Genomic DNA, 72,089 nt, shown 5'->3' with positions numbered 1-72,089 from the left:
CCTTTTACTTATCCTGTTATACCCATAACAAGGTATATTAAGCTTGCACGAAGTTTGCTTACAACCAAAAGGAGACGTCGGAGACCCTTTTAAATATATACATACACTATATAACGGGTGATCCAAGTAGATGTACCTTTTACAATATCCTCATTTTAACAATTCACGTTTGAGCCGTGTCAAGCAAATCGTTCAACTGAGTTACGAAAACTCGCTATCTGTAAATAACTTACGGTCTACATAATCGGCCTACTTAGCATACATATTGAGACCCAGCATTCATTATTGGATAATATTCGACCGAATAGACTACGTCCCCAACACAGTGAAAAAAAAGTAGCAGCCGTAGCAGAGAGTTGACACAAAGGCCGTGGAGAGTCGATTCGGCGCCATTCTCAGCAACTTGGGTTGACATATGAAACAACTGGATGCATTTACGTCGAGATCTTACATTCAAAGCGTACAAAATACAGTTAAAATCGCTCGGCCTTCCCAAGCTACATAGCTTCGCTCTATGGGCTCTAGAAAAGTTCCAAGAAGATCGGACATTTTAGAACCAAATTTTGTTTAGCGACGAGGCCCATTTCGGGCTCAATGGGTATGTTTACAAGTAAAATTGCTGCATTTGGAACGAAGAGCGAATTGCCATTTCATCCAGAAAAACAATGGTCTGGTGAGGTTTATAGGCCGGTGGAATCATCGGTCCATATTTCTTTAAAAATGATGCCGGTGAGAGCATAACCGTCAATGGCTACCGTTATCGCAACGTTTCGTTTCAACAGAATGGCGCCACTTCCCACACAACGCAAAAATCAATGGATTTATTGAGGGAACTCATCGGTGAGCAGATAATTTTAAACTTTTTGCTGTGGGGATAAGTAAAATCAAGACATAGCCGCGGCCAACATTTAAAAGAGATAATCTTCATAGAATAAATGATAATAAACATTATCTATAAAATTTTAAGTTTTTGTGTTTTTTCTTTAAATAAAGTAGGAAATTTCGAAATGGATAACCCCTTACATATATATGAACAGCATGACGAGTTGAGTTGATTTTTCCATGTACGTCGTTGAGTTTTTGAGATATTAATCTGGAATTTGGCACACTTTCTTTATTCCCCAAGAAGCTGCCTATTAATGGAATCCGCCGATATCGGCCCCCTATAGCAACCTTTTTAATTGACGAGATATCTTCACCAAATTAGTTGTGGATTATTGTTCAAGACAACGGTATAATATCCGAAAAAATGGTTTAGATCAGACCACTATAGTTATACATACTGGCCCTAATAAAAATCAATTTTTTTTTATGTAATTGTTTATAGTTGTGAAGCGTATTATAACTGTGGTGCAACTGAAGTTGACATTTTCCTTGTTTATTTCTTTCTTTTGCATTCCTTTTCTTAGAAAAATGTACACCTATATACATTTTGACAAAAAAGTACCCATCAATATTCATCAATACTTATTTTTTCGCCTTAAAAGTAATCCCCACCAGATGTAATACACCTATGCCAACGATTTGTTCAGTCCTCGAAACACTTTTCATAAGCACTATTTGGGATGGCTTTCAGTTCCTTCAGCGAATTTTGTTTCACTCCTTCGATCGACTGAACACGAGTTCCATGAAACGGCAATTTTAGTTTGAGGAACACGAAATAAGCACGCGAAGCAAATTTTGGTGGATACGGTGGTTAGTTGATAGTGTTCGTTGAGCTTTTGACTTTAAATTCGGTCAGAATCGTACTCTTTTTGAAAAGATGCAGCTTTATCGGAACGAGTGGAGCAAAAAAACGCTTTTCATACCCATCTATCCTCCAAAATCACTCGAACGAACGCACGAGAGATGTCGAGCTCTCCTGCAATTTCCCTAACACTTGCTTGACGATTTTCAGCCACCATAAACCTTCAGTTTTTTTCTATATATTTTCATCAGTTGAAGAGGTTGAAGGTCATCAAGAACGAGAAATGTCTTCAACGATCTTTCGACCATCTTTGAAAGCTTTGTACCACTTGTAGCCTTGTGTTTTTGATAAAACTGAATCACCGTAAACCTTTTCCAACATTCGCAATGATTCCGCACACGAAATGTGGTTAGAAATACAAAATTTGAAACCAATTCTTTGTTCGATATTTTTATCTATTGTAAAAATAGCTACTGAAGTGTAGTGACTTAGGCATCTGCTGTTAACAAACTGGTTGACAGATCGTGCTCATACTATATTTCTCATTGCAATTAAGGACAGTCCTACCAACTTAGCAAAATATATTTTTTTAAATATCATCAACCCAGGGAATTTTATTTCAACTTCCGGATGCTTTTTTGTCTTAATGTATGTATCAAGATTATCCTAGATGTTGAGTTATGTAACTGTATGAACAATTGAAGCTTCCGCTTACTAAATTAATTGATAGTATTAACCTTCTTGCCACTAGTTTACTTTTTGGCTTAGCTTTTTAATTTCCAATAACGATACCAATTATTTTGTGGCTGATTTTTAGATATCGTAGGACGCAAGCTATTAATGCAACTGGTCGTTATATCGGTGCTACCAAAATACATATGCACATATAAATCAAAATATATACTTTTACGTATACCATATACCTTAAAACATTGCCGATCTTGTCTGTCTATTCGCGATTAATCTCGGTGAGTGCTCAGCAAAGTGCATGACCATCACATAAAAAGTGGTCACTTGCCACTCTCAACTATCGATATCGTTGCCTTAAAAATTTACGACAGCTACTCAGTTACCATAAGAGATAAACACACATGTTTGATTGCACTTGTTATTGGCTCTGAGTATGGGCGAGTGAAAAGGCAATCTTAGGCGAGAGGCCGTGTGAAGTGAGGCCAAACTTTATGGCAAAAATTCGCTTTTTTCACCTCACTCTAGCTGTTAACAATTAGCGGCATGCCAGCACGTGCAACATGACTGCTTGTAAGTGCATAATTGTAATTTTATATGCGCCAAAGTAGGAGTTGCACACTTCATGTTGTTGGGTGTATGTGTGTGTATATGCCACAGAACAACATGCCACGCGAAGTACATAAATTGTCGATTACCTTTTGGAGCAGACTTTTTATTAGCAGCACTGTACTTGCTGCATGTGCCACCAACGCTACAAAAGTCTTCACGCACTCTGCCGCTAACTGCTATTATAGGGGAGCCGAAGACGACGCCACTAGTTTCGTGCTATGAAATAAAAACTCAATTAAACGACTATATCGGTGGCGCAATCCCGGTAATATGATTGCTACATAACGCTGTTGCCACTGCGGCAAGGCAACTGCGTCGTCATAAAATCAGATTTAACACTGCGCAATCGCTTCGGCTGCCATGTTGCAACGCGTGGAGCAAGTGGAGCGAGCGACTTTAGGCGCAGCAGCAGCTGGCGAATGAAATCTGCGCGATAAAGGCGAACTCGCACACACACACATGCACACAAAGACAAATCGCGAATTAAGACAGCTTTTTGGATGGTGTGTATGTATGTGGCATGCACCTGCGGACTCCCTGTGTCAGCCAGTTATTTGTTTGGCCGCACAGATGCGCCCCGAGGCAGGCCAATCAGCCAGCTGTCAAATAAACAGGCCCAAGGTATTTTGCCGCCATTGAGTTTAAAGCGCAGAAAGCGCTGTACTGTGCTTGCCACACGCACACATACATAGATATGTATGTATGTACATACATATACATGCAACATGTAGGTGCTTCCACTCTAGTAATGTTTTGGGTAATCGAAGTTTTCACACATTGCTACATACTTGCCACCTCCTCCGTATACTAGCATGGTGTTGCACACTCATATGTGGCACGCAGTTTTGCAGCAGTTTGCATGCGGTAAGCAACATGTCGAGCATATTATTACCCAACTTAGCTGTTAATGTTGCACGGTAACGAATATTAGTTAATTTTTTCCTCCTGGCTTGCAACGCTGTGGCAACCAATTGCATTCAGTTCACTTTAGCTTTTTCAACCAACGAAATGATGCCGCTTAATGTAGCTGCCACAAGCTGTTGCAACAATATTAAAAGTGCTAAATATTGCAAGTGTGGCGTGCAATAATATGCAACATGCCACATGTAGTTGCTTAGCAATGTAGAGCTGCAGCGCAATTCTAATGTCTACATAAAAAACCATGGATACTGTTAGATAAAAAAAACTATTGGCCTTCAGTCAGTTCACCCTTGTTGGAAGCATCTTACGAGGCTGTTTTGGAACAGGTTTGCGCAATTTGCCACAAGCAATAGCTGCAGCTAACATCGCCACTGATTAACTAATTCAACACCACATATTATAATACATATTTACACATACGTATTTTCACATTTTTGTTGCAGCTTTCAATCTAAGCTGTCGCTCGCGCTGTAATTTTCTGCTATTTCCACATCGACAATGAATCTTTATCATTAGGCTACCGCACTCACCGACAGTGTTGCCTCAAATGGCGGCCTTAACCCACCGCTTTGTTATTGTCGATATTAAATAAGCGCTGATGGCCTCTACAAGACCTTGAAAACTATTTACTTGCTCCCAGCAATTATCCACATATCTTTCGCCTATTACATCAATCAAGCAGCAATTGCCACACGTTGGTGCTTCTACATCTGCCAGAGTTTTAATATGCTTATATTGGAAGGTGTATCCCATAGTTAAGTGTTTTTATTAGATTTTTATTTTCTCGCAACATGTTGCACGAAATACAGTAATTTGTTTGCTTGAATGTGGAACCTAACGAAAAGATGGTTAGCACAGATGGTCTCATTACTTTCATTCCTTACTTTTCATATCAGATTTCTAACTTCTAGCCTGTTAAGTTCTCGTAAAAATATTCGCTTAATGAAGAAGATGACAAACTTTATTATTCATAAGTGGTATAGTACGCCTGAATGAAAGACGAAGTCCATCGCTAGTCTCAATAAATATAACGTATGTATGTATAATGGTTTTTCGTTGGAAGCAAATCTGGAGAACTGGGAATGTATTCAATGTTGCATACTTTTGATCTTTAAGTTGCTCTGAGACATTTTGTTATAGAAAGTACATAATTAGTAGCGCAATCTGACACCATTCAATAAGTCCAATTCAATGATTACCGACCTCTTATCGATCTTCATCGATTATTTAACCGAAATAATAGTATAGACGGATTCTTTTTAATTATATTAGGATATTGGTTATTTCTCATTCTGGGCAAAATAAACAGTCAATAATTTCTTTCGATATTGGGATGATTCCAAAAGAACTTTTTGTAGACGATATATGTTAACCAAATATAGTATTATTAAAATATAACTCACGACAGCCGATGTAAAATCAATCGAGAGAGAGTTTCTATAGTAACATGTCGCCCGATCTAACTTATGTATGTTTTGAAAAGGGTCGTCACTTTTAGGGAATTGTACTTAGTTGAAATTATTTGTAAAATATCTTCAACAGTCCTTGACTTATCTTGACAAAAGTGATGAAATTATTTGTGTACCATAAAATTGGGTAATAGGTGAAATATAATTGAAATAAGCATTTAGTTGAAACAGGAAGATTATTATAGAAAATATATACAGTTAATATTGTGGTGGAAAAACTTCAAATCGACCTTCTGATATCATATCATACCATACTAAATTGAAAAAACACATTATAAATCATAGACGTGCGGGTGACATACTTTATTGCAATGTATAATACTGTAGTCAGTTCGTTATTGTGTTTTTGTTATTGAATAGAAAAATTTTCCAAAACAAACCCGCCAAGTTTTGAGAAGCTTCCGAGGACTTCTGCAGTGATTTCAATGCATGATGCGTGTACCGCAACTCCAGGCCAAGCATGTTCGTCCTCAGCCACATTTCCATGCGGCGAGCTGTCGAAAAAGAGCGTTCGGAGCACGCATTCGACACAGGAAGTGTGCAGAATATGCTAATAAACAATGAATTATGGGGTATAGGTCTACATCGAAGTTCTTCAATGTTTTTTTATGCAGTAGTCGAGAACTTGTTGTCTGTTGACTTTTGCTTCTGTCCCCAATGACAGTGACCAAGTTCACCTTGGAGCTTTAAATTTCGAACGACGTTGTCATTATCCAAAAGGCCTTTGAATCTATCTATCAAACAGTTAATAAGGTCTTCCATTTCTTTAGTTTTCAAAACACATACTTTTTCTAGAAGTAGCAAACTTAGTTGAAATCTATCCTATGTATACTTCTCTAGAAAAGCGCATCTTGAAATCTTCGCCGATTAAATTTTACCAACAAGTAGGTATGAGAGGGCTTTAAAGGATCCGGTGATAAACTTGAACGATGTGCGTTAAACCATCCACTTTTAGGTGAAATCATCTCTCCAGTTCTACCAATTTCAACCGAATTTAGTGCACAACACTTTTATGTCACAGTGCGAAAATGGACAAAATAGGATTGCAACTACACCTATTTCCCATATAACATAATTTTAAATTTCATTTGATTCTTTCACTTTTCGATTACAAATCAAGAATAAATTTATATGAGGGGATAAAAATTTGCACGAATAATCCCTTTAGAGTATTCCACCTAAGATTATAAACTCTTCAGTATCTATACTTGACTTTTTACCGCAAATATCGGTCAAAATGTGAGATATATAATTGAAATTCAGAGACAATCTTTTTCTGACAGTCTGTGTGTCAAAAATGATCTGCATTGGGTCAATACTACCCTTAGCTTCCATGTACCTAATGAAATGCAACGATTTTCGAACTTCCGAGTGATTTTATACCGCATATATCGGCCAACATATGAGTTATCCCAATGAAAATATGAGAGCGTATTTTTCTGAAACAACTTGTTGGTGCGTGAAATTATTATTACTTCGATTAATGTCTCTTATAAAAAGAATTATACTATATATTATTAGGATATTGTTCACTCAAACTACCTTTCAGGTACTAATTGGTACAGAAAAAATCTTCCAGGCACGCGAATCGCTTTCAATCTCATAACAACGAGATCATTTCTTCGCCTACCCTATATTATGATAACAAAAGTTTTGTCTACTTGACCAACTTAGCATTAGTCATCATATGTTTTGATAAAAGATACATTCTTTAAGTCTCTGAAAAGTTATATTATAAGAGTTAAAAAACTTAAATAATAGGTACAATCCGCTAAAAATAATAATCTTTTTCGTTGGTTCCGAAGAAAATTTCATGAATTCTAAGCGCAAAAGTTTCAGAGTAATTTATTATTCACAATTACGGAGAGAGGCGAGAGTGCATACATAATACTCGCTTCCATCCGAATTTATCTCTCAGTCACTTCGAAATGAATTAAAAACAACTTTATAATAAAGTCAGCGCCTATCCACACTTCTATGACGAATTTAATAAATAAGATGTCTTTGTCACTAAGATTGGCGACATTACAGCAAAAGGCATACAGTTGTCAATGTGTATAATTTTGTCGCAATTAATCATAATTTTACAAAAATTTAAATAACCATTAGAGGTAATTTGAAGCCAGAATCAAACAGCACTTTTATGCCGGAAGAAGCGAAAACCGTAGGCTCATAAATCGTCGCACCCACACACCACCACACTCATATCCGTCAGGAGACACTTTTGGAATTTTCCTTGTCCCATTACAGGTGCCTGCGGTGGTGATAATTTTCCAAGTCAACAACCGAAACACATTCACACAATTAAAATGAAATCATCTAAGCAATTGGCCACTCGAACGGAATTGGGTACTATGAAAATAAATTATTATATAAATGTACAAATAACTCTCGAAAAATTACCAACTTAATTAGGCAGATGAATGAGAGCGAAATAATTTCAGAATATTAGTTGGAAAATTTATCAGAAGGAAATCTTGAATTCCTCACTTTACAAAATACGTATTCAAATGTTCTTAAGCAACAGCGTGTAATCAGACATTAATGATCTACGACAAAGGAATTTTAAAAGCAACACCTTTGATTAACTAAAAGCTCATCGGAGTGGACAGCACTTAATCAAAACAAAAGCAAAAACACGGTGAATGTTGTTGCCCATTCGGTTGCTTGCCACAACCGAACAATTGACGCAACACATAATCATAATTTAGTTTAAGTGAGCTGAGTGCCTCGGCAAATGAGTCATAATTGGTATTCGGAAAACGATTTGTACTATGAAGACACCTTGACACGGCGTACGCGGTGAGGTGTACATAATTTGTGGCTTAATGTGCTGACAGTGGTAGTCATTGTGGCAACATTCGAATGGGTAATGTGCAGCTGAATAGCAATATACGCATATAATTAACAATGGACAATAGTAGTAAATGAAGCTTTAGAGATAAACCACTCGAAGCTAGTTGAAGAACTGAGCTCACTAAGTTTTAGAAATAACAAATAACTTAGTTCGCATACCATCGATTAGTTCAATGATGAAGTCGCCTAGAACGAGTGATAGACTTTTTGATTATATGTTTAGGATTTGAACTCTAGGTCCACTAATTAATTGCTCAATAAATGAGGATATGGATTCTAAGTATATGAAATCTGCTGTAGCTAATTGCCAGAGTTGACCTTTTTTGAATTATATGAGAATATCTTATTTGATGCGAGGTTAGATATTGCATGCACCTCGATCGCTTAATGGCTATAAAGTTTTTAAATATCAATATAGAAAGATGTCGGCTGTGTTTTTTTTTATCATGATTCTCCATATATATCATTAAAATTTCACTAAGTTTACACGTAAACTAAATCTCAACAAGTGTTCGTTAACGATAAAAATATGAAAATGTGGACTTCTCTTCGATGATCTTCACTTCTTTAAATATATGAATTTGCTTTCGAAAGGAGTACAACTCTTTGTGTGCCCATCGACCAGCCCAAAAGGTCCAATTATTTGCTCACTGTGGGACGTGGCGCCCTCTTGTGGAAACCAAATGTCGCCGAAATCACGAGCTTCAGTCTCAGGCATCAAATAGACGGTTATCATGGCGCGATAACTGCCCTCATTGGCGATTACATTCTCACTGGCATAATTTTTGAAGAATTATGGACCAATGATTCCACCGGCCCACAAAGCAGACCAAAGCGTTGTTTTACTGAAATAAATGGCAGCTCTTGAATATGTTTAGGTCACTCTTCGTTCTAAATGCGCCAGTTACCTTTATTTACATACCCATTGAGGCAGACATGGGAATCATTAAAACAGTCTATTGAAAAAAGTACCTCTACTTGAATCAGCCGTTACATGACTAATCAGGATGACGAGGGGGATTTGCATTCTAATACAACTTGATGAATGTTCATACACCTGTTTCTTGGCACCCGAAGAGAATGGAGATGGAAATTCAACAAACTCCAGAAAGTACCGTTATGCGAAAATATAAAGTGCAATAGTTAAGCGCTAAATTTAGATACATAATTGAAATTTCGCACAGCGATCACAGTTGTTTAGGAACTACTTTTTTAACTGTGGGTTAAATAATGGGTGTAGCACCGTCCACTTATAGAACATATTGCTGGTTTTTATCGAATATATCGGTCCATCTCTGAGATCTAGTATTTATATTTAAGGATACTTCTTAATAAAATTCATAAATAATCGCTTTCTTGCCTTAAATGGAAGAAATAAGGCAAAACATACCCTTGTATCCCTAATATTCGGACATAAAGGCCTTAGCACATAAAGACAAGAACCGTCTGTATTTGATTCAAGTATCGTTAGTCAAAAGGCCGGCCAAAAAACTTCTCTCGACGTTACTCGATAGAAGAGACTGTAGGAATATGATGGGGATATTAACTGGCCAGGTTGAGGCAGACAGATCGAGAAGACTGCAGAAAATGTCTAGACCAGGGCACCAGAGAAACAATGGAGCATCTTAAAAATGTTTGTTGAAAAATACAAAACGCTTCTTTCTTCCTTCCCTTTTTTAAAAGAATAAGTTTACAGCTCCTTGTGGTCATCTAGCTATGGTTATACTATGTGGATCCTGCCCTGAGACTTAGTTCAACCTATGCACCTTTTTGAAAGCAAGCAAGTTTCGGAAAATTGAATATAGTGGCAACTCTACTAACTACAGATACATATACACACATACAAAAACCTTGTTTCTTTGCTTAGTAAACAGAATTATTCAGCAAATAAGCCAATCCGAAGAAAACACACACTAACACACACACGCTTCAGAGCCACATTTGTGGCAGTGATTTGCGTCTTTGCGCCACAACAACACAACAACGGGTGAATAGCGAAATTAACTTGTCGCATTGCCACAGCAGCTACCGCTAAGACGCAAAAAAAGTTGAAGAACAAGCAAAAGTAGCGAGTTTATAATGTGAAACTTGCGCATGCGCAACCAACGAGCTAGTCAAGCAAATGCCTAGGTGCATAAGCATGTGCTTAAGTGAAACTTAAGTGCGGTTGCAGAAAATGAGCTGGTGCTGCGAACTGACTTAGAAATTGTATGCAAAGCAGGTGAAGCTGGGCTGGGTTGAGATCAAACTTAATGAAGTGGAGCTGAAAGGAAATTAGGCTGCGTGTGTGTTGGAAAATATATAGCATCAGCTACACACATGCAATCAACAAAAAATGTATTTTTTCCGCCTCTTGCATTGTTGCTAGCGCTGAGCAGCCTTCGGCAGCGTTGGCGCTGTGATTAATGTAATCAGCTTGTGGCAGGTGTAAGTGCGCACAACCCTTGCCACAACCCACAGCAGCTACTGTGTGGCTTAAAACAAGGAAATAAGAATTTCCACACATACACAAGCAAGCATGCTTGAGCTAGCGCTTGGCAGTGAAGTGAGCATGACTTGAGCGCCGTTGAGTGGAGTTCAACTGATTTGCGTTATTTGCTATTTGCTTGCAACATTCAAATTACGCGACTGCTTTTGCTCACTTTTTTCAGCAGCAAACTTGCCAGGTTGCACTTTCCCAACCTGAAAGAACCTGTTGGCAGCACACGTAAGACCTCATTTATCATCAACACTTCTACGCGGTGGAATGATGTCGCACTGTAGACGTCAAAGCGCAATGCAAGAATTTGCATTCACCAGCAACAAACTACAACAACAATAGCGGTAATTCAATTAATTGCTGAAGAGCAGCACAGTGGCACCATGTGGTTAATTTCATCCAACAACAAAAAAAGAGTTTTTTAAACAAAAAAAGTAATTTTACACCGAAATATGTCTTTGCGGCATGCCACAAGCCGCGTGCAAGCTTAATTTATGTAAATTGCTGCAGCAAATCATAAAAGTGAGATCGCGTTTCTCAGCGCCAACCACCGCCGGCACGTCGCCGCAAACATGTTTGTCTGATTAACGCGCGTTGCAGATACACAAAAATGCATGCGTGTTACGTGTGGCATGTGGCATGCCACAACTAACATAACATTACATATGTAGATATCTGTTTACATTGATGCAGGTGTGAATTGTGTCGCGTTCGACTGACACACATATTACACAATTTCTCAAGCCACCGCTGCGGCTGCATTTATAAATTACGGTTGCAACCAAAACAAAAAGCCACCCACAATTTCCCTCTGCCACTTGCCACATACCAGGTCAGCTGTTGTTTGCAAGAAAAGTAAAATTTTCTTCAACAATACAATTGTTTTAAAGCTGCCGTGTGTGTGACTAGTATTTTCCGTTTGTTGCATGTGCAACACGCATATATTCACACCCACTAATGGGCATCTTGAAGGCGATTCAATCATATTTGTGCGCTAATAACTTCAGTTTTATTGCTCTGCGTGTGTGCTTTCAGTGCATTTATTGCATTAGTTGCAAGTGTTGCATGCCACTATTATTTATGGCCTCGAAAAGGCTGACCACTAATGCTTGTGCAATTTATTTGCAACAAATTGTGCTAGCTAGTTATTTTATTTGTTGGTGTGCATCATCGTAGTGCAGAGTTGATTAATGGAACCCAACGGTGTTCGTTGCCTCATTTATGGAAATAACTCAGCCGAAAATGCAGCCACGCCTATATATTATATATATTTACATGTACATATATCGCATGAACTTTTAATGCGAAGGCTTTGCTGTGCATTCCACGCTTTTCGCTTTTGCTCTTCACGAAGAGTTCTCTCGCCTTTATTCTCTCAGAAAAATAATCAGTTAGAGAAGAGTTGGATTAGATTGAAATTTGAGGAATGCATGACCCCTAGCCTACTGTTCCCAGTTTGGGTTACGTTCTGACAATCTCAGAAAATATATAAAACTTCACAAAAATCTTGGATGGGTGAAGCTGTCAAACCGACACCAAAAATTTGGATTGCAACACTTCCAAGAAAGTACGAAGTAGTAAAAATTATATTACGATAAAGATTGGAGGCATCAAAAACCGTTGCAGCTCCGAGAAAGTGTTTCGTTATTGAAGAAAATTAGAGCTAAAAAGATTGTAACTGGAATATATTTTGGGTGATATTAGGTTATTGGATGTTATCCTAAAACAAGAAGAAAATTATATATTTTGGCGCGATGGTTGACGCCTCATGGAATAAGTTACGCTCCAAAAGAATCTTGCCAGCAAAATAGTGCGGCCTAAGACTGAGCGGTATCTATGCCAGTAAAGAAGAAGAGGAAGACTAAACTGAAATCGAGATAAAGATACGATATCATGATGTAAATTATTTTAATATTTAATAGGTTTCAATTGCAAAATATCTAAAGAAATCGAAAACCCCTACTTAAGCAACGTTAATACAATATATTATTCGAGCTTTTGTCAGTCAGATTAATAAGAAATCCTTTTGTGCAGAAAGTAAACTAAGAAAAATGTAGGAACCATAAGCACCATTGATTTTAGCCTCTATTGGAATCGGCTTTGAATACTTAGATGTACAGCCTGAAGATTAAATTTTCCAGGTAGCCCACTCAAGATGAATGCATTAAAGCTTACAAATTGTTAACGAATATCGGAATAAAACAAACGCTTTCGTTAGTGTCTGTTAAAGAACTCAATTCTTTATTTTCGTATCATTTACACTTATCCTATCTTATTTTAAAGCTTAATCCTAATTACTCTTCTAATATCTTCTTGTTCTCTTACTCTAATTTCTCTTAAAACTAAGGTAGTAGTAAATATGTAAATGGATATGTATGTATGTTTGTATGGGTTCTTACATTACTATATACATATGTATGTATTATATAGGCGATATGGATGCTTACATTACTATATACGTATATACAATGCATTTATAAGGAGAATGCAGTAAGCACAATGCTCCGTTCAATTATTAATTGAGTTGCTTGTTAGCACAATGATACTGTTGGTAACAATTTGCTCATATTGTTATACAATGTTTGTCGAAATATTGGAATTTGATTGTACAATCCCTTCATCCTCTCACAGCGTGCTGTGTGGAAGGCTTAGTTTTGTTCATCTAACTATTATTATGCATTGTAAATTACTTCAAATAGTTCTGATAGAATTGATGTTATACATTTATATTAAATTACTCACATCGAAGATTGATTCCTCGACATCATGTTTGAAAATTGCGGTGACACTGTTTACGCTTTGGTTAAATATTATTTATACTACGTCAATGGAAATCTCCTTTTTATCAATTATTTCACTTGCAACATGTTGCAACAGAATATAATAGTCTTGTTCACCTAACGGTTGTACATGTCAACTAAAACTAATAGGGATGGATAAAGGGTTATATACTTACATATTTAGTTAAATACTTATTTACACTGATGGCCAAGAATATATGAACGTTTTTGTTTCAAGTTACGACCATTTACTTATGAACTATAATCGAAACTATTTCATACATCGTCCATACATAGTCGTTCACTCACCAATTTCTGTAAAGCTGTAAAATTTCAATTTTATTCGAACGACGCATACTTATATTTTTAAACGAGACGATCGCGACACATGTTATCTGTATAACAACGAAATAATTTTGCAAATGCAATAATATTACTTTTTCTCACTTCACTTTATACCTTTCATCACCTTGATATGACACAGAGCACATGCAAAAGCATGTTTGCTAAATAGCCACTTTTCTCACTACGGCACTCAATGCACATTTACACACTTTTACTTTCATTAATTAACACTGAATTCATATTTATTTAGCACAACACACACTTATCACTTCACATTTATATAATTAGCATAAAATAACTTCAATAAATATTATATTACTTACTTTCTAAAAACTTCTATCACGATCACGAACCGTCGCGTACCGACACCCACGCAAATATAATATATGACTACACAGCAACACAAAGCTTTGTTGTTTTGTGAATCGCAACGGCAAAGCGACGCACAAAAACGACGACCACGAGCACAGGAGAATATGAATGAAAATGCAGTACTCCCTTTTTTTAAGCTAAGAAGACAACAACTGCACTGTTTGTTGTATGTGCAAATATTTTCAATAAACAGGTGCATGTCAGTGCATGCTTAATGACTTTACAATGGAATATTCGTGTATACAATAAAAGAAAACGATAAATCTAATATTGCTTTGGTGGGCTTTTACATCGTGTGTTTGCAGAATTGTGCTATTATCACTGCTAATTAGAAGGAATTAAGCTGTAGGATTGATTTTATTATTAATAATAAAAATTAGAATTTAAAATTAATAATAAGAAAAGTGGACTTTTGGACAATGTTAAAATCAGCAAAATTCGAACGATGTATGCGTTACATTAGAAATAGTCCTGTTACAACCTGGCTTAATTACATTTTTGGATATTTGCAAATGCAAATTATATTTACTTATAATATTTCAACAGATGTAATTTATATTATTTTTAAACTATTAGATATCTTTTTAATTTACTGGATTAAGTGGACTTTTGATAGAGTATACATAAGTACATAAGTATCTGTCAACTTATGAGATATACAATTGAAATTCAGAGAAAATCCTGTCCTGGCAATAGTAGCTCTGTTCATTAAAATTGCTTTGAATCGGGTCAATACTTCCCCGAGTATACATACTTATGTACATACTTACATATATCTAATATGAAGATTTTCGGGGGACTTCATACGGCATATGTATATCGCCCAATGTTTGAGTCAAGTTTCGAAGCACAAGCACATTGCGGCAGTAAAAAGAAAGTAATTTTACGAATACAAAATCGTATTATGATTCTATAAAGTAAACGTTTGCACCTCTTTTCGAAACGTCTATCCAAAGTACTTTAACGACCTCTTCAGATACTAAAATTGGTTCAGTTCGCGAAAATTACAGACATGTGGAATATGCAACCTAAATTTGATGCTTATGCATAATCACTAGATATTCGATATTTTACTTGTATTATGCATTATCGTAAACTGCACTCATAGGAATAACAATAATTATTTTTAGGGTAGCCATTTCATATCCTATTCCCATCGAGTTTTATATAAAGAATCCGAAACTATCTCCGCCCGTAGCTCTTCTCGATTTATGTATATATTTTTCTAAAGTTACTATAGTTGGTAAGAATTCTTTGTTTAAGATCGCAAACTTATTAGCCAAATAATTTTATTTTCAAATATTTTCTATGTGAACATTGTTGAATACATAAATTGGAACAAAAAATGCACTGCTTGTTATTTGAATTGGTCATTCTAAGTAATTACCAAAAAATTCAAATTCCTTTGCGTCTAATGGACATAAATCATGGTTGCAACATGCGATAATGAAGCGAACAACGAATCGAATGGACGTTACAACGATTCAATGAATTACCGACTCGAGATTGCACGAATCAAATTGACATAATTTACAAGGTGTCACCAAGCGCAACATTTGCCACAAAAAGTAAGGCCACCGGTTGCACAAAGAGTACGATTGCGAAGTAAAATCTCGTTCAAGCGCACACATGGCGCTTGCCACAAACACCAAAGGAAGTATTACTAATTAAATGTGAGCTGCGAAATCAGTTTGAATTATGTGACACAAATTGGAATCTGAAAGACAATTCTGGTTGTGAAGGAGCGGTTGAAGCCGGTGTTCGCGATCAAAGTGAAAGGATTGGGGTAAATTAAGGCTGCCTTATAAGCCAGCTCTAACTGATTTGATGCAACAAATTTTATTTTTTTTCCTTTTTTAAATTCTATTTTGTGAAAAGACGTTTTTTGATGGGGCCGTGGAGCACCTGATTTTCTAACTAAAGCTTTAAATTCGAGCGCATATTGAAAAACAGTTATTCTCCTATCTTGGCTTTAATTTTTGATGAATATTTGAACTTTTTAAAAAATCAGTCGAGGTTCTACTTATTACCAATTCAAACTAATTCCCTTCTCTGGTACTTTGCCGAAATCCATTAAATAATACCAAAAAGCGTCCCATCATCCTTCGTCGAGACGTTCAGTAGAACTAATCAATTTACCAACTAACATTTCAAGAGACAGCTGGGTTCAAATCCATGCCATGACATGATATGACATGATTACCTCTTAATTTTTGTAGTTGTCAGCGACTCCGCTATGATCACGTAGGGTACGAGTCTGATGAACAAGTAGCTTGGTGCTAGTAGTGGGGACAGATGTTCCTCGATCAATATCAGCGATAGTATAGCCAGTTTTCTGTTGGAGTGGATTCTCATTTGCCTGAAAGAAACTACATTACAAACATTGCCGAAACTGTCATTAGCCGTCTCAACAAATTTGTGATATGCTTAAAGTGTTTTGTCGATTTTTAAGAGATTTCTGATCTCTGTATAAGAGTTTTACGTACGACGGTTCGGCGTTCTACAAGGTTTGTCCGGAAAGTAAGAGGACTGGATTCGGTAGAGGCCGTTCCTAGCTATAGAACGAGCGTTGGTCAGTCGTCTACGAACAACTGGAGAGTCGGGACAACCATTTTCATGCGAGGTATTTCTGTGAGTGGTGCAAGCCGAAAATGCAGCATTCGTTAGAGCAGAGGTATGCGATTAAATTCTGTGTAAAACTCGGTAAATCTGCGATAGAGACCTTTGATATGATCAAGCAGGCTTACGCAGATGTTGCGTTAGCAAGAAGTGGTGTGTTTAGGTGTCACCAGGTCTTTTCGGGGGGTAAAAAAAAGTCGCTGATGAGAACCGTGCTGGGAGACCTGCGATTTCGAGAAGCACCGACAATGGCACAGTCCACTATGAATTTGTTCCTCCTGGACAAACCGTCAGCATTTTACGTGGAAGTCTTGAAGAGACTCAAAGGAAGGGTCAACACCCCGCTCACACCGCCTTTCTTGTGAACAGCTATCTAACCAAGACCGGTATCCCAACGCTTCAGCAGCCACCCTACAGCCCAGATGTGCTTCTGACGGACCTTTTTGTTTCCCTTGCCTGAAAAAGCCGATGAAAGGCAAGCATTTTGAGGTGACAGCGGGGATCCAAGCAGAATGCACCTCAACTCTTAAGGCTATTCCGGAGAATGCCTTCCGTGACGCCTTCAATGCTTGGTAAATGCGCTGGCAGCGCTGCTTCGACGCAGAAGTCGCCTATTTTGAAAGTTTTTAAAGAATTGTATAGATTGATACAATAAATATTTTTAAATCGGCTCAGTTCTTTTACTTTCCAGACAAACCCTGTATGCTGTCCAAGTGAGATTCCTGTAAGAATCGACTTCTTGGAATCCAAGGAGATACTAAAATCTTATAAGGAAATTTTCGGCTCCGGAAAAAGAAATGCAGTATTCGCTGTAAAACTCGACGAATCAAATACAGTTAAGATGAGCGACTTTTCTTTGCAAACCACAGAAATATTCAAGCGTCAAAAGAACTAAAATAATGGTTGGGTCCACTTCGCTATGTCATATAAGAATTACAATTTGTAACCAAAAATGGTTAACCCCAAACGTACAATTCTTCCAACAAAAAAAAAAAAATAAAAATCTGTTATGATTCTCTAATCTCGGATTTTCTATCATCTCTGCTAGTTGAGTTATCGCTGCTCACCTTGTTCGAAACGTATTAAAAAAGATTACTTTGATTTATTTCTCATTTATTAATTCGCGTGTCTTTTTTCTTGTTTATTCATTTCAATATTCGTACGAATCATGCGCACTAATAATGCCAAGCTTCCGGATGCTCTAATTATATACCCGCTGATCTTTCTGATAAATCACTAAAAAGCAGCCGCCGAATTGGATTAACGACGAAGCCGACAAGCTTGTTATGAGAGCGGCTGCGTGTAGTCACAGAGGGGATGCGCCTACAGGCGCCGTTGAGTATGGCATTTAATTAAAGATTAGAGCCAAATGTATGTATGTGTATGTGGACTTCTGAGAAATTATGCCAAAGCAATGTAGTGGTCATTGTTTGGCACCCAAACAGTAGTAAATGTGCAATGATCGTGTTCTTTGTGGCTTTCTCATTTCAATCGCATAGAGCCACTGGAATTCACGCAATCACAAATTTCGTGCTACCGACGAAACTACTTGTTGTTGACTTCTTTGTTATATTAATAATACAACAAAACTGGTTACGAAGCAAACAAGATCGCGTAAAAAATTCTCACTCACGCTTCCAATACAAAACGCAAGACAAAAGAGTCGAAACAAAGGTATAAAAAACTGAAAAAAAAGAAAGAACAATTAAAGAAAAATTATGCCAATTATAAAGCCAGCATTTACAATTATTATATGTATACAAACATAATAAAGCAGCTTTGACTTAACCCACCGCAAGCTCTACTTTGCCACGGCTTAGCCGTTGAAAAACGTTTCTCAGCACTTTTACAACTCCCAGGCAATTAAATGGTCACCAAAGCGTTTATTAAAAATGCATTTATCTTTTTTGCTTTATTGTCGGGCAAGTACACTTGTCGCATATGGCACACTCACAGCCGTCCTGCGGTGAGCGACAACAGACGCCTAACTCAGGGCGCTGTTACCTTAAATTACTTAATTTTATTCATGAGCCAAGAATGTGCATATTAAATCATATGAAAGTTAGCCACAACACAGCTTAATTAACATAACCCTTGATTGTTGAATTATAGCATACATTCACCTACCTCGAATAAACCCATAGGAGCTCCATACCGGCGGCCAATGCGCCAGCCCTAAACAAGTTATACGCCATAAATAAAGCTTAAGCAGCAATGTGCGCTGTCTTCAAATAAATGCGATTAATTTCTCCATCGGGCAATAGGTAACGAAAGTAGGTAGTAATGGAAGGTGGTCCGCGCGCATGCGCTGTAGCCGCGCAATCAAGCGAGTGCTACCACGTAAATCATGCGCCATAAGTTATGCGTTGGAGAAGAACAAGTGTATTAGTGACGCACTTTCATACAGATATATTAATATATGTATGTAGGAGTGTTTGATGAAAGGCAGAGAAGTTCGCCGCCAAACCTTCTTTGCCGCAGGTGTGTAAACTCATCATTTGGTATGCTGCCCAACCTATTTGGGCTAATGAAAAATTAGTTCTGCTTAATCAAATACACACACAATTTAAGCATTATTGCCGCGGGTAATTCCTTAGAAAACGAAACTGGAAGGGAATTACTTTTCAAAAATTTCATTCAAAGGTGGTTCAAAAATGAGTTGTTCGAACTATTGAACAGATTTTTTCGACGAAAATATATTTTTGGTAAGATCACGTAGGTTTTTTTTTTTGAAACAACTATACTACTCATTTCCCAAAAAAAAAATTTTGTATAATCCCTTAAGCGAAAAAGGTGGGTTTATTCGAAATGTTCTAGTTCATTTGGTTGTCTTCTTAGACCATTATTCACGATGATAACCCAATTTTTCCTCTAGCATTAATTTTCCAACAACTCTGCTTTCACGAAGACAACTTCGAAAGATACAACATATTTTGAAACTTCAGTTCTTGTCAAAAGTTCTTGAACGCGAACTGGTTATAAGGAAAGATATCAGCACTGTACTGTGGAGAGTCCATCTTTAATACTAGATAGATGCAATACCCATAGGTAGTAAGGTTAATGAGTCCGTTATGATAGACCACAAACAAGGGCCTGTAGAAAGTGCCGACATAGCGTGATTGACTAAGTGTACATTTGTAATATGTAGAAACCATAACTTTCGAAAAGAAAATGTTTTTGCTACCCTTTCGAAGGCAGGTTTTTGGGCTCTTAAAGTTCATTTTATTGATTCTAATTCCGGAAAAGATATACCAATGTTCTCTGTCTGATGAGACTGCTAACCGGGGGTTCATTTGTTTTAAAATTTAAGCTGTTTATTACAGATACACAAAGCACTAAGTATAAGGTAATACAGCGAAAAAACTAACCAATTTGTTTTTAGCTTCTTCTTATTATCAAAAAAAAAATATTTCGATTTTGGTCTAGTAATTTTCTAATATTAAGTCAACCAATATTAATTACTTCTATTTTGAAAATTTTATTTCAGCACGCATTTTTACTTGGAATACACCATTAGCAATCTAAAAGTACTGATACGCGCTTTGCAGCATCCATAAACCGTGGTACAAGACTTACCATCTAGCCAGCTAACCTCAGTGCCTGTGTTCTTGCGCACATACCATAAATGAATACCATGTTAGGGTGGGTCGATAAATTCGTGTACCATATGGGGGAATTGTTCTACGGATCATTCTGGACATCTTTGCCAAAGAGACTATACATCTAAAACCGGTATTCGTGAAAAAAAGAAACTCTTCATAAATATATGGTATTTATATGGGAGTTGGGGATAGTACCGACGCGCTTTTTATATATTGTTGTCAGTACGACATGTCAATAAAATATTCCTGAGATTGATTATGGTACTTCACATACCATCACCAATCATATGAAGCAAAGTCAACCGGATGTCATTTACAATATTTGTTATATGGTTTCGAGGGCAAAAGTTTTCACCACTTTTCTCCATTTTAGGCATAAAAAGTTTCAATGATTTCATTAAAACACGCTATCTCATTTTCATTGAGATAACTCGCATGTTGGTCGATATATGCGATATAAAGTAATCTGGAAGCTCGAAAATCGTTGTATTGCGTATATGGGAGCTAGGTACTGGGGTCCAAATATTCGGTACCCAGAGGTTTAAGGGAGTTTTTGTTGGATTTGAAGATATTTTGGTGATAAAATATTTGGTTTGCGTGGTGGACGAGAAGAATGCCACACACCAAATTTGGTTGAAATAGGTGGGGCGGGTCCCGAGATATATGATTTAACCTATGTAAGTCTGGGCATTACCTCATTTCTCTCTCGTATTTAATCATTGATTTGTCGCACTTTAAATAATTTTTAACAGAACAGGTTATGGGGTGTGAGCGGAGTTATGATGTAATTTCATTTATTATCACATTGCCGGGAGGGCTCTTATAAGATTCATCTTTAGCGAATTCGGAATTTGTTTGGGCAGTGGCCCAAAGACGCCCATCTGTAAACCCGTTCTCACTTTTTTATCAAGGAAAATATATACCCAGTTTCATTATCTCCATGTTTACTCAAATTACAGCTTGCACGGACGGACGGACAGACATGTCAGACAGTAGCTTTGATTTCAACTCGTTTCATCAATCTGACCAAGAGTATAAAAATTGACCCGCTCTAATGTGCATATGTTTACCCATACTTAACTGCGTTACGACTACATTTAATGAAGACATCATCATTTGTTAACCGAAACGAAAACGACTTACCAATTCATACACAATAATACAAACGCACACACATACATACATACATATATAGCTAAGAATGAAAGCGAGTGATCGGCAACTTCTGCAAGAAGTGAACCCCCGGAGCTCAGTTTCGTTCCTCTAATTGATTTATTCATGGCTTAGACACAGCTGCAGTCGAGCGACAGTCGCCAACTGCACATAAAAACTCACTCGTTTACTACACGATTAGGCGTGTGCATAAGAAAACCTCGCAATCGTAAGCCTATGGCTTTTAGAAGAATTAATGGTATGCCATTGGCGCTAACTACTGTCTCCCTGTTCAGGTCAATTGATCGTGTGCTCTGGTGTACTGTGTTAAATATCGTTCGTGGTTTGTCGCATTTCTCGCAGTTGTTTTACAATTCTGATTATTGTACTCTTCTCTTGTTTACACATTACTTTATACAAGTTGTGGTCAGTGATAACGGTGACAATTGCACAGTGGTGAGTGTAGGCAATTAATGACTGTCGGACGTTCGGTGGTGTAGAGTTTTATAGATATTTTTTATGTCGAAGATACTAAAAACGCTTAGAGCAAAATATGTAAACTAAGAAGTTCCACACTTTTGAATTAATAAACAAAGAAAGGCTTTTAGGAATTATATGTTTGCATCTCAAAGGCAAAGTCGCTTCTATAATAGTTTATATTAAAATAGTTTTACTATATTTGACCACCTTGGAAACCATAAAAATTTGTACTACGGGTCTCAACAATATTTTTTTCTTTCTCAAAAATAGTCTAACATTAACTTCAAAGAGGCGAAGTCTATATGTCCGGTTTGTCAGTCTTAAACTAGTGCTAGACTCCACAATTTTCAACATCTATTGCTCTCTTTACCATCTCCGAAGAATAAGGGACAAATATTAGTGCTGATAATTGGCTCTTCAGAAGTTACCGTGGCATTTAATAGGTCTTGCAAAGATTTTGAATTCCTCAATTAATACCATTTCGCATTTCCAAGCATAGAGATAACGTAAAATGGTCCCAGTCAGCAATTTATTAAGGAAGCCTAATTTAGGGTCAGATTTTCGAACGATTGATTTTGATTGCCAGAAACAGGGAAGATCCAGGTTGCTTGCTATTGGTAACTCTTGGTGTCGACATCCTGTGCACTGTGCTTATTTGTCTTTGTCTGGCATATATGTATGTATATTAATACCTAGCGCCTGGATCCATATTGGAGCTGCATATAATACAACCAATCTCATTACCTTTCCGAGTAAAATTCGCTGGCTAGAACAGACGCAGTCCTTATTTGCCATCATTCTTGATAAGGCGTTTAGGATTTCATTCGCTTTACTTGCAGTGTATTTCTGGTGCTCCTTAAATTTGATCCTTGATTCTTTTATTACTTCCAGATACTTTAGTTGTGACTGTGAATGAATCTCACATTTTAGACATTATTTCCTCCACTTTTCTAGTACTTAAGAGTAAGACTCCTGTCTTTTGCTCTGCCAATTTTAAACTCATTGAGAAGTACCATTGACGCATCTAGGTGTTAGAACCACATTAAGGTCGTACGATATTAACTTATTGGCTTTTGGTTAGTGCCTCCTTAGCACCCCATCATACATTAAGTTCCATAGAAAACTGAGACTTGCTTTCCTTCCCGAAATGGAATAGTTCTTGATGCCTTTATCAGTATCGAATGTTTTTAAAATAACTCACAATAATCAATTCAAAAATTGTATCGAAAATATTATAAATATTATCGATTTAATTAAGGGACTAATAAATCTCCGAGTTTGGGTTTCAACTCTCGGGGATAGATAATAATAGCGTTTGCATACATTCAAATAGGAAATTTCTCTGATCTCTTATATTTCACAAATACCTGCCATCAAATTTTTTGCTTTCTCATTATTCTTTCTCACAAATTTTGAATATTTAAATAATTCCCAAACTAATCAAAGGGCATTGACCGGCTACTGATTGTCAAATTAATATGTAAATAGCTTGTTTACAAAATCAAAACGGCGAAAGATGTAAGAAGCAATCCATTACTAATCAACTAACGGTTTTATAATTTATGTTTAATATTTGGCTCAAATACCTAATGGATTCTTGAAAAAGATTTTGTCGCAAATATAAAAGCGCGGACATCTTTCGCCGCGTTCGCAGTGTGCGATAAAATGTAACGGTTTGAGCAGGACACCTGCGCAGCATAAGTGAACCGATATTTTATATACATACATACTCATATATACGGAGATAAGTGCTGCAATGCATATTTTTAACTGGAGATATTTACTTATTGTGTTCCTGGCTGTGCTTTGCCTAAAAGACGCAAGTGGCCGTCACATATTCCGCAGGCATCATCATCTATTCAGATACAGGGAACGACAGACAACAAGGGACCCCACGATGACCACCTCCACTGGATTTACGCATGAGATGCTTTAGTTTAGTGGCAGATATGGTCTTCTAACTGCTAACTTTAGAGTTTCATGTTATTTAACTTTTCAGAATGATGTTTCTTAGTGGTTAGTATGTAATCCACTTGTTGATGAAGGCAAAAACACGTAAAAGTATTTAATGTTTTAAAATTATTTAGAGAAATTAGTCTTAAATTTTAATCATAGTGTTAGCAAATAAAATATTTTATGTAAATGAATATGCATGTGTTCAAAATGTTCTTTGAATTGAGGACTTCAAATTTGTTTCGAATGGAATGTGCTTGGAAGCAGTTACTATCCCTCAACGGTTCGTTGCAAGTAAAGGGTTGATTTTTTAAGAGCTTGATAACTTTTGAAACAAAAAAAAACGCATAAATTTGCAAAATCTCATCGGTTCTTTGATTGAAACGTTAGATTGGTTCATGACATTTACTTTTTGAAGATAATTTCATTTAAATGTTGACCGCGGCTGCGTCTTAGGTGGTCCCATTCGGAAAGTCCCAATTTTGGGCAACTTTTTCGAGCATTTCGGCCGGAATAGCCCGAATTTCTTCGGAAATGTTGTCTTCAAAGCTGGAATAGTTGCTGGCTTATTTCTGTAGACTTTAGACTTGACGTAGCCCCACAAAAAATAGTCTAAAGGCGTTAAATCGCATGATCTTGGTGTGGCCAACTTACGGGTCCATTTCTTGAGATTGAATTGTTGTCCGAAGTTTTCCCTCAAAATGGCCATAGAATCGCGAGCTGTGTGGCATGTAGCGCCATCTTGTTGAAACCACATGTCAACCAAGTTCAGTTCTTCCATTTTGGCAACAAAAAGTTTGTTAGCATCGAACGATAGCGATTGCCATTCACCGTAACGTTGCGTCCAACAGCATCTTTGAAAAAATACGGTCCAATGATTCCACCAGCGTACAACCACACCAACAGTGCATTTTTCGGGATGCATGGGCAGTTCTTGAACGGCTTCTGGTTGCTCTTCACCCAAATGCGGCAATTTTGCTTATTTACGTAGCCATTCAACCAGAAATGAGCCTCATCGCTGAACAAAATTTTGTCGATAAAACACATTTCGAACCGGACAACACTGATTTTGGTAATAAAATTCAATGATTTGCAAGCGTTGGCTCGTTAGTAAGTCTATTCATGATGAAATGTCAAAGCATAACTGAGCATCTTTCTCTTTAACACCATGTCTGAAATCCCACGTGATCTGTCAAATACTAATGCATGAAAATCCTAACCTCAAAAAATCACCCGTTATATTTGTTCCGGCAAAGAAAAATATCAAAATCTAGAGTAAATTATTAAAAAAAAATCGAGGTCAGCTTCTCTTTGACACATAGACAACCCTATTAAAAGACTCTTGAGGTGGATCTTACAAGTTCTTTAATGATCCCGGTGTCATAACAGGTCAGAACAAGTTATTATAACATAATTAAAATTTCCGGAAAAGGTAGTTTAAGGTTTATTGAAAACAGTTCATACAACGTTGTTAGGAAAATATATTATTAACAAAGTTATAGCGGATTTTATTTATGGCATTTAGATGAAAGATCCTAACAAAAAAAGTCATAAACAAAGGACTAATTTAAATTGACTACAGTTTCGATAAAGTTAACTCTTGTTCAATAGAGACATTTGGTAAGGTATATTTTTTCAGCTGTATCAATATTCACGATATCTAACCTTCAGTCCAGCTCGAAAAAAACAGCATTTTTACCTCTTTTCATTCTTTTTTTATTCATTTCTTTTGTGGTGCTTCAAAACATTTTGATTTATTTACTTAACCTTCAATTCTGTAAAGAAGCGCTCGAAATGTTTAATGTCGCTCGTCATTAGTCAAATATAATGGGTTTCATGGTCAAAAGTTGGTTGTAGATTGTGACAAAAAAGTATCTGAAAATTGTAAATAAAACGCAAAATATTATATATGTATCAATATCGCCTTCAAAGTAATCCCCACCAGATATAATACACCTATGAAAACGATTTTTCCAGTCCCCGAAACAATTTTCAAAAGGACTTTATAGGATGGACTTCAACTGCTTCGGCGAAATTTGTTTTATCTCTTTGATCGACGGCTTCCTTTCCAATTATTTTTGACTAATTTGCATGTCAACTCTTAAACGGATGATCAAGGATGTCCAAAGAGACCTGTTTATGGTAGTTAAACTCAGCTTTATCGGAACGAGTCGAGCAAGAATGCGTTTCATAACCAAAATTTCCACCAGAATCATTCAAATGGATTCACAAGAGATGTCGAACTCTCTTGCCATCTGTCTAACATTTTTCTGATGATTTTCCAGCACCATATTCTCCACTTTTTTTAATTTTTCCATCAGTTGGAGAGGTCGAAGGTCGTCCAGCACGAGGTATATCTTCAACGATCTCTCTACCGTCTTTGAAGGCTTTGTATCACTCATAGGTTTGTTTTTTTGATAAAACTGAATGACCGTAAGCCTTTTCCAATATTCGGAACGATTCCAAATACAAAATTTGTTAGAAATATGAAATTTGAGAGCAATTGTCTGTGCGATATTTTTCCTACCAACTTAGCAAAGTACATTTTTTTAATATCATTTACCCTTTGCCCTTAGAAGTCGTCTTTTCTATTAACGGTATAAAGAATATAAGTCATCTTCGATTCTGTGCTATCTATGAATAAGCTCTGTTCGCTCGCTAAAAGGTTGCTCTACAATAGCAACAAGAAAGTTATCCAGCATATGGTATATCAATACAAGGTATGCAAGAAAATGGTTTTCCTACGAGTTATTCCTATTGTTGTTCGTTTCGTCCATCCTTAGATATTGGAAGACAGTAGAGATGGTAAACTATGGGCAGACTAAACGTATAATTGGTGTATACATTTGTGTTTATGTTAATTTAATGCCTACGTAAATAATTTCTACTGTCTACTGGGAGAAGACTACTTCGTGCCTCACGTACATTTATCTCTGCAAACAATTCAATAACACTTCATTAATTTTACAGCAAATCAATTAAGACAATATTGATGAGTTTTAATGCTGTTTGAACACGAGCTGAGACAAGCATTTACGGGCATTATATTGTATATACGCACACTTATTTATGTATATATGACTGTATGTATATTTATGCCATCAACAATATTGTCAAAGAAAACACAGCAAAAGTGAATGTATGTGTATAAAGTATATATGTACATCGTTATATTAATACATACATATGCACACGTTACAGTTAAGCCACCATTTGTGCCCGAAGGCAATTTAACAAAATCAACAAATTTCATAGCTGGAAGTCGTACAATGAAGGTCAAAACGAGCAGCCTGAAGCGAATCAATACAGCTATAATTTAAATGGGCAAAAATAACAATAAAACTTAAAAAAAAACTTTGAGACAAATATAAATTCATTAAAGTTTAGAGAAATAAATAAAAAATGTTGAAGGAAAACACAAGAAGACTCTTAAATAAAAAATACGAAATCTACTGCCATTGGCAAATCGTACAGTGGAATAAAAAACGTAACGTGCATACGTATAACACTTGTTTTACACGTTTCACTTCAGATAATTGGCGCCAAGTCGACAGCAAGTCGCCGAGCTTACATACCGACATAAAATAATGACCAACAATATCGCCAATATCAGTGTCATTATCAGCTGTTCGATGGTGAGCAAATGCTGTATTTTGCATAAACAATTGAATACCCAATGTAAGTGTGCGGATATGTTAATTTGTGTGTAAGTAAGTATAAAAGTGTTGGTAAACTTATTATTTATAAAAAATTCATGGCACTTGCTTTAACCACTGTGGATAAAATTATACGAAAATGGGTCTCTCAATAGAGTGGATGATTTTTATGAATTATGTGAATATACATGCATAGTTTAAGCATGTAAAAACTTAACTTCGGTTGCAGCGAAGCTATAATATCCTTCAAAAATAGAAAAGAAACGTTTCAAGGACTTGATTCCAATCGTTTGAATCACAGCTATATGCTACAATCATCCAATCTCATCAATTTCTTCGAATATTGCATCGTCAGATCAAAATAAGCAACTTCTTAGTAAGAAAAGGACGGATCCAAAATGTCAGATCAATATCTCTAAAACTGAGCAATTAGTTCGCATACGAGGTATGACAATTAAGTAATGAGACTTATTCCAAAAAAGCCGTATATTTGAAAATTATTCTACAACTCTGCCATCCCCTTCAAAGTAGTCCCCTTGGGCAGCTATACAGCGATTTCAGCGCGTTTTCCATGCTTCGTAACATTTCTGGAACGCTTCGACTGGGATGTCCGCGAGTACCCTCGTCACGGCCGCCTGGATGTCCGTAATCGACTCAAAATGGGTTCCTTTGACCACCGATTTTGTTTTAGGGAACAAAAAAAGTCACAATGTGACATGTCGGGCGAATAAGGCGGCTGTTGCAACACGGCGATCCGTTTAGAGGCCAAATACTGGGATACGCTGAGGGCGGTGTGGCACGGCTCGTTGTCGTGATGAAGGATCCAATTACGAGCGATGTATGGGCGCACACTGTTGACACGGCTATCAAAAAAAAAAAGGCAATAATCATCGTTTTCACCTTCGACTTATTCATGCGAGCTTTTTTCGGGCGGGGGGCGCGCGGAGACAACCATTGTGAGCTTTGGCACGACTAAGAGCACTATCACCATACACTCTTACAGTTTTAGTGTACGTTTCCGAAGCTGTTTCGCCCAATCTGGCGCAAAATTTTATCGCGACGCGTTGCTCTTGATTTCGTTTTTCCATTTTCGTGACGAGCACTACAAACACAAGTTTACTCAACTTGATGCAGCAGGCGAACTAAACAAGCTAGAGCGATGGTACATATATCAATAGAGAGGGGAGGGATGCCAGAAAAAGAAGAGAGCCTCAAGCGCGGCAATAAAATTAGTCTCATTACTTAATTGTCAAACCTCGTAAATACGGACACATGCATCAACATGGCTAAATCAACTTAGCACCTAGCGAATGTCGCTCCAAAAACGAGTGGAAAAAAAGGAAAAAAAAAATGTACAAAAACAGGGTTTTATTGTCCTAACGATATTAAAGATTTTTATTAAAATACGTAAAAATGTAATGTTTTTTTGAGTCCGGGTCAAGTTTGATCAGATGATATTACGGGTTAACAGTTGTCAAATTTTCAAAACTATTCAGGAAATTGTTTTTGACTCTAAAAGAGTAACAACTTCTGCATTAGTTTTGTATTATAAGAGCTTCTTATTATCTATCTTATTTAGTATTTCAGCTCAAAATACTATATGTTATTACTCATTCAGAATTCTAGCTCTCCTCTTCTGAATCAATGGAAGCACGACCTAAATGTCAGTTTTTTAAGGCGTGTAACACTTTAAGAGAGTTTCGTTTCACCTCAGATAATGTTTGGGCAATGCTCGTTCACTCTCTGTTTCCCGATGTCCGTTTGCGTTCTAGCGCTGGACCAATGGATCTCCAGGCAAGCGCTGGTCAGCAACTAGAAGTTGTGCAGCTGCGAGATTCTTCTGTTTCAAAGTTACCCGTAAGAGGTGCTCCGAACTACTCGCACTTAGCAAAGTCAATCTCGCCTCAAAGGAAAGTGTTCTGATTGGACGCTGTCCAATTGGTTTACACGCGGTGTCAAACCCTGTATGGAGGAAAGCGAAGTAGAATAAAATTATAATTTTCTCCTCTATTCCCAAATTGAGATTGAAATATATCGGTAGTGACCTGGCTGGGATTGACATTGATCGCTTTAATAAATTTGTGATGAGCCCGAAACGTTTCGTCGCTCATTGAGGTGAAGCACTTGAAAGAGTTTTTGGATAGCATAAAGGAAAAATATCCGTGAAGTGAGATCCATCGATTTTTAAATCAACACTACACCCTAACCAAACCCAACCGTATATGAATTATTCCCACTATACATTCTTTAAAATATTCCATTTATTTGTTGTATCACAATAAAATCGCAGCAGTATACCTGTCTCTGGTGAAATAGTAACTAGATACAATGCATAGTGAGTCCTATTAGAAAACCCTGTATATTTGTCAGGTAATAAACTTATCTCTTACACAAATATATATGTAGTATATATATACATATATGTATATTTACTAATTTATGAGCATGTTCTGAATGCTCCACTTAAAGATAGAGTTGTTGGGAATTCAATCGCCGCAATTGAAGTCAATTGCCTGTTGTTGTGATTTGCATATTTTAAATCAAGTGTGTGCTTTGCATATTGTCTGAACTGCAGCAGTTTTGCTTTTTATGCTGCCGAGCTTCATTTAAATATGTACATATTTATATACATATGTATATTCGTCTATCGTCGACCACAATCGCCTGGTAGGGCTGTCGGCGCCGGCCAGGCTGGCCACTGACCGCATGTAGGCGTCATTTAATGGCTGCACGTTGTTGCATTGTACAATTATAAAAGTGAAAATTAAAATTAGTGATTTATTTTATGGTGGTTTTAATTAATCGCAAGTATTTAGCAACTCGGGCGATTTGGCATGGCCTTGTAGACGAGTTGTGGTTGCTTGTGGCACATAACTCTAAACAAAGGCAAAATACAAAAGAAAAACAAAAAATCAACAACAACTACGCCGCATTTTATCAGCAGTACACAAGTGCAAAAACTTCTAAAGTAATTTTGGTTTGACGTTGATTATTTATTGGAAAATCATTAGAATTCCAAATATGATACGGAAAAGTTTTTTTAGCCGCTTTTTGTGCAAACATCTGTGCCACACCGAAGGCAATCACCCAAATGGTCACTTGTAGAACTTTTATAATGGAAGGCACAACTTCACACAAAAAGCAGTCAAACTTTAAACATTTCACCGCAAATGATTTATAAGCTTTTATCCAACTCAATATTGTTGTATTGTTGTTTTTGTGGCTGGTAAAACGCTTAGAAGTTGTGAAGATATGTGATTTTGTAGGAAGAGTTGCAAAATTTGTGATGTTATATGTAAGTAGTCAAGTCGGCATATTTCTCCAAACTTAATGCGTATGTCACAATGAAATGATTCATTGTTGTGGCATAAAGAAATCCAGTAACATACATATACTCGCACAATAACATATACGTATAAATATACTATATTAATTTTTTACTAAAAATATAAAATTCCACCATGCAATTAGGCCATATTGAATCGAAACTAAATTCTTTGATATTCATTCGGATAAACATTGAAATTAAAAATTCAATTTTGCTGACCTCAAATATATAACAATTAGCATTGTTTTTGTTGAAGCAGGTGACAGACAAAGGAAATGATATTAAAGTCACTTTCCAAACCCCTATCGGAACATCGAAATGTACTAGACTCAAGCATAGAAATCTTCATTAATTAAAAAAATCAGTATCCGAGAACAAAAATACCCATACTTACATTCCGATCTATGATCGCATGCAAGTGAGCATATCCAAGATTTACCATAGAGAAAGGAAGTGTTTCGCGAAACTTTTTCTGAGTAGGAGCGGGTAGTACTTGAACCTTTTGTCCAATAGACTTGTTTGCATAAAACCACAAGAAAAAAATTACCGAACTCTAGACATTTCCGGAAATATTTTACTATTGACTAATCTCGCGAAAAGCAGTAAACAGATACTTGTAGTTTAAACTATTTCCGAGCGGTGTAAAGTTATTGATAGAAGAATCCATCCGAAGTGAGTTTGTTGAACTTTTTCATTGGGAGTGATTTCTGAGTGGCGGGTTCCAACTCTAGCGCACAACCTCACTAGGCGAATAGTATCACATTTACTTGTATTTAGCGAGCCCCACCTCTGGTGAACAAAGGCTGCAATTAGACTTTAGCGAACAATAACATCATCTAATGAGTCGGTCTTAAGAGTATTCGAGAGAAATGTTTTGCGGGAGATTTATGATTCTTTGAACATTAGTAAAGGACGTACAGGACAATGGAACGAGATATACGGTGACATTAACATAGTTCAGCACATCAATAGACACGACAATTGAAGGTTTTTTCAATACAGTGAAGACAGAGGAAGAGGAAGACATCCACTCCATTAGAGAGATCAGGTGGGGAAGGACCTGGTTGCACTTGGTATCTCGAATCGACCCTAAATAGAGAAAAGATCAAACGACTGGCGCTCGTTGTTAACTCAGCTATATAACTATTAAAGAAAAGGAAGAACAATTTGTTAAACTTCGAAAACAGTATAAGCGTAAATGTACTTGAACTTTGTAATTTGGCCTAGTGGCAGAACTAGATATTTTGCTGAGCAGCAGTACATTTAAAATTGAATAATCAAAAAATTCATATAAATAGTGGTGGTCGGACATTTTTAAGCAGGAAGCATGTTTGCCAACATCTTAAAATATGATCTAGCACTACAGATTAGTATTTCGTTATAGATCTGTATGGAAGTATACAGCGAACTTAAAGTTCTAAGGGTACTCTTTTTATGTATGCCTTATCTTAACTGGAAGCCAATACTGAATTCTGCCAGAATCTCCATTCTAAAGCAGTTATTTAATGTGTTTTGATAGCTTAGAAGAAAATTTGTTAAGCATCTGTGAAGCAAGGCTAGGCATAAACAAATTTAATCTTTTGCTGGCATATCTTAATTAATTTAGAGTCGTGTGTTCGGTTCTTCAAACAGTTGTTCTTACATATATTTTTTCATCAGACCTAACAAATTAATTGTAGTTTCATCAGACCATAGTAGATTTTTACAATTTAAGGGATTATTTCTTGCTTTGCGAAAGACAGGTTTTTTACGATATTGTTTTTGCGTAGAAGTAGAGATTTCCTGCCTGAACGTGCCTTTAAATCCTTTTCAATTAGTTTATTCCTTATTGAGTGACTGAACACTGTTGCCTCCAAGGCATTCATTGGGTTTTAGGATTAGGAAATAGGATTATTTTTGGATGTACGAATCAAAAGATCAGCGAACATTTGGAGCAGGTTTGCTTCCTTCCTCTTTTCCCCGTTGTGTCTTTAAAGTGAACTTTAGAAAACATTTTTGTAACAGAGCAGTGCACCATTTCAGTAATTTCTTTTAATTTTCTTTCCTTCGTTCGTATGTTTTATTATAATATTCCATTATACAATACACTTCCCTATCCATTCTGAAGGTATGGTAAAAGTCGAATAAGCTATTTTTTACGGAACTAACAGAAAAAAACGTAATATGTACGCGGAATTCAGCCTAGTTTTCATTTTTTTCCAACTTAAACACGTGACCAATCATAAGATCGAAAGAGAATACAATGAGGGGTCGTTATCAGTGATCTATGTGTTATTGGTTTTATGCATATCATTTTAGAACATAATTAACAATTTGGTTTTAAGTACAGGAGTGGATGTTGTTGCTATTATTTTTTCCAGTAGTAGTTAAGAGCATAAAAATTCAACGAATTAGCTGGTCACGATGTTCGCAAGGAAAATTATACTCCACCGAAAAGCTTCTACTATTCGAGGCTCATTGGTGTTTAACATAAACAGTGCGTAGGGACCTGTCTGCACAATTGCTCAGCAATTGGCGTGATCTGGCAAAGGATAGATGCAACTTGCGAAGTTTTGTGGTCTTCGACAAGTCGACCCACGGCTGTAGTGTCCAAGAAGTATATGAAAAACTAACAAACTAGCAAACTCTATTATGGAAGTTCTCGGAAATATATTTTCGCCATGTACCAGGTTGCTCAATAAGTTTGATAAGAAAGACACAATATTATAACTCAAAAGATACTTTATTATTTAGTATAAGCTCCTTGAACATTAATACACTTGCTCCAACGATTATCCATTCTCTGGATCCCATCACTGAAGTGAGAAGCCGGAAGGTCTGCAAAATACGCTTCAACAGCCGCTATGACCTCATCATTTGATGAAAAACGTTTGCCACGCATACATGTTTTGAGTTTTGGAAACTAATAGAAGTCCCTGGGGGCCAAATCTGATGAATACGGTATATATAATATGGAACATCCCCAACAATTCGAACTTTAACTCACGGATTTTAGCCATTGTCAAAATGCTCTTGTGACACCAGGAAACCAGGAATTTTTTCACGAATTTTTCCTTCAACTGGTCCAAAAGGTTGCAATAATCAGAATTAATTTTTTTTTACCAGTTTGCAAGTAATTCACAAACAAAATTCCTCTCGCATTCCAAAAAATTGATGCCATAACCTTCTTGGCCGATTTCCTCGATTCGAAGCCGAACAACCAGGTTCACACCACTCTTAAAGCCCCTTGTTTTTATTCAGGATCATGGTGATAAAAACCCACATCTCATTCATAGTGATGAATCAATGCACAAAGTCCACTTTATCCTTTTGTAAAACGCTCCAATGTTGCTGACAAAGTCGCATTCGAATGTCTTTGTCAGCTTTCTAAAACCCAAAATTTCCCTAAAAATATGACTCACACTACCAAAGAGATGTGTAGAGCCTCCACTAAGTCTCTCTCAGTCAATCGACGATCTTTCAAAACCATATTCTGTACTTTGGCTAAGATTTTCTGGGGTCGGTGCGCTCTTTGGGCGTCCTTTACGTGGATCTAGGCTTGTACGACCACGTTTAAATTCAGCAATCCATCTTTCCACTGTTCTAATTGTAGGTGAACAATCATTCTACACTTTTAACATTAACATAAAATTTTGGGCTAGTAGCAACGCCCTTTTTTATGGAACGACAAAACTTATTGAACAACCTGGTAAATTTAAAATGTTTCCTTCAGAACTTGGTTGTCCTTACATTTAACAAATAGATATTATTAATATTTGTTCATACAAAGTTTTTTTTAATACTCATTTCCTTTGGCTACAGTCTTCGTGATTGCTAGGATGTGCATCTCCAAGTTAGACACAACGTGGAGGACACCGGAAACTGGAAGAAAGCAATAATTCAAATGAATTTAAAATCAAATCATTACAAAAGTACATACCATGTATGTATAAATTGCGTGAGTGAGTCGACCTAGCTAAGTCCTGTCCTGCAATAAAAACAACAATAAGGACTTGCAATGTAGCAATACTTTTAACGGGAATATCGAAGTGTGAGAAAGTAACTGCCACACAAACCAAGTGCGAAAAGTTTTCGAACTCCGGTATGGCAAAGTTGTTTGGAAATTGCCAACTGAGGCGGGAGCACCTAACCGGACAGCGGAAATTGGGCAATGTAAGGATGCATAAATTTATAAAACATACAGTAAATAACTAACTGCCGTTAAATGTATTGGCATATGCTACATACATACATATATTATGTATAAGAGCAAAAGTATTTTGATGAGAAAAGCCGCAGACGGCAACCACAACATTTCCGCTTTCAAAGTCAACGTTCACATATACTTCATACAAACGGTGTGTGCGTGTGTGTATGAGCGGCCAATGAGTAGCCGCATAACAAAATTTACGTTATGACATTAGGAGTAAAAAGTTGATTACTTGACTGGCCGTTGTGCGGTTGCTGAGTTTGATTAGTGTCAACCAACTCATAAATGCCGTTGACGCGCTGCCAACACTTTGCTCGAAGCATTTGACTTTGATCGCCTGTTGCAAAGACCATAAAAGTGTGCAGAAAAGAAATTTAATGCACTTCTCAGTTGTTTTTGTCACGATGCTCGTAAGTATATATGTTTGTGCGGTAATCGATACTTCAAGTCAATGCGCAGACTTAACAGCTAATACTTAAATGGAAAAGTGAAAAAATGCGGAACACGACGGCGCCGGTGACGGACCACGCGCGGCAGCGAATTGTTCTATAATGTTTTAATAATTATGGCATCAACTTGGAATTTCGCTAAAAGGTTGCCACCTTACTCTTTACATAGTTAAACAAAATTTTACTCACTGAAAATGGGATTACAGGTATAGAAGTATTATAGGTAGAAATAACATGTAACAGGTAGGTTAGACGCACTGGTGGAGTGTGAAGAATCGGCTATAGCTGCGAAGCTGCAAAAAAATTAAGAAGATATATTTCTCGGCCGACAAAGTCCTACTTTACGAACTGTATGCGGTAAATATCATTGTATTGAGCTAATCTCGGGATTTATCGGCTTAAAACAATAAGCTTATGTACCAAACGAGTTAGCACAATAATGAGAATAATTCACAGTTTTAATAAAATAACTATGTAACGTGGCAACATTGTCATAAACTTCTAGCGCACAAATGTTTAACTATTACCAACAACATTCCGCGCTTATCGCTGGTTTTGCGAAGGAAATATGTGGGAAAACCACATATTTGCAAGAGTTGCACAGCTGCTAGTGATGATGACTGAGGAGACTATGTTGTTAGTGAATCACCTGAGCATTGAGTGAGCTACATGCATTCAACCTTTCCACCGATTTACGAGCTAATTAACTTATTATCTCTGATGTATTAATTACTTAAAATGTCTTTACCATGAAGTATTGAACTAATTACCCTTTACATTAATAAATATTCAGCTATTTAGTTGTCAAGCTAAATTTTGTGGCCTTGATTATTGGAGACTAGGTAAAGGTATTTATGTAGCTAGATATGTACAGAGATATAATAATCTAACTGCGCCAAACACAGCAAGCAATGCCGAATTTCAATGTCTGACCGACAGTAGCCGGTGAACCTTACGTTAAATATTAAAAAAAAAATTTATTCGCCAAATATCACAAAAACAAGTCAAAGCGTTAACTTAGGTTGCTCCGAAGCTATAATATTTTTAACAAATACAATGGTTCCTTACAAGAACTTGACTTTGATCGGTCAGTTTATATGCCAACTGTATGTTATGGTCAACCAATCTGTACTATTTCTTCGGAGATTGCAACATTGCCACCCATGCTAAATATTGTGAAGATATATCGTCAAATGAAAAAGATTTTAACACAAGCACTTGTTCCGATCGTCCAGGTTGTATGACAGCTAAGGCTGTAGTCGTCCGATATCGGCGGTTCGGACAAATTAGTAGCTCTTTTGTATGAAAATATCCTGTGCTAAAGCTCTGAGCGAGATTTCACAAACTTCATGGCAAATGTAATCTTAATCGAATGCAAGAAATAGAAAGATATAACTTTTAAGTCTTAAAAATCAGAAACAGTTAATACTCAGTGCGAAAGAGATGAAAGCTATATGTATCATTTATATCTACATAGAGTGATCAATTTCGAGGTTACCTTCCTTTTTAAAGAAAAAATACAGAAACTTTAAATTTAATGGGGAATGTTTAGTGTCATTTGAAAGAACATTTTTTGGCATTTATTTTTTGAAGATTTTCTCTTTAAAATTTTGGCCGCGGAACGTCTCAGATGGTTGGCGAATAGCATGCTCAGTAGGCCGATTGTGTTGACCATAAATTGAAAAATAAAGTAGAACGTTTTGTAAACGTTGATGAGGCGCTAATCTTTCCATGACGAAATGCCAAACAATGCTGAGTAAAAATATTATGACAGCATGACACGACTCAAGCGTGATCTCTCTAAAAAAGTCTATTGAAAAATGAGGTACTTTTAAAGGGTCACCTGCAACTTAAAACCAAATAATTTCTGTGGTTCGAAAGGAACTGAGGAATCTAGGAGAAGACGTTAATCTTCTAATAATTTAGATAGAGCAGATATTTTCACTAGAAGATTTAGATTATATTAGCTTAGGTTAAATGGTCGATACTATTAAGGATCTCACTTGGACTGCTTATAACGAGAGTTCGCTGTAATACCCAGAACACCTATAAAATTGATGCTAAAGATCGCCATGAATCGCAAAGCACTTTGAGCCGATCAAAAATTTGTTGAAGCCGCTAATGAGCCGCCGTCAGACATAGTTGATGTCTCCTGGTCGCCAAAGTTGCGACTGCGGAGGCGTTTGAACCTCAGTCTTGCAAAGGCCGGACAAAATGTCATGAAAAGATGCGCCAGAACGTAATTCATTTTAATTTTTCTTATCTGTGGATTTTAATATTACCGATTAACTGAAAAACTGACGTATTTTTGCTAAAATATGAAGTTTCTGCTGTTGAACTTTTAATTAGCGCCAACTTTTAGATAGTGAATTTTAATAAAATATATTCTTTCTAATTTTTTATATATTTTTTTTTCTACCTATTGTAGAATGTTTATTCGTCACATTTTTCCTCTCTAAAATTGAGTTTTATAGCTTGAGTTAACCCTGTTGTGGTCGCAATACTACAACTTTGGCACCCTGATTTCTCTTAGCAGGGCGACGGCGATTACGGCGGCGATTGCCTTGACGACGTTTGTTACCACGTCTTATTATGCGACGCCTTCTTCCTCCTGAGGTAGTAGTTGTTGGAGATGTGTTGCCGCCCGCAACAGCCTGACCCACAATTTGCGGTAATAGATCCGCAACTGGTGAAGCATTAGAAGCAACAGCGCCTACAGCACCACCATTGCCACCACTACCAGTACTACTAGTAGTGACAGTCGGTGATGTAGTCTGAACGGCGCCATTCAAATCTATATAAATTGGTTGAATATTATTGGAGCCACTATTTGGGCGCAGCTGTTCAAGAAAATCCTGTCCTTGTGTGATCAACTGGTTGACGTTGCTGGTGCCAGTCAAGAAGCGCAGCTCACCATTATCAGTGTCCTTAACAAATAGCGCAGCAACATGCTCCTCCGATGCTTTCTTCTTGGGCGCAGCTGGAATTAGATTAATCAATTAATTTAGCCACCTTTTGATTATGAATGAAGTAAATTTACCTGACACCAATGCTTGTGTCAATGCGATTACGCAGATTAGCTTCAGTAACATTTTTGGACACACTCGCTTTTTTTTCACCGTTAAATTTAATAATATTATCCTTTTCAACAACTGTCCGGCGCACTCACCCGTCAACACTTTTGACAGCACTACACCAGCTATGCTACTGTTTGATGTCTGCTTGTCCACCAAAGGTTTTATACCAAAATCGATGCTGCCTCAGTTTACGGTGAAATTATTTTGTAGGCCAAAATGATATGCAAATTTTGTAAAAATCGAAATTTTCTAACGGTTTATTTGCAGAGTGTGAAATTCTTGCGTACAATTTTTTTTAATTTCATGGCCATAATTACAAGCCAGTACTTTTTCTTTTGAATGTTCGTTAACGAAAGTGCTCACGCGCCACTTAACACTCCCCGCAAGCGCAAAGACAGCGTCAAAGAATTGCCTTCAGGGCTCGATTGACTTCAAAAGAGGCAGCTGCCGCTTGAGAAAACCGTATGACAATGATCATTACATCGGAGGAAAGTACCGTTCGTAGGCCAGTGCGATTGTGGGAGATTCAATGAAGAACAGATCTTATTAATGACTCTTAAGTGCAGAAAAATTTTAGATGGGCACATGAATGTACAGTTACTATACATGTCTATGAATATGTATATGTACTTATGTACGTAAAATCAATAATAAAATTAATGGGATTAAGCTCTCCGCTCAACAGAAAATTCGGTTAAATGTATGATGTACACAAGTTTCCGGCCTAACCGAATATGAGACACCATAGCAACGTGTAATAGTTGAAGACAATGTGAGAATCTGAGATAAACTCAAAACCTTATCACAATCCCCTCTCCCCCTCTGGAGGTGTTTGAATTTCGGAATGATATCTTAAAAACTGATGGGAATATACAGACGGATTAACATGGTGGCGCTATCCAGTCCAATGTCCAGTGAGAATTTCATGACATTTCAATGATTGGAAGTGAAGTTATAGCGACTTAAGTGTCAGTATATTTGTGTTATCGGTGCAAAAATGTGATTCGAACAAAGAGCCAACATTAAATTTTGTTTTAAAATTGGTAAAACTTTTGCCGAAACGTTTCAATTGATGAAACAAATTTATGGCGATGATTGCCTATCCCGTAACAGATTGCACAAGTGGTTTCAACGATTTCAAAGTGGTCGTGAGGGCATAAATGACGATCAACATGTGGGCCAATCAAAATCCGTGATCACCGCAAATACTATGGAAACTGTGCGTGAATTCATCAAAAATCAGACGAAATCACCATTGTATGATTCATGGAAATGGAATTGAATATCTTCAAAACATCGATTTATCGCATTTTGACCGAACATTTGGGCTTACGAAAGGTGTGTACATGGTTTGTTCCGCACAATTTTCTCAGAATCTAACATTCGAAGGACGCTTGTGACCGATTATTCGACCAAAAATCACATTTTAACCATTAACTACTCCCCGTATTCACCTGATATGGCACCGTGCGACTTCTTCCTTTTCAGAAAACTTAAAAACTAAAACTTGTACTTAAATGTATCTAATGGAACATACGAACATCAAGTTTTAAAGTAATAGACATAAATAGAACAAAGTTCCAAATTTTGACGAGATTCATGTAACAAAGTAAGTTCAAACATAATGCTTATTTGCGATTTAACCCTTGAGTGAGATAAATTGAACGCAGCAAACAATAAAACATAAAACTTAGAGCGTCAAGTGATCTTAAGCACAGCATTAATATTGCCACTGTAGGCTATTGGAGATCTTAACCTTGTTAGCTTTTCTAGGTCTACAAACACCACCGTAATATTATCAATTATTAAAGAATAAAACCAATTTGAAAAAATATGCAAGTCATCATACATATGTACATTGATCGACGCTTCTATGTATTTTACTATTGCAAACCCATTGAGAAATTGGAAATATTTGTAATGCTTCCTAAAACTTTGTCCATCAACATTTATTGGTTAGAAGTCAAGTTAAACGATATGAGAACTCATTTCAAAATACTGAATTCAGTGCTCAGTAGGAAATTTGTCCAAAAATGATTTGAGCCGCACATTTTTGTCACCTAAGAGCCGTCGATAAAATCTTCTTGCGCCTTTTCTTTTCGAAAAACTCCGTTGAAATCATTCTGAGTGTAAGTAAGTTTAAAAGTAAAAGGTTGTTGGGGCCAAAATGCCTCGGGTAGCTCATTGACCATACACAGCAGTGGTATATTGGTATGGTTGCCAATAACGGAAAAAATATGTAGTAACATTTAAAGGCAGCATACAAAGAGCAGCTAGTGTCTGCATCAGTGGAACTTTCAGAATAACGCCAAGCCAGGCAATAAAAGTAGTTTTACTTTCACAGACCAACAGACTTATTTTACAAGCAAACGCCAGCGAAGTCAGCTCTTAGACTGAGAAAATCAGTCGCCAATAAGAAGGGGCATTTTATGATACTGTTCTCGCTTCTTTTTATTACCAAGGATTTTCGAAATCAAATTCAGTCCTAAATATTGCCTTCTCATTAATAGAAAAGTGAAGAATGGACGAGATAGACAAGGGCGCTGGGATTATCTTTTATACCAGTGGTTCCCAAACTTATTTTGCCTATCGCCCACTTTGAGAATAAAAGTTTTTTTAGCGCCCCCCATTTTTTCACCTATTTAAAAACCACTATAACTTCAAAGTAATTATTGTGACCTATATATGTACGAGTATATTAACGGAGAATTCTAAACCAGCAACTTGAAACCTGAGCGCAGTAGGTAACATACAACGGCGCTTAGGTCTCAAGTTAACTTTTACGGGCTCCACCTGCCAATAAGAATGGTTATTGAAACACAACTTTATAGTATTAAAAAAGAGAATCTTTTATTAAAAATAAAACTAAAATAATCGATCCACATTAAAAAAAAATAATATGAAGGATGAATCTGATGCTGTTTAATAAGTTTGTTAATATCAGGTTCCAATTTACTTAAGAACAGTCGCAAGTCGCCACGTTCGGTAACAAGCAATGTGGAGGTTTTCCAAATGTTGCAGTAGGCAAACAATTCGTCGTTACTGCATGATACTGATAAAATTCGGAAAATTGTGAAACTCACATCTGCCAAGATTCTCTTTGTGTAGAAGCAGTTTGGCTGCGAAAGCAGGAAACGACGTTTTTTGCTTTAATTAAACTTAGTTTATCGCCTTGCAGTTGGAGATTCATGTCGTTGAACAATTTATATAGGTCTGTCATGTAAGCTATGTCATTCTTTGTTGTTATGAGCTTGTCTTGAAACTCTGTATCTTTAGTTTCCAAGAACTCTATAACAGAGTCAAACAGGTTGTAGAATCGAGTCAGACAATTGCCAACGAACTTCAGTATGAAACAACAAACGATTGAAATCCTCGTCATTAGTAACACAAAGCTGATGAAATAATCTATCATTCAAAGAGCTGTTGCGGATTTTATTGACTGTTTTGATGACATATTGCAGTGATTGAAATAGTTTTCCAACTAAGTTTCTAGCAACTAAATGTTGTCTATAAATAACGCAATGTACTCCAAGGACATCTGGTATTTTATTTTTTAAGTGCGCTATTAAGCCTTTATGGCACCCTATCATAGCCAGAGCGCCATCCGTAGCAATTGAAATAATATTTTTCAAAGGAATCTCTTTCTCATCGCAAAACTTTTCCAATATATTGAATATGGTTTCGCCTTTTGTATCGGTCTCTAAATTTCTAGCAAATAATAGTTCTTCACATATTTTCTCTTTAATAAACCTCACGTAAGACAACAACAATGCTTCATTAGTTGGTAAAGTGGATTCATCGAGCTGAATTGAGAATTGGCTTGTCCTCAGGTGATCGCACAATGATTCTTCAATGTTTTCAGCCATTTCATCAATTCGTCTTTTCACAGAATTATTACTCAAAGGAATATCTGCGGCCGGTTTATGAAGCACGGTAGTTATTAATTTATTGCTGGCAATATTAACTCTTATCCGATGTTATGTGATTTGCCTTTTTGAGCAATTAACAAAGAGATATTGTACGAAGCTCGAAGTCCATCTTTCTTAGCAGCCGCCGAAAATAGTTTTACTACACTTGGCTGAGTATTATGCTTCTTCTCTAGGTCTTGAAAATATGCTACATTCTTGTCTCTCTTATCTGGATGCATTTTATTCAAATGGTCTTGCAGTCTTGAAGGCTTCATTGCTTCATTCGAAAATGTTTTTAGACATAGAAGACACAAAGGCGAGGATGGGTTTGTGGGATTTTCAATGAATCCGAATTTAATGTATTCCGCACAGTATTGCCCTCTCTTCTTTTTTACTTCCGACATTGTTTTGCTTTGAGAAATACGTTTAACTTCGCGAGTAGTGTAAAGGAGGCGTAAGTAATGCTCATCTATTGCGCGCAAAACCACAAATAAATATAACATAAATATTACATTGTTTATATGGGAATGCTTAAGCACAATTATTATATAGTAGTCCAAAAATATGAATTCTTATTTAATTGCCCACATACAGATATATGAACTAGGCGGAGAGATATATAGAACCGAGTTTGAGCAATCTTTTAATTCATATTAGTGGATGTTCACAAGTTGTTGTTGAGAGTCGAGAGCTCATGTAGTCGTTGTCTAAGAAGCCTCCTAGCTAAATAAAATTACAAATAATCCCCCAGGCCTCTACACAACAGCCCCATTTTCTTTCTGGGTCTCTTACCGCCCCCCTTGACACCTGCAGCGCCCACCAGGGGGCGTTATCGCCCACTTTGGAAACCCTGATTTATACGGATAAGCTAGATAACGGTGTGGGAGATGGTGTCTTTTCTGCAAAACTAGGTACGAAAGGCGACCTCTGTCTACTAAACCACTGAGGTGTTTTCCAAGCGGAGATCACAGCAATTAAAGAAAAGAAGGCTTTCTGACAAAGAGTGTGCTCACAATAAGGAATATATTTATATATATACTAGTCTAAACCCGCAGCTCCGCCCGTTCCTTGTTGTCAAGGATATCATTAATCATGATAACAATATAACAGAATAATTAAGTTAGCAATCTATATTTTTTGTTGACTTCGTAAATCGCTTAATGAATAGTACATCTTTACTTAAATACGTATGATGAACATCATACAAGTATGCTTCCAGTGCTAAGTCGAGCAGAAAAGGGCTCACTCATCTCAAATTATGATTTCACTTTTTCTTGTTATGTAACTATCAGTATAATTCATATAAATATATGTATGTGTATGTAAGCAAAATCTACTGTACTGCCAGTAACTTTGTGATGTTATTTTGTGCTTTTGAATTAAAAAAATATTCAAATAATTCTTACATGAATATTGAACCCCATGCTTATGAATTTGAAATAAACATTTTTTTATCTGAATTATTTTGAGTTGTAAATATAGACTTAAATTTCGAAATTGAGGACTAAAGAAGTACCGTGCAATTTTTCATGTCTTTCCTGCTGTGGTTCGGCGTTATGCGCAAGACGTACAAAAAGGGCGTGTCATCAATATATTGGGTTTGTCAAAAAGTCTTGCGGTATCTGTTGGAGCAAGAAGCGTTTTTCTTGCTATATTTTATTATTTTAAAATGCGGGGGTGTAAAACAATTAAAGTGCAGTGTGCTCTTGTTCACGGTTTATTAGCGAGTGATTTATTTGTTAAGTTGTTCTAATGTATATACATAATTACTCGTTAGATGATTTGAGCATTAACCTAAGTAAAGAAAATTATGAGTGCAATATGTGTATGTATACATGTGTGTACAAATGTAAGCAACGTAACTTGAGTTATTAACAAGCAATGAGATTAAAAGAGAGTTATATTAACAATTCATTACTTTTATCCGGAGCACGGGTCACTCTCATTAGGGTGACCCAACATCCCGGCCCCCGTTGAAAGGACTATCTTTCAACAAATCGGAAGAATGGCTAATTTATGTATTGGCCTACAAAGAGTTCCATTGGCAGTTCGGAGATTCACCACTCGAACATGGTCATCTCGTCCAAGCACGGTTGATTCGACCCGACCTAATCTCCAACGTTGCGGTGGGAGATTGTCATCATGTATGATCACTAAATCACCCTTAGTGAGATCAGGTGAAGGTGTTGTCCACTTTACACGGGCTCGTAGTTCGTTTATATAGTCAACAGACCAGCGACGCCAAAAACTTTGTTTGATGGCAGTGATTGTGTTGTAGCGATCAAGGTGTGAAACGGTCTTCAGCTCCAATGAGCGCTCAGGCAAGCCACGCAAAGAATCACCGACCAAAAAATGACCAGGTGTCAGTGCACCAAAGTCATTAGGATCTGATGACATTGATGAAAGCGGACGTGAGTTAAGAATGGCTTCCACTTCTACAGCAACGGTGCTTAACTCTTCGAATGTCAATTTAGTGTTTGCCAATGTGCGATTTAATAACCCCTTAGCGCTTTTTACCGCAGCTTCCCAGAGGCCGCCGAAGTGAGGTGCCCTGGGTGGAATGAAATGGAAATTAATAAAATCAGAGGAACAATATTTATAAATTTCATTTAACGTTTCGGTTTTGAATAAGAACTGTTTGAGGTCCTTTAGCTGGTTTGATGCACCCACAAAATTGGTAGCATTGTCACAAAAGATATCACATGGCATTTTACGTCGACCACTCATTCGCTTCAATGCATTTAGAAATGCGTTTGTTGATAGGTCGGAGACTACCTCGAGGTGCACAGCTTTAGTTACGAGGCACACGAATACAGCTAAATATGACTTGGTAGGTGGTTTTCCTCGAATTCGAAGATATGTGTTTATTGGTCCACAAAAGTCGATTCCGCAACGTTCAAAAGGGCGTGCAGGTGTAATACGTGTAACTGGTAGTGGGCCCATTACCTGTTGTAACAGCACTGGCTTGTAACGAACACAATGCACACAGGAACGGACGATGCGACGAGCAACATCTCTAGCGTTGACAATCCAAAATTCTAATCTGATGAAGGCGACCAATGCCTTTGGACCTGCGTGAAAATTTCGTAAATGTAGGTGTCGAACGTACTTTAGTACAAATTGGGAATCGCTGGGTAGTAGAATAGGATGTTTCTGCGAGTTGGGTAAATCTGCATAATCTAGACGTCCACCAACTTTTATGAGTTCAAAACCGGTTACGTTGTCCAAAAATGGTGTGAGAAACTTCAAGTTACTTTTTAGAGCTTGGTTTTTTCGAAGCAATTGAATATCGTTTGAAAAGTGTTGTTGCTGAATATTGAAGATAATGCAATATGATGCACGTCGTAATTCGTCAGGGGATGGCGAAATGGTGTCTGTCGTAGGCTTTCGTCTGCATTTATCACTGAACCGAAAGAGCCAGGCGATGAGACGCAGACAATGGAGATACGAGCTTATACCATCAATGAGATCGATCAAGTAATTTACCTGCTTAACTACAGCAAATGTCTTCTTGCGTTTCTCTCTGTTCACAATATCCATATCAAGCTCAATATTGCCTGTGTGCCTTGGCCATTTCATTGCGTTTTCTTGCAAAAAGTGAGGACCAGAAAACCATATCGAAGATTTGAGCTCAGCAGCAGGGCAGCCTCGAGATACTAGGTCGGCTGGATTCTCTTTGGAAGGCACATACCTCCATTGTCCACCTGCAGTCATTTCCTGTATGTCAGATACCCTGTTGCCTACGAACGTTGACAGCGTAACAGAGTGTTGTTTTACCCAATGTAGAACTAGTTGCGAGTCAGTCCAAAAGAAAGTAGTTATGCGAACAATAGAGAATATGTCCTTTATTTTAGCATACAGGCAAGCGAGAAGGTGGGCACCGCAAAGTTCGAGTTTTGGAAGAGACTGCCTTTTTACTGGTGCGACCCTTGATTTCGACGTAAGTAAATGTACAACAACCTGTCCGTCGGAGTCTTCTGTGCGTATGTAAATCGCCGATCCGTATGCCCGAATTGATGCGTCGCAAAATCCATGTAACTGTATGTCGCGAGCATTTGGTAGCAGACAATACCGAGGCAGGCTGAGTGATGAAAGCGAGTTAAGAGATGCTAAACAACAATTCCAGGCTTGTTGTATATGTTGGGGAACCGACTCGTCCCAATCTAATTTTAGTAGCCACAATTCCTGCATAATGATTTTTGAAGTTATCACGAGTGGTGAGAGCACTCCAAGTGGATCGAACAGCGATGAAGCGATAGACAATATTGTGCGTTTTGTGACAGACTTGTGAACTTGCTTTGGTGTGAATGAAAACAACAACGTGTCGTTGCGTTGATTCCAAGTCACCCCAAGTGCGCTTGATGTGAAATCGTCAGTAATGCTTAGCTCTTTCATAGTTTGGCTTTCCATGAAATCTGGGTGATTGGAATGCCACTTGGACAGAGGAAACTGTCCGCGTTGAAGTATCTCAATAACTTCTTCCTTTAATCTGTGTAAGGCATCTGTGTCGTCCGCACCACATAGAAAATCATCAACATAGAACGAAGTCTTTACAGCCGCAGCGCCAATTGGAAATTCTGCCATATGCTTATCTGCTAAGTAGTGAAGGCTTCGCACTGCTAGATATGGAGCTGAGGCGGTACCATATGTCACAGTGTTGAGCTGGTATGTGAGAAGATCTGCGTCTGCAGAAGCTCGCCAAAGAATGTAATGAAATTTACGATCATTTTTATTCAAGGATACTTGCCTGTACATTTTAGTGACATCTGCGGTGATAGCGTAACGATACAAACGGAAGCGCAGTAGCAACATGTACAGCTCTGCTTGGATGGTTGGTCCAACTAAAAGTAAATCATTTAGCGATGTCTGTGTCGTAGTTTGGCAAGAGGCGTCGAACACTACTCGTAACTTTGTCGATGCGCTTGTAGGTTTCAGTACACAGTGATGTGGTATGTAATAGTGTGGTTCATCTAATTTCGGTGCTTTAACTACAGACATGTGACCAAGACGTTCGTATTCTTCCATGAACGAGACGTACTGGGAATAAGTGTCTGGCGAATGCGAAAGACGGCGTTCGATTGCTAGGAATCGGCGACGAGCGATGTCGAATGAGGCTCCAAGTGCAGCGGGATTGTCCTTAAATGGCAGCCTCACAATTATGCGTCCAGTAGTATCTTGATGTGTTGTGGCTATAAAATGACGTTCACAATTGCGATGATCAGGCGAAATAGGGTTGGGTTTCCAGTCGACGGTTTCGAGCTCCCAAAGGCGTTGCATGTTTGCGTCAATAGATTCTTCGCGAAATAGTAGACATGACTTTGAAGGCGTATAGTGCTTCGACTGGTATCTTCCAGAAACTACCCAGCCAAATAATGTTTTTTGCAATGTAGGTAAATTTTGGCCAAGTTTTATTTGACCAACAGCGAGAGCTTCAAAAAATGCCTCTGTTCCAAGTAACAGATCGATGCGTCGAGGTTTGAAGAAGGTTTCGTCAGCCAAAGTTGTGTTGGCTGGCAAGTTCCAGTTTACTGTGTCAATTTCAGCGTCAGGTTGGTATGCAATATGAGGTGTGATACCAAACTGGAGCGAAAGTTGAAATGCTGATGTTCGTGACTTAATTGTTGTGGTGGTTCGAGCTTTGAGATTGGTAACTGAATCACCTATGCTGCGAATGCCAATGTGATACTTTTCTCGACGAAGGTGAAGCCTTTGTGCGAACTCATCAGTCATGAAATTCACTTGAGAACATGAGTCGAGAAGAGCTCTTCCAAGCCTGTAGGTACCCATTGAATCTTTAACTTGAACTAAAGCTGTTGCTAGAATGATCTGCCCGTGATCCGATGTCTCCATATGCGAATGCGTGGCTGCTAGTTGGTTGTATGTATGAGGTTTGGTTGAATATGATGATGATGGTTGAAACGACTGCGAGACAGGAAGAGATGTTGGACTTGCAAGTGTAGGCAGAGTCGCATTGTCATGATGCAAGAGAGTATGATGCGTTTTGTTACAGGAGCGGCAGCGATGCTTCGACGCACACTGAGCTACTCTGTGACCATTACTTAGACAATTGATACAAAGGTCGTATTTCTTGGCGGCATCGTAGCGTTGATTCGTGTTCATGTCCTTGAATTGAGAACACCCAATAATTTTGTGTTTATCGCTAGAGCAAAGAACACAAGAAGGCTTAGTGATGGCGAATGATGAGTTTTGTCCACGCGTAGTAATCCGAATTGGTTTGGTGGACTCGAACTTATGGTGTAACGAGGAGTCGGAAGAATGCAAAAACTGACAATGGCGTTCTAAGACTTGGGTGCATTGTAGCCAAGTTGGAAGCGATTTGTAGTCTAGCGATTCGTTCCACTTGTTGCGAGTTTGCTGATCACATTTTCCAATAACAATGTAAATCAGCATTGCTTGTGCGATATTGGAGCTCGTGCCCAATGATTCTAACGAACTGAATATAGCTGAAGCCTTATCAATCAAACTACGCAACTGTTGATAGTTTGATTTATCGGCGGTTTGCAGCGTGAATAAGGAAGCAATTCCTTCCAAAAAAATCAAAGTGGGATTATCGAAGCGTTCCCTGAGTCTGTCTAAAGCTTTCGGATAGTTTTCGCTGGTGACCTGGAAGGCTCTTACGGTTTCCAGGGCTGAACCTTTAAGACACGACAACAAATAATTAAATCGTTCTATATTTGAAAGCCTAGATTCCCGAGCGACAAGTTGAGTAAAAGATGCAATAAAGTTTTTGTATTCTGCATAGTTTCCGCTAAAAGTAGGCAGCGACAACCTTGGCAAGAATGATGGCGTGGAAACAGGAGTTGGAACAGTTGTCTCGGGGTAATTAATTGTAATATTCCCTTCGTCCCCAAGTTGTGCTTGAATACAAAGTTTGGTTGTAACATAGCTATCCTCTAAATCTGCGCGACCTGTGTCTGATGGATCCAAATCTTCAATGTCAGCTTGAACTGAGAGTGCTTGCTTAAAGTAAGACTCTAGTATTCCCAGTCGGCATTGTAATTCTGCATGTGAAGGCTTTTCATCAAAGTCTTTTGATCCCTCAACTATAGATTTAATACGTGATATATTGCGTTTTATATTAGCGCGTTTGCGTTTGCAGTGTTCAAGAGACATTTTTACGTTTATTTCTGTTCACCCTTAATGTAAAGCGAAGAGGAATAACTACCACCGGTCAGTAATAGCGACGGCAAAACGAAAATGTATACAGCTCACTAACAATGCGTAGTCTCACTCAACAATGTCTCACTAAACGTTTAGTGTAGGCAGCTTATGCAAAGAAATGTAGAAAAAGCGTGTAACTAATAAAGCGCGATAATAACTGCTGCTAGCTGCAGCGCTCTCAAAATAGATGCGTTGATAGAACAGCAGCAACGGTGCAGCGACCAAGCGGGCGACGCTTTCTAGTGCCGGCAGAGCTATGAACGTTCAGCTGAGCAGCGCAGTAGGCGGTGACTTATGCTGAGTAAGCGATGATCTGCTAACAGAGGCAGCGAATGCAACTCCGTTAACCAAAATGTTCCAAACGGTGATGTAGCGAATTATATATGCATGTATGTAAATGGTTAAACGTATGATGATAAGTAATTTGTTTTTATACATACGCTTTCCAATGAGCGGTAATTTCAGCAACTGTAGAACTTCTTAAAATCTCACCAGACAAATCATCCGATCGCAAACCAGTTATGTGCAAATGAACTGAAATCAGTCCAGGGACCCACCAACAACAGCGAATGTAGTTTATGTACTGATTGCTGTACTAAACTATTTGTTGGATGTGCATATGAATTTTTCAATGCAATTTATGCAATTTCAGGAACCACCATTAGTTTTTTCAAAGTTTTTTCACACTTTGCACAAGAAAGTAAATTTATTTTACACTGCCCCACGTTGGGCGCCAAAATGTTGGAGCAAGAAGCGTTTTTCTTGCTATATTTTATTATTTTAAAATGCGGGGGTGTAAAACAATTAAAGTGCAGTGTGCTCTTGTTCACGGTTTATTAGCGAGTGATTTATTTGTTAAGTTGTTCATATGTATATACATAATTACACTTTAGAAGATTTGAGCATTAACATAAGTAAAGAAAAGTATGAGTACAATATGTGTATGTAGACATGTGTGTATAAATGTAAGCAACGTAACTTGAGTTATTAACAAGCAATGAGATGAAAAGAGAGTTATATTACCAATTCATTACTTTTATCCGGAGCACGGGTCACTCTCATTAGGGTGACCCAACAGTATTTTTATTGAATTTTTTTTTTATTGAATTGAAGTGAATTTCTGATGACTCATGCCCAGCTCTTGACCGATGCTACGGCTGCTACTATGCCGGTCTCTTTCGACCAATTCAGCGATTTTATCGCAATTTTCGACGACAGGCCTTCCGGAGCGTGGCGCATCTTCGACCACCTCTACACCAGAACGAAAACGTTGAAACCATCGTTGTGCGGTGAAAATGGAAACTGTATCGGGTCCATAAACTGCACAAATTTTATTGGCGGCTTGAGATGCATTTTTGCCTTTATCGTAGTAGTACTGTAAAATATGCCATATTTTCTCTTTATTTTGCTCCATGTTTGCGACGTTTTAACTCACGAACGACTTAAAAGAAACGACAATCAATCAAACACGTGTTAGCACGTGAAATGAGCTTTCCGAAAAGGTATAGCATGACCCGATGCGACGATAAAACTAGAACTACGCGCTATCAGCGTCAACTAGCGAGAATACCGCAAGACTTTTTTGACAACCTACATATTATATAAGCTAGTGAAATAATGATTTGGTCTATTGGTGGATCTGACAACCTATTTTACGATGCATGCAATGAGTTCCATGACATAGTGCTATCACAAGGGACTGTGAAACAGATGAGGTACTCTACAAATAGACTCCCAAAAAGAAAAAAATTATATGCCTCTAGCTACTTCCATATATATGTATAATCGGCAAGCCATGATTTCAATGAGCTAAAAAACGTGACACAAGTGGCATATGGGCTGTATATGCCGACTACTGTTACAATATTTATTTTTTTTGCTATTTTTATAATTTGGTCTATTTTTTCGAATAATTGAGGCAATTCAAGTATTAATTGAAAAGTTTCATAACTCTTACAAATAAAAAAATTTCGAATAAAATGACTAAATAAATTAAATATTTCTGGTACTTTACCTCTTGAATACATTTATAAATAATTTTCTTCAATGTTAACATTTGGTCCAAATATTGACGCACATTTCGTTCAATTTTCTTTTCATAAAATCTTAAAGTTCCTGATATAGAGTATCTTACCTGAAAGGATAGAAAATGTTATACAATTAGATATTTTATAATCAATAATATTCATATTTTAGAAAGCAAAATTTCGTATAGAACATACATATATCATCTGATCTAATTTGACAAGCTAACCAAATCGGTATATTAGGTTGTCAAATATTTCCCTTCCACCTTTTTTGTCTTTTGAATGTCGCGGCTACAGAGCTCGTATCTTCCAAAACTATACATCTTTGAAAGGCATGATTTGTTTCGACATTGCGTTCAACAGTTGACGTGTAAACATGGAGTTCACTAACGCCGAAATTCGCGTTATTTTAAAATTTTCCTTCGTTAAAAGCAAATTCTCTAGAGAAACGTTCCGTGAGATTAATGGTGTTTTGCGGGATGGTACTCTATCAATTCGAACTGCGGAGGAATGGTTTCGACGAATCAGAGCTGGTGAAAACGTCACCATGGATAAGCCAGCTGGCGGAAGACCTATGACGATGAATATCGATCAAATCATGGAAAACATCGAGTTAGAACGGCATGTGGCATCTAGCGACATCGCCCAGAAGATGGCAGTTAGTTACCAAACCAATATAAACCATCTGTAGAAGGTGACTGGCGACAAAATGTGGTAAATCGTCCGAAACAGCGGCCAAACCGGGATTGACGGCCAGGAAGGTTTTGCTGTGTGTTTGGTGGGATTAGAAGGAAATCATCCACTATGAGCTGCTCCCATTTGGCCAAACGCTTAATTCTACCATCTACTGCGAACAACTGGACCGCTTGAAGCAGTCGATAGGCCTGAAGCGTCCAGAATTGGTCAACAAGAAGATGACTCGTCCATGTCGAACGCCCTTGTTGGTGTAAAGTTGAACTCAAAAGAGGCTTGTGAAAAGTGGCAGTCCAAGTTTTTCGCAAATAAGGAGGGGCCTTCTACGAGGGGGGTATTATGATTATTATGCCGTCTAGATGGAAACAGATTATCGAACAAAAATGCGCATATTTGTATTAAATCCGATCACTACAACACTTTTTATAAAGCATGGTATAAAGAGCACAAAAGCGGAAGTGATATTTGACAACCATACTTAGAGATTGGCATAATTTTTTTTACGTTGGAAGTTCAAGTTTCATATGTCAATAAGTGTATGTTTGAAATGCGACTTTGCTTGTATTTTTGAACAAACTCTGTTAACGAGGATAACATCGAAAAACTTATGGAAAGTTAGAGCAACTCAACACATTTAGGTTAATGTTTTGGATATATAGCGAGACTTGTATTAATTAAGTTAAAAGCGCTGGCATAAGTGCATAATAACGAGTAAGGATATAAAACTTTGAACTGCTTCACGACTCCGTTTTTCCCTAACGAAATGGAAAGTAAAAGAAAATATCTTAACCCATTTTCGGAAAGTACAGCGTTCAAATTCAAGCATTTGTGAGAATGATTCTATCTGGAAATTCGTCTTCTAAAGACTGTACAACTTTCTTCTATTCTTTTAGAATTTCTTCTAGCGACTATTTTTACATGAACTAACATACATTCATATAAAGACAAACTTCTATTGTATATACACCCGTAGCCGTATAGGTGTATTTTGCAACTAATTGCATTTCGAGATCGCACGGAAATTCAAAGAATGTCTGCTGGTGAAACGCAATTGCGGCGACTATCGCGAAGCTGCTGTATACTTTACGATTGCTGCCACTTCAGATTTTGCGGTCTCTTCACCTACCAGTTGGTTCTCCGTACGCTGCCGTACAGCGGCGCTGGCATTTTTGCCTACAGATCACATATGCTATGTACGCAGGTACTGTGTTATTGCAACAACGCTGTGGGCCTGCCGAAGGAACTTTGGCTACTGAAAATGTGCAAAGTTTGCCTGAGAAAATTGTTTTGTCTTGAAATGCGAATTTTAATTAAACCAAGTGAGTTTCGAGATCCAAATAACTGCTGACGACGCCGCCGTTACAGCTGCAGTTTCTGTGTTGCCACAGACTGCTTTCGGCGCAGCAGCACTTAGTGTATTTTAAATATTCATTGGCACAATTGTGAATGTGAAAGTGAACCTTCATTCTGGTTCTGCTGTCTAAAATTAGCAGCTCTAATGGAGGAGACGTTCCATTGCCCGACCATGAAGAAGCTCGAATAGCAATTACCCTTCTAAAGAACAACAAAGCAGCGGGGACCGATGGATTGCCGGCCGAGCTGTGGCGGTTAAGAACTGATAAGGAGCATCCATCATAGTTTTTGTTGAATATGGTTGGACGAATGCATGCCCGATGATTGGAATTTAAATGTGCTCTGCTCCATCCACAAAAAGGAAGACCCCACAATCTGCGCCAACTACCGTGGGATAAGTCTCGTAAACATCGCATATAAGGACAAATCCTACTGTTAACAAACTAGTTAGACCTTATCAGTATGGATTTAGGCCTCGAAAATCAACAAGGAACCAGATATTCACTATACGCCAAATCTTGAAAAAGGGGATCGACATACACCACCTCTTCGTCAATTTCAGCGCTGCTTTTGACAGAACGAAAATGAGCTGCCTTTATGCCGCGATGTCTGCATTTGGTATCCCAGCAAAGAAAAAAGAAGAACACATGGTAAATGGTCAACTGGAAAGTCGGGGGTGACCACTATAATAAGGTTGAGGAAGACCTGAGCTAATTCCATTTACTTTTGACATTGAACTAAAGTGTGCTGGAAAACATATTTTCATGCAATTTTATTACGATAACTCACAACTTGAGAGATATATAGTATTTGGCATAGAGTCCACAAGAATAACGATAATCATTATGATCACTCACATGTTAATTGGAATTTATTTATTGTATTGATTGAGCAATATTTTCGGTAAAAAATGTCAGCGATTGGCATTGTGGTTTTGGTATTAGGGTGTTATAAAATTATATGTAGTCCGACTTCGACAATTTAGATGAAAAGTGGCCTCTTGCCTTCTCTGCGGCTTGAATCTCCTCTATCGTATAAAAGCGGTGTCCCGGAGGCGTCTTTTGAGCTTGGTGAACAGCCAGAAGTCGCACGGCGCCAAATCAGGTGAATACGGTGGTTGCGGAACGATATGGGTTGAGTTTTTGGCGAAATGATCACGAATTACGAGGGCAGTATGGGATGGTGCATTATCGTGGTGTAAAAACCAAGAATTGTCTTTCCACAATTCCGGCCTTTTAGGCGGATAGCATTACGCAAACGACGCATAACGTTCAAATAATATTCCTTGTTGACTGTTTGACCGGTTGGAAGGAATTCATAATGCACAACACCACGATAATCGAAGAAAACAGTCAACATGACCTTGATTTTTGAGCGACTTTGGCGCGATTTTTTTGGTCTCGGCTCTCTTTTGGCACGATATTCGCTCGATTGATCGGTTGTTTTGGGGTCGTAAGCATAGATCCAAGTCTCATCGTTATAATGCATTTCATGACACCCTGATAGTCGGAAAGCATCGTTTCACACACTTCAACGCGACGCCTTTTTTCCAAAAAGTTCAATGTTTTCGGTACCAGTCGAGATTTGACGCGCTTGAGGCCCAAAACATCCTTCAAAATGGTATTGGCTGAGCCTTTCGATATGCCAACTTCATCAGCAAGGTCTCTAATTGTTAATCGACGGGTTTTCAACACCAAATCTTTGATTTGTTGAACGTGAGCTTCGTCGGTTGAGGTTGATGGTCGCCCTGGACGCTCTTCGTCTTCGACACGTTCACGGCCGGCTTGGAACTCATTATACCACTTGTAAACATTTTTTCTAGACATAGCCTCATCAGTGATGAGTCATCACCAAAGCACTATGGCCGAAATTGGGATTTTAGCGGCAAAAAATACTTCCTGGCAAGCTAGCTTCACCAAATTTGGTGTGTAGACTTCTAATGATAAAAAAATCGATTTGAGAACAAAATGGGCGGGCCACGCCCCCTTTTTTCAAAGTAGTGGCAAAAACGTACTTCCTGGTACAAAAAAGCAACTTGAGAAAAAATTGAACGGTCCACGCCCTCTTTTTCCTTACCCAAAACCCAAAATTGTCGCCAAAAATACTTACCAAAACGCCGGCTTCATCAAATTTTGAAAACGGACTTCTTCTGACAAAAAAAAAGCTTTAGAAAAAATGGGCGGCCCGCGCCCACTATTAAAAAATATTGAATGCTACCAAGAAATTAATTTATTTTTTAATTCATAAATTTATAATTTTAAAGAAGTTGTAAATGCTTATTGATTAATCTTAATCTTCATTTTCAGCCGCTTCTAATTCCAATGAATAATTATAATAATTATTTATCGACTCTAAGCTTACATCGGAATCATAACTATAATTGCAGCTGGAGGCTTCTTGAGATGTTGAAGGTAATAACAATTCTGGTGGCAATTCAGGCATGTTAAAAAGATCAATGACTTCTCTCGAGGAAAAGGAAGTTTTTTTGAACTATTTGTACGTTCTTGCAAACATAAACTTGAAATATATGGGTCAGAGCTATCCATAGCTCTATGATACATGTCAAGTATGTTGTGCACTCTTGAATCCTTTCGAGCGTGACCAGTTCGATCTTTTTTATAAAATTTGTTTCGCGCCTCAGATGCATTTTCTGCCAGGACACCTACGGGTACTACTGAAGCCTCAATTATTTGTGACGAATGCACTAATATTTTGTGTATTATGGCAGACATAGAGTACCATTCATAGTTTTGGAAAAATATTTCACTGGTTTTAATGCAATAATAACGAAAACTTTGAGCATCAATTTCAAATTCAGAGGAAGAGAGAGCAATTAAGATTATGTATAAATGTTTCAAAAAATCAATATTTATACCAGTAATAGATGCTAAAAGGTCCGTGCGAGAAAATTCTCATTTCTGGATTGTTTATTCTATTTAAGTTTAATAAAATTAGAAAAGTTCCGAGCTTTAGTACATATCAATTTACTTAATTCACTGTCAATTTCGTATGAAATCTTTCCTTTTATGTAATTCGAAACATTCCTGTTGTTTCTCAACCAAAACTCAAATAGTTCAGAATTTTTGAACCTGAGTGTTTCTACAAAAGTATTAAAAATTCGTTTATTAGCAGTCAAATGCATACACTTTTACCATGACATAAAACTTGAGTTTTCTACAAACAATCACATGTAAATAGTTCCAATGACACTTCAAAAACATTTTTAGTTTTACTCCACGAAAAACGATAAAACTCTTCACAATTTCACAAAAAAATACATACAAAAAACCACCAAAATAAGTACGAAATAAAAACATTTAGCAAACTATATTTGTATATAGTAAAATTACTCACCTCGAGTAATAGAACTCATATTTACAAAGTTTTTTTAAAAGAATATATTATTAAAAAACATTTTTTAATTTTATAAAAATTTTTGCTGCTTCACTTGTATTAACACGTACTAAAAAATTTGTAAACATTACCAGCTGTTTGTACATAAACAGGGTTGCCAACAGTAATTTTTTTTTAAATTTTTTCTTATCAATATGTTGGGTATTGAACACCATCAAAATAATTGCAAAAATTTAAATTTGAAAATTGACTTTTTGCCGCTAAAATCGCAATTTCGGCTATAGTGCAAAGGCTTTCTGCACCATCCTCAACGTATCCGCAGCAGAAAGTTGATTCCGTAAACAAAATTTAATGCAAATTCTTTGCTCAACAAATTTCGACATCGCAAAAAACGAAAAACTCCCTTTTAGCAGCTCACAAAACGACACGCATCTCAAACACTAATGAATATTTTGACATGAAATTTGACAAAAGTGTGACTGACAGTACTACCAACCTAAAAAAAAAATAATTCTCCAAATCTTTCGATTTAAATTCAAATGTCATCTAATTTTTTGGGCATAGAGTATGTTTAAAGTGTGAGAAGGATTTTTTCCTGCAAGATCTGAAAACTGTAGAACGTTGAACTAGATACAAAACCTGATTTAATAAAAGAACAAATAACTAGCTTAAGATCAAATATTTAAACAAAGTCTTTCCTTCTTTTCCAAAAATTTCAATCGACTCACATTGAAAATATTGTTCAAGTCTAAACTCCCCATAAAATATTGATAATAACTTTCTCACTTTCGTAGTAGGAAAGTACTAAATTATATTGCACACGTGGTTCTCATAACAATCAACCAAGAACATATGGATGCGACAGAGAAACACCTCACGTCACTTCGCTAAAACGTAAATGAATGGAAATGCATAAGCTCCATGTGCTGTCGAGATCAATGATCGCACTTAAATTGCCTGCATAACCGTATGCCGTAGACCCCCTCGCAATTTGAGGCCGCAATGCTGCCGCGATCATTTAAAATGCATAAACCACCAAGGGACATTACATTACAACTCACGCGTAATTGTTGCCGTGAGTTGGAGCCATAAAACAGCTAAAAATACTACCAAACGTATATTTGGGGACTCTCGTTCGTACCACATTCAAGCTATATTTAGGTATGTTATGTGTACAGTGTTGATGATGGGGGATCGCAATGCGAAAGTGATCGTGCAAACAGATTAAATCAAAATGACAAACAGACGAAAGAAATAAATTAGACGCAGACTGGCGCATGATGCCCATAGACGGGGCGCACGGCTGTTTAGACTGCCTGAATGGCTGGCTGACTAACTGGCGAATGGACAACTTGCTTGGAGGGTGCGTCTCTATGGCTTTGGGCGCGAGTAAAACAACGAGTGATGGCATTAAAATGAAGGTGAGAGATTTGAGACGAAAATGTGATGAATTTTTAACATTTGAGGGGAGCAAATGCATTTTAAAGTTAGAAAAGTCTGAAAAAAAGCAAGAGTAAGGGAAATCATATTCTCAGTTAGGGTGTTGCAAAAATTTACTAGCGGCATGTAGCACAAATAACTAGGAAGAAAGGGGCTAATAGCAAAAAGCAAAAGAATTTCACACAAATCGTATATATTTAAAGCTCGCAGTAAGAAAACTGAATATAAAAATCCATTAAGATCAGATACTACATATAAGGCTTAGCCACATATGCTATTTTAAGCTAACTGCAGTTGATGGAAGGAAGTCTAAGCATTCATGCGCCAGTGACGCAATGATACCGCAATACTGCACATCGGACTGTGGAGCAAAACAGTTTAAAAAATCATAAAAAATTTAGTTTTTTTTTTCGATTTCAAACTCAAAGTTTATGCTATCTGATCAAACTTGATTCGGATTGGATTTAGGCATATGTAGCGGATGGCGCTCAAATTGTATAGTACATACAATAAATTCGCTGATAGCTGACGATCGCAGACGAAGGCCATTCCAGCCGAGGCTTATAACATGTGAATGGGAATACTTATAAGTAATTGGTATCCTCTCAAAGTCAATGAGAGTTCTCAGAAACAAAAATCCCATATCATCAAATAAACAGTCAATAAATTCATGTCCTGCTTTCTCTTCAGTAAGGTTTGTCATTTCATAATGGAAAGATATACGATTCAACAACGAGTCGAAATTATTAAAATTTAGTACTACCGAAATTCGGAGTCAGTGGCCTCAACTTGAAGAGCGTTACGTCCAATTTATTGTCCAATCCTCCTGTCAGATCAAAAATTGAGGGTCTAGTGGAAGACCAAAATCAGTCTCTCACACGGTGTTCTCAAGCGTTGTGAATCTCTGTGACGTTCTTGTGGCGAATTTCTCGATAAGATCTCGGCCCGTATCCTTACAAGATCAAATTGACGCAAAAACTGAAGCCGCTTGAAAACCACAATCGCCGTACGTTCGTGAATTGGGCTGAGCAAACAACTTAAAAATGATACAGATCTTCAGCGGTAAGCCTCATTTCTAGCTGAATGGCTTCGTCAATAATCAAAATATGCGTTATTGGTCAGGCAGCAATCCACAATTACTACATGAGTCACCTTGCATCGCGTAAAAATTACGGTTTGGTGCGGTTTATGGGCCGGCGGCGTCATTGGGCCGTATTTCTTCCGTGATGATCAAGACCGGCATGTTGCTGTGAATGTGAATCGCAATCGCTCAATGATTGATTTCAAAAGAACGGCGCCACAAGTCACACAGCGAATGTCACAATCGATTTATTAAAAACCAAGATTGGTGAATGTGTTATCTCACGAAATGCCATAGTCAATTGACCGCTTCGGTTGTGCGATTTTACGCCAGCAAGACCACACTGGATGTATTCGCAAATACAAATAATATTGTACAACCTGAAATTCTGGCTAAAGAAAATGTCTGAACAATTTATATAATACATTTGAACTTCCTCCATAAGGCAACATCATCAGTTCACTTTTCGAAAGTGTTGTTCCACTGTGCTTCGTTTTCTTCTACGCTTTTGACGTGAGAATGATCGCTAAAAATCACTCTATTACCGCGCCGCAGCACAATGTCACACCTTTATTAAATGCGTAGCGCACTCACGACATGTTGGCGGCATTCCCCCACGCGCAGTCGGTCCATTCACTCACCTCCAATCAATTGTCGCCTTTCATAGAGAGGGGAATGCCAACTACCGCGACTGCGCTTGATGGTGCGCCACGTTTTCTCCAGCACTTAGCGTTAAATCGTGTACTATAGTGCTTGGAATGCACTCCTATATATGCACGTACGGGTATATGCATATCTATTTTTAGGCGCATCCTCCCTGTCTGCTACACATGTCTCATCTTATCTATTTGGTTGACTACATGTGACAGCGACTTAGCCGTCGAGCGCATGGCAACAAGGCGGCAACGCTTAGGGTGTAATTTAATTTCATTCTCCTGGTTTTGTTTAAGTTTACTTCGAGGTGATTGCACTCAGCCCATGGTGTGCGTTGTTGGAGTTTTAATGAATGCAATTTTTATTATTTTTGCCTGCTTATTGTTGCTACAATGTCGCAAAATAATCTTAAGTGATTGTTGATGGTTAAGCTAAGCTATGCTATTTTTACTCTGTGCTATTTGATGATTAAAGAAGGGGAAATCGCTCATATTTAGAGTAATAAATCTGAAAGGGTTTAAAGTTTATTTACAATGCTACAAAAGTAATTTTTTGTTTATTTTTAACTATATTTTAATGTTTTAAGTCTTATGTTTCTAAATATAATACAAAATTTATTTAGTTTTGCCGCTGTAGGACCAATATGTTGACGATAAGAACTGTTGGTTAATTATTTACTTTTTAATTTTGTTCGCCTAAGACTTTTACACCAGTTGTGTGTTCGATTGGCCTCAATTAAGAGTAGCGACACTACTATTTTTCGGACTAGTTAACATCCAACCTGGGGAAATAGTATTTCTGCTTTCAACATGTTCTTATTCAAATATCCAGTTATTCTATTAATTATTAATTCTCCAGTGGTTTCGAAAGGACAAATTCTGTGTGAGTTCTGCAGCAAATGTACTTCTTATGTAAACCAATATTTCAGTATCGCCTTACATATATTTAAATATATGTTTATGCCCTTATGACATTTAAATCTTTTTTTTTTTGTTTTTGTAGTTCAAGTAGCCTTATAGGGTCAACTAATAGCTGAGCATACATTTAACTACTCGCAGTTGAAAATATTTGTCAAGTGATCTCCATTTACATAAAGAGCGTGAAATTGTCCTGAAGTACTTGAGATAATGTGCACTTAAGGCGAACTTGTTCTGAATGTTTGGTTTTTGATTTGTAGCAGTTTGAAACATTAAGATAGAGCACTGGAAGGGAGGAACCATACTCATTATTTGGCCTGTGCAAACATGAAAGATGACCACTTACAACTACATGATTTAGGTGGTAACAAAAAGTTATCGTATTAATATAACCTGGCAGATGAGTTTTTCACTACAAACTGGAAAATCTAAAAAGTTATTAAAATAGAAATGCTTTACTGGGTTACTCTGTGTTGATGTCTTATTAAGGGCCCTGTAGAATCTAACATTCTGAAAGTTTCTATAGTTATCCGTAATTTTAAACAGAAAATAACTGTCATGCTTCTTACAGTAAGTAATTGCCTAAGAACACAAAAAATAAGAAATACATCTTTAAAGTCTTCCGGTGCTTTACATACGTTGTGAAATGAATTAAATCCAACTTTGTCTTGATCACAAATATCAAAAGCTTGATTTAGGCGCATCTCAGCGTACTACTATGAGCCGAAAATGTTAGACTTTGTTCATAATTTTAAAAATCTTAATTTGATCTTCGAAATCTATCTCATCCTGCTCAAAGTAATAACCATTGGCCCCAATACGCTTGGTTGAAAATTTGGCGAAGAGCTCACGAAGAATAAAGCAGTATGCGATGTTTCAAAACGTGCTTCGAAACCCAAGAGTTGTCGCTCCATAATAACGACCTCTTTTTACGAATAGCTTCGCACCAACGACGCACAACATGCAAATAGCATTATTTGTTGACAGTTTGGCTGATCAGAAGGAATTCGGTATCCCCGACACTTCGATAATCAATACAACTTCGATTTTTGACCTGCTTTGAAGTTTTTTTTTTTGTTTTTGGCTCACCTTTATCACGATATTCGGTCGATTGATCGTCTTTTTCCGGGTAGATAGAACCAAGACTCATCATCAGTAATAATATGTTTTATGATATTCATGGTAGTCGGAAAGCACAGTTTCATTGGCGTTAACGTGACGCTGTTTGTCGAAAAAATTTAGTGATTTTGGAACAATGGTGCTTTCACTTTTATTAGGACCAAATGATCTTTTAAAATGGTTTTTAGTGATCCTTCCGATATTCATGAAAGATGACCACTTACAACTACATGATTTAGGTGGTAACAAAAAGTTATCGTATTAATATAACCTGGCAGATGAGTTTTTCACTACAAACCGGAAAATCTAAAAAGTTATTAAAATAGAAATGCTTTACTGGGTTACTCTGTGTTGATGTCTTACTAAGGGTCCTGTGGAATCTAATATTCTGAAAGTTTCTATAGTTATCCGTAATTTTAAACAGAAAATAACTGTCATGCTTCTTACAGTAAGTAATTACCTAAGAACATAAAAAATAAGAAATACACCTTTAAAGCCTTCCGATACTTTACATACGTTGTGAAATGAATTAAATCCAACTTTGTCTAGATCATAAATATCATAAGCTTGACTTAGACGCTGAGATACGTACTACTATGAGCCAAAAATGTTAGACTTTGTTTATAATTTTAAAACTTTTAATTTGTTCTTCGAAATCTATCTCGTCCCTCTCAAATTAATATCCATTGGCCCCAAAACACTTGTTTGAAAATTTGGCGAAGAGCTCACGAAGAATAAAGCAGTATGCGGTGATTCAAAACGTGCTTCGAAACCCAAGAGTTTTCGGCCTATAATAACGACCTCTTTTTACGAATAGCTTCGCGCAAACGACGCACAACACTCAAATAGCATTATTTGTTGACATTTTGGCTAGTCAGAAGGAATTCGGAGTCCCCGACACTTCGATAATCAACACAATCTCGATTTTTGACCTGCTTTGACATGGTTTTTTCGGCTTTTGCTCACCTTTGCCACGATATTCGGTCGATTGTTTCCGGATAGATGGATCCAAGACCCGTCATCAGTAATAATATGTTTCATGACATTTATGGTAGGCGGAAAGCATAGTTTCATTGGCGTTAATAAGCCGCTGTTTTTCGAAAAAAATTAGTGATTTTGGAACAATGGTGCTTTTACTTTTATTAGGAGCAAATGATCTTTTAAAATGGTTTTTAGTGATCCTTCCGATATTCTAATGATGCCAGTAACATGGTTGTTCTTTTATTTAATTCACGTAATGATCATCAGTTGATGTTGGTGGCCGTCCTGGACGTGGTGTGTCCGAACTTATTTGTAGCATAATTTCACTCATCGTAAAAATCGCCGAATGCATTTTGTGTACTTAAGAAAGACAAGCGCACCACAAGAGATTTGTTTGGTGAACTTTTGGCTTTGAAAGTAAGTTTTTTTAAAGGTTAAGATAGGCGTGAACCAACATACTTTAAGAGTGTTCTTCAACTATAGGTTATTACATATGTACTTGTATGAGGATTTCTAGATTTAAACTCAATCAAATAATCACTAAGGCTTTGAGATAATCTCATGAAATCGTGAACTTTCATAATCATCTCGACGGAGGTATCAAGCGGACTTTTACATTAAAATACACGTAGAACGTAAAAAATATTTCTGACTCAAAGACAACTCATACTCAATTGTTGGTCAACACTGCTCCTGACGTTTCTACGAGTATTTGGGATAAAGAGAGATAAATTATGAAAATTTAACACCAACACCTCGAGTGTGTTTGAGCCTCGTAACATTGATAAAAACAAACGCTTAAACTTAGCACACTCTAAAACTACTATACATATATTTTGAGTTATGAGCAGTCTTTCTCGAAGGGTGGAAATTTGATATCAACACACATATAAATAAATTGCAATTCTGCGAAGGATAAGCGCATATCTATCTACCATATATTATTATTTTTATTTCTACAAATGCCTCTACCACTTCTCTCTCTGCTTCGCTTTGGTAGTTGAAGAACGGTATATTTATTTTGTAAATATTATGCCACAATTTTATACATTTTCTGCGCAAAGAGTACGCACGCTTATATTTATTACAATTTCGGTTGAAGTCTTTGAAATCTTCTAAGATTACACTACGCTTCCAGCGAACTACTCGGCTACGCAACTAGAAATGGGTAAAAGGAAACACTATCCATTTGTTGAATGAATATGACACAAATGTTGAATGTTTTCTTAGTCGCACAACAACAACAGAGAAACTAGCAATGGCATAGTGTAACAACAACCACAGCGGAAAGTGTAGAAGAAAGATGTGGCAAAAGCAAACAACTAAAATTTTCAATTAAAGCAATTCCGCTGGCAACTTGTGTGGTTTTTTCCCACAAAACTTCACGGTACTACTGTTTTTTCCAGTATTGCTTAAAAGACGAAGCTATGGTATATTAATTTTTCACAGTTTTTGCCACCAGCAGCGTGAGTAGATGCCGGGCGCCATGCATTCGTTACGCATCTCGCTTCTTTAAAGCCGTTGCGTAATTCGTTGCATGCTGTGGCTTTGGTAAATAATAGATAATGATGACCAGATCCAGCAGATCGCCAGGAAATAACAAACAAAAGTAGCATTAGACCCGGCTGCTAGCGCTAGCGTGGCAGACTTTGAGTAAATGCTTGCAATTAATCAGCATTTTGATTGAGTCGTAAGATAAATGTAATTACAGAAAAGTAATATGGGAAAGACCTCTAAATACAACATATCTATATATGTATATATATGTACATACTATATACATATATACCTATTCAATTTTATACAAATCTTTTTTATTAAAAATATTTTACTTACAATTTATTTCCGCGCATAATTTATTTAAAAATAGTTTGCGGCGTTTTACGGTATTGCAAGCAATGAAAACTGTTGCTTTAAAATTAAAAAACATAAACAAAAACAAACACGTAAATAATAATAAACTCAACACCTGTCGTCGTGCTGAACATTTTGTTGTGATTCGCATTTTTCAACAGCTTTTATCGCGCTCGCGTCTCTTTGTGCTTTTTAGTCATATTAAACTTTGCTGTATTTTTATCTATGAATATTTTTTAATTTTTGAAAAATAAACAAAACAACGGATTTTTTAGTCAAGTAAAATCTCAGCATGAATTAATCAAATTAAATGCAATCTGACAAATGCTGACCAACACAAGTGCTTACGTACATATTTATGTTTGCAAATATTTATGAGTGTTGTTAAAGCGACCCAATAGGAAAAATTGGGATATATAAATAGTCTACCGAAGTGAGAATCAAGAGAGGCAATCGCAGACGTTTTCTACCTAATTTTTATATGCAAACAAGTCAATAATCATTGGAATGTAGGGAAAAGAGGAGCCGAAACCAAAAAACCACGCCAAAGGCGCTCAAAAATTAAGATGATGCTCATTGTTGTTTTCGATTTTCGTGGTTTGCTGCATCATGAATTTATTTCGGAGAGACAATAAGAAGTTCTATTTGGCCATATTGGGACGTTTGCGACATTCATCGAAAATGACCGGAATTATGGAAGAACAATTCATAGATTTTACACGATGATAATGCAATATCTCATCGAGCCACGATTGTGACCGAATTTAAAGAAAAAAGCGCAATGGATATCATCAGCTGCCGTATTCACCAGATTTGGCTCCGTGTGATTTTTTCTTGTTCCCGAAACAAACCCGTTTTCAGCTGATCGAAGAGATAAAACAAAATTCGCTGAAACAGCTGAAGGCCTGCCCAAAACAGTTATGAGCAGCCTGCCACTAAATAACTAGATTTTGGTTATACCTTCATTTTGGAACATCAACTCACAACTGAGGGTACCGGAAAATACAAAGCTCAACAAGAATTAGTCTGTTTGGTACCTGTTACTGGATTTATAGACAGTTTATTTTGCCTTTTCATAATGGATTGGTTTCGCACCACGTTTACTGTAGTGGATAATGCATTTCCTCAGCGACGCCGTACAGTGCGTACCGAGGATGCTTTGTTGCTGTGGGTCAGTATTCAAGAATACCCAATTCAGTCCGCCCACAATCGCGCACAACACAAGGACGGATCCAGAAATAGTTTTTGGGGGTGTACTTTCACAGGAATAAAGAATTTCATTGATATCCCAAAACACTTTTGTAGCGCTCTTATTGAAAACCCCGCTTTGATTCTGTAGTCAGTTCGTGAATTGAAGAGAAAACTCTCAAAACTCACAAAACAAAACGATGTGGGCCACGTTTTGAGAATCTTTCGAGAACTTCTCTTGCAGCGACTTCAATGTCATGATGCGTGGGCAGCAACGCCAGACCAATCAATTTATCTTGAAGCATGTTTGTCCTGAGCCACTGAGGTCTGCATCGCAGTTTCCAATGCAGTTGAATTTATCTACCAAGGAGTCAATAAGACTATCCATTTCTTTGGTTTTCAAAGCACATATTTTTTCTGAAATCCATCCAATGCTTTTCTAGAAAAGCGTGTCTTCAAATCTTTACCGATTGTATCAAACAGATGAATGTACACTGAGACCCTATATTATACTCAAGATCTCACGCAAGAATTTTCACACTTTGTCGGCCACAGATTCTTGGTTTTTCTTTCTCAACTTTCAGTTCTGCCGCCATTTTTTCGTGAGTGTTGAGAATAGTTGCTTTTCCCGCTGTTCGCTTATTTTTCCCCCATTTCCTCCCTCTGAGTCCGCCATAGATATAACTACTTATATATTATATTGATTTATGCTTATTTTAAGGGGTATTCTACTCTAGAATTTTGAAAAACTCGATTTTTTTTCTTCACATATTTAAAGTTCAGACCCTTAAGAACTTATCTTCCAAAGGATTTTTAAAAATTAAAATTATTTTAAGAGCTACAGTTGCTTTAGTGACGCAGTGCCTAGCCCGGTAAGTAGGTAGACTCACCTTTTTAAATGCGTTTTTCTCGAAACTACTTTTTTTCACACGGTACCGGCATTATCTCAAGTTCTATACAACCGATTTACTTGAATGTTTGTGTGAACCTTCTTTATATAATCCCTAATCCTTTGTTTTTAATATTTTAAAAAAATTCAGGAATTTCAAAAAAAAGTATAAAAAATGATTTTTATTTTTTTTCGTGATCCCTGAGGTAGGGACTATAACAGCATCCTTAGTGATTAAGAATTTGTTTCGATTTTTTTTTTCAATTGAATTAATTGTCAACGATTTTCATACTAGTTGTGCCCCTCAAGTATCGATTTTGAATACACAAACTATATGTTCCTACAGGCAGTTGGTTTTAACACCTCAATAAATGTTTATCGATTGCAATCAGCACTGCACGCCGAGCTTCAAGCAAATAAAAGTTAAAAAGCAGTCAAACCTGAAATCAAAAGACCTTCAACATAACTCAATAACAGCTAAAAAAATCGCAAAAAATTAAGAAATTGTTGTTAAAAACAAATGAAAATAAATTTATGATTTATAGTTTACTTCCAGCGGATACTGATTAGTCATGTCCATATCTCTGCAAGACATATTTCATAAAGTCAAGGCATTTCAAATACTCTGGACTGCAAGTTATCTCAAAGAGATACCGACACAATTAAGGTTTTGAAAATGTATTTGCCTGAAGAATGGATCCGAAATTGTTAAAAGTTATCTGGCGTATAACCTAAAAATATCGATTTCCGACGAATAAATGTCAAAGTAATCAATCAACTATTTATATATCGACATAAGAGGTAGTGCACACTGTATTTGTAACCAAATTATGGTTACGCTACGATAGATGCGATACGCTATCTTATTGAAGACGCTTTGCTAAAACTTACTCAAATACTGCGTGAAATTCCTTAAAACCGGTAATACAAGCAGGATATTTCTTCAATATTGGATTTGTTTCGTGACTTTTTTATTAGTTTTCTAAATTTTTAGCCCACCTTCTCTCACGATTTGCTTACTTTTACAGCCAAGTCACTACCAGCAAGTGTCTTTAGTTTTAGATTTTGGCTTGACTGGAATTTAGACTCGTAACTTTTCGAATGATATTCGCGCACTCAATGCGCTGGACAGCTATGACACCCGTAATATAAATCCAAGCTTATCGACATCGCAATCACATCACCAGCTGCGAAGCTGGTCTTTAAGCGCAAGTCATTGTGAGCTTTAACTTTTGTTTCTAAATTTCGAGTTCTGTTCGTCGCGGTGTTTGTTGGTTCATTTGTTGCTTCTTTGCGTCACACTAGGTGGGCGTTGCCAATGAATATAATTTTATCTTTTCGCAATCGTCAATCCCTATATATTTGTTATTGTTTAAATTTTGGTGAAGGAAGCCAAGCGGAGATTAAGTCCGCAAATGTCGGAAAGGGTGTGAAATTTGCGGGATTCGCTCAATCAAATTGACAACCAGCTGAGTTTAAATTGTATAAATAAAGCCGATAAAAGCATGTTTATTTATAAGTATGTATGTATTTATGTATTTTTATGAGGCGGCGTGCTTTATACCAAAGTCGGTTTTGAAATTTATCACTTTTATGGCACTTCAAGATAAAATAATTAATTGACTTTGACTGTTAAGTGCATTCGCATGCGAAATAAAGTAATAAAAATTTATTTTCAAATGAATGCTAGTTTTTTGGAGTACCTTTGAAGAGTCCTTGATGATTTCGAGTGCCTACTGGCGCCTTTATGAGAATAAATGCAGCAACAGCAATTTAAAAACATTAACGGAAAAGCACAAAGAAAATATACAAATATATATAGCTATAAATATGTACGTATATAGCAGTTATTACTTAGAATTTATTTTAATTTGGGGTTAACAAATTAATATACATACATATATAAATAAATCATAAAAATCGTCTTTTTTAGAATGTCACTTTGTGCGCCCCTTAAAAAATCATCAAGGAAACTTTAAATAAGTCGAGCAGTCGTTTGGCATACTCACAAAATAAGAAAATGAAGTTTACATACATACATACATAATGTATGTATATCCATGCATATGTATATGCATATTTTATAAACTCCAACTTACCTGTATATTAATGAATGTAGTATAAAATGTAATTACTCCACGGCTTTTCCGCATAAACACTTATTCATAAACGTTGAGAACCGAGCAATCATCGGCCTGTTACAATAAAACTTTCCAGACTTAACGAAATGGAAAAAAAATGTTGGCACTAAACTTTTTGCAACACTAATGCACGAATTTGCATTCACTTTCAACATTTTAACTAACTTCGTCAATATTTTATTATAAATCGACAACACATTTTATTATTTTCATTTACTTACATATTTACATCACTTTGCCAAATAATGCAATTATCATTTTCCATCGCGTTTGTTATTATTAATTTGTTGCAGACAGCGAACTGAGGCGCAATACAACCGATGACCGCACGAGAAAAATGAGTTAATAACGAGCTGGCTTGCATTGAGTAGGTGTGATTTTTGTTATTGTTAGAAATTCGGCATGCATAGGCATGCATGCATACAATAAGTGTAAACTTTTTGTTGCTTGAATAGTGTACTCACCTTCATGTTTGCAGAACAAACATAATGTGAGTGACATTGAGAGGGAATAAATTATTCGCGGATGAATTACGGTAGTTTTGGGTGTTCTTTTAAGTAACATGCTGTTAATATTTACTTTTAATATTTAACGCATTATTTTCTAATGTTGTGTTGTAAATTAAAATAAATAATGAGCATTTCCTCATCTAAAATGCAAAATAACGTAACAACGTTTTCGGAAATTTACAGAGGAAGGAATAAAACACGTAATAAAATGAAACATAAGTGAAACAAAATTTAAATATTGGTTAAAACTGGATTATATCTGATAGCAGAACCTTAACATGTTGGACGTACATATGCACTTATAGTATATGTATGTAATTTGAAGTAGTAGATCGTAGCACTCAATTTCAATTTTTTTGATGAACAAGTAATATTTTGTTGTCATGTTTAGCTCCTCCTTCGATACAGTTGTTATTTCCACAATCGGAGCGCAAAAAAGTTGCAGGAGGGACAGATCTGAGAAATACGGTGGCTGTGGCCCCATTAATATAGCCAAAAAGGCGGCGTTATCATGATGCAATAGTCAATTTTTTAATTCCACAAATCTGCGCTTAAATTTTGATAATATCCATTATTGACCACGACGTCATTGCAATCGAAGAAAATCTTCACAATCGACCTAACTTGGTACGCTTTTTTCGCTCATGGCTCATGCGGCAGCTTCCATTGGGATATTTGAGCTACCATAAACCCTATAGAGCAGATCTAGGTTTCGCAGACTCAGTCCAACGTCTCCTGAGCTATGTTAGCGCGATGCTGGTTTTGGTAGAAAGTGATCAATTTTGGCATAAAAGTCGAGGAGGAATGAGTCCAATCTAAAACCGAATGCACGTAGTTTTCGAAAATTCTGAATTCGCGACATTTATTGTACAAACCACGTATAAAGTATATATACATACGTACATACGTGCATACAAGGAAGAAGTTGTCAACAAATTCTCTCTCCAAGGCGTTCGGCATATTGCAGATTAAAATCTAAAATACTTTACTTTGCTTTTATTACCAACATTAGTTGCCTCCCCCAATTGATTGCACGCAGACATTAACATACATACATATGTATATGCATCTCTACTATATATACATATGCACATGTGTCTGGACCACCAACTTTCCATTTCTAATTCAAATGCACCCCTTTTGCGACTTTTACATTTTTTACGATCCTTCCAAGTCCCCACATACCGGCATGCCTACACATCTACATACATACATATATGTATCTACATATGTATAATATGCACATGCGCATTTATTTATAAATCTGCTAACACATGAGGCGTGGCTGCTTGACATGCGCCTACAATTACTCTACAAAAATTTGGCTTTTCCGGTTTTTACTCTGCGACAAACTGCTGCTAGCGATTTTCCCTCAAACCGGCTTCGGCAACCAGCGGTATCTCTTAAGTAGACATAATTTTTCATAAAACATAAAATCTAGTCCCTTAAGCATTGTTTTTATAGAACTTTATTTTCTAAATAACGTCATGTACATATACATATGTATGTATGTATGTATGTATGTGTGTACATGTTGAAAATTTGTTTGCCTCCACACGGTCGCTACTCCAAATGGCACACTTTAATGACCATCGTGTGGGTATAAAATAAAATTTAAAGCAGCTACTCCTGCACCAATATATACATACATGTAGCAACATGTGTGTGTGCCCACCAAATGTAACGTACACCTTTATGAATGGTTTTCACCGCCCGTAACATGTTGACATTTGAAATTTTACGATCTGCTTTTACTTCTGGTTTTTGCGACTGCCACACATTCCCGCCGCTTTTATTACTCTTTTTACGTCCACTTTACTTGCCCATACATATGTTTGTTTATTTTTACTTTCTGTTGATTTTTATATTTCTGCCCAAAATTACCTAAAAGCAGCTCTCTAATTTTAGTGTAATTTGAGGTTGCATTTATTGGCCAGCGCAATTATTGGGCGTGCCTTACAAACAGGAGGCCCTTAAAAACAGCGCGCTGCGTTTTGAAGCGCAAACATAAGTAATCAACTTGTATCCGCGGGGGATTGAATTCATCTCCAGAATAAAGAAATACAAACATTTAAGGGGTTGCGTC

General features: G+C 37.1%; 1 protein-coding gene across 1 annotated transcript; it reads right to left on the bottom strand.

Moving 5' to 3' along the window:
* Nucleotides 1-38,116: 38,116 nt before the first annotated feature.
* On the bottom strand, nucleotides 38,117-49,755 carry LOC105233200 (uncharacterized). Its single transcript, XM_049455007.1, has 3 exons — nucleotides 45,731-49,755; nucleotides 44,742-45,172; nucleotides 38,117-38,616 (listed from the first exon to the last, which is right to left on the bottom strand). The coding sequence occupies exons 1-3, from the start codon at nucleotides 49,753-49,755 to the stop codon at nucleotides 38,117-38,119; spliced, it is 4,956 nt and encodes a 1,651-aa protein (XP_049310964.1).
* Nucleotides 49,756-72,089: the final 22,334 nt, after the last annotated feature.

The sequence above is a fragment of the Bactrocera dorsalis genome, chromosome 4 (genome assembly GCF_023373825.1).
Source record: "Bactrocera dorsalis isolate Fly_Bdor chromosome 4, ASM2337382v1, whole genome shotgun sequence".
Taxonomy (NCBI): Eukaryota; Metazoa; Arthropoda; class Insecta; order Diptera; family Tephritidae; genus Bactrocera; species Bactrocera dorsalis.
This window is presented reverse-complemented; position numbering and strand designations above follow the sequence as displayed.

What these genes read in the sequence shown, in the direction of transcription:
- LOC105233200 (XM_049455007.1), bottom strand. Translation starts at nt 49,755, where the DNA reads ATGTCTCTTGAACACTGCAAACGCAAACGCGCTAATATAAAACGCAAT. An exon ending in GATTCCCAATTTGTACTAAA is followed by an intron (nt 45,173 to 45,730) that starts GTACGTTCGACA and finishes CATTCCACCCAG; the next exon opens with GGCACCTCACTTCGGCGGCC. An exon ending in TGACAATCTCCCACCGCAAC is followed by an intron (nt 38,617 to 44,741) that starts GTTGGAGATTAG and finishes ATCTAATTCCAG; the next exon opens with CTGCGCCCAAGAAGAAAGCA.